General features: G+C 45.8%; 1 protein-coding gene across 6 annotated transcripts; it reads left to right on the forward strand.

Moving 5' to 3' along the window:
* Positions 1 to 25,195: 25,195 nt before the first annotated feature.
* ASCC2 (activating signal cointegrator 1 complex subunit 2) lies at positions 25,196 to 60,147 on the forward strand. 6 transcript variants are annotated; one of them, XM_054392969.1, is made up of 20 exons: positions 25,196 to 25,276; positions 26,325 to 26,483; positions 27,784 to 27,954; positions 30,611 to 30,740; positions 33,172 to 33,239; positions 34,827 to 34,937; positions 36,858 to 36,970; positions 40,610 to 40,684; positions 41,683 to 41,790; positions 43,876 to 43,944; positions 44,658 to 44,732; positions 44,950 to 45,136; positions 45,891 to 46,105; positions 48,475 to 48,594; positions 51,712 to 51,717; positions 54,102 to 54,323; positions 56,606 to 56,731; positions 57,449 to 57,455; positions 58,856 to 58,932; positions 59,416 to 60,147. In XM_054392969.1, the coding sequence occupies exons 1-20, from the start codon at positions 25,196 to 25,198 to the stop codon at positions 59,582 to 59,584; spliced, it is 2,289 nt and encodes a 762-aa protein (XP_054248944.1). In that variant the 3' UTR covers positions 59,585 to 60,147. The 6 variants fall into 6 exon arrangements, with proteins under 6 accessions (XP_054248944.1, XP_054248945.1, XP_054248946.1 ...); XM_054392970.1 differs by having other exon boundaries at positions 56,606 to 56,717; positions 57,453 to 57,455; XM_054392971.1 differs by lacking the exon at positions 26,325 to 26,483.
* The last annotated feature ends 8,274 nt before the right edge of the window (positions 60,148 to 68,421 follow it).

Consider the following 68,421-nt stretch of genomic DNA (forward strand, 5'->3'; position numbering starts at 1 on the left):
AAAAGAGACTGGCTCCACCCTGAGAGCCACCCCTCAGGTATTTGCAGACATGAGATGACTACAAACTGATTTTGTTGGAAGAATCAGAGAAACCAGTCACAGGTATCATAAATACATTAAAATTGAAAGGAGATGAGGTAGATGCAATTTTGGGGCTATTAAGTATGTTCAAGTACATGAGGCTTAGGCCTAGCAGGTCTCTAACTTGAATACCAAACAATTTGGGTCTAGGAGCAAGAAGTGGGATAGAAGCAAAGGAACTGCATACAGCAAGGCCTGGTCAGACAGCCAGCACCCCTGTGGGAGCAGTGGGCCAGTCTCAGCAGCTGTACATGCAGCTAAAGCAGTTCAGAAAGCTGGACAAGAGCTTGAAATAGTAATATTTAGAAAAATGAGCTACAGGGCACAGCAACATGCAGCTTCCTCTGCAGTGAGCTGCCAAACTGTTCCCCCCACAGCCAGAGGAAATCAACTTGTCTTATGCAAGAGGAAAAGTCTCATACTTCAGTGCTGAATGAGAAGGTGGCGGTCTGAGGGATGATGCAATGGCACTATTAATTTTAATGGGACTGCTCTGGGTGTGACCCTCAGAAGGGACAGGAGCATCTGACCTCAAACCTTGTACAAACAGCTTGTTAAAAAACTAATCTTAAAAAAATGAGAGCAAGAAATCACTCTGATTGTCCGGGTTACACCGATCTTGCACTTGTCAAATCAAGTAAAATCCTGTCACCCTATGTCCACAGCTCCCCTGGCTGAGTCTTCCTGGGTGGGTGTGAACACCACACCCACTCAGACCAGTGATAGTCATGAACCTAACTACTCTTCATGGGTGAGCATCACATCAGGTAGGTTTCAAGATTACTTCCTACTCCAACTTGATTACAACAGCAGGTTTGGCTTTCTTTTTTCTAGGTGAATTAAAGAATTCACATCATCCTTAGATCCTTCCACTGTTCAGTTACCACCAGCCTTTCAAGAGGTTATAGCATGAAGTCTGTGCAACAAAAACACTGCAGAGGAGTTAGAGTGACTTAGCAATCCAAAGTTACACAGCTCCTAAGCCAACCTACTAGTCAACACTTGCAAAGCCAAAGATAATTTGCCTGGAGTAATGAGCTAAGTATAGAGGTACCACGAGTAGAGCTCCCCAATTACTTCTGCATTTCTTTCAATGTGAGTGAAAAAGCTCAGGAAGAAGCAGGCTCCAGCTACTCCAAGCAAAGCAACCTTGCACTTAACATCCCAAATCTTGCAAAAGCAGCATCAGAAGTCAAGATCAGCATCATTTAAATCACTGGAGTTTTTACCATCTGCAGATCATGAGCACATTTCAGCATTTTAGGGAATCCTATTCTATTTTAGAAAACCCCAACAATATGCTCACCTTGTCCAGTCCTCTCAATACATGATTATTTATCAGCTGCTCATTGGGTATTAGCATTCACCCTGTCATTTTAAAGCTAAAATCCCCAGTCTGACCTGTGGATGACATTTTGGTTCTAGCTCCTAAAGCCTGCAGAGCCATACTGGGGGAAAAGCAACATGACAGTAACCAGCCATGTTGGTACCATCATGCAGCTGTACAAGAAGTTATTTTCTGAAATTATCTGTTAATTATTTTTTTCTTTAAAAATCACAGAAGAGATTTGGTGGGAAAAGACCTTTAAGATTGAGTCCAACCATTCTCTAACTTTACCAAGTCTGGTGCTAACCCACATCCCTCAGCACCACATCTCTGCATCTTTTAAACCCCTCCAGGGATGGGGATTCATTACCTCCCTGGGGAGCCTGTTCCAGTCTTTCAGAACCCTTTCAACGAAAAAGCATCTTCTAACCTCCAACCTAAACCTCCTCTGGTGTAACTTGAGGCCTTTAACAAGTATGAGTATTTTAAGAGTATTACCTACACTGCCATATATGCACTGATGGCCACATGTTCACAGATACTGAAAGACAGACCTGAGATTAGCTGTGCCACAAGTCCCCCTGTAAGGAAGTCTCCATACAAACATTCTAAGATGTGGTTTGAGCATTTGTAGGTACACTGAACATCCAGGTGTATTATTGTTACACTGAAGTTGTAGTCCTCTTTAGCATAAACTAGGAGTTTTAGAGAAGTCTGATTTCCTTACAAGTCTGACCAAACACTCCCCTTTGGTTTTGCCAGAACACAATCCAGCAACAAAGAATTGAACTCTTCAAGGAAGATCTCCCAAACTGAAAATTTCCATGTGGCTTCTCTGCAGCCCCAGTTTACTCATCTGTTATGCAGAGGGATGCTCTGCAGCAGAGAAATACACTAACCAAACACCTCCAAATCATGTGATACTCATGCTTGAGTCTGAAGGGATTAAGAGATTCCAGTCCAGAGTAAAAGAAAACAAGCAAGCTATTGTATTCTGCATTAGAAAACAACCATGCCTTGATCATAATCCATCAGGCAAACCTACAGGGAAAGCCTAACAGACTTCAAAACATTTACCTTCTTCCATCTTCCTTCTCCCTCAGAGTTCAAGATTTTTCCCAAAGTGCAAAAAGGTGCATTCTTTTCAAAGTTACTCAAAGAAAGGTTCACTGAACATAGACAAAAGATGATAATTTAATTATAATGGGTATCCAACCAGAATATAAAGCCTTGTTCATAGCAAATTCCTGCTACCAGCACTGAGAGAAACAAATGAAGAATCTAAACACTCAGATGGACTCATGACTAGTCTGCCCACCAATCTCATACAACAAGAACACTTAATTGTGAAGATGAGTTCTTGTTTTATAAGGACTAATCACTAATTTGATGAAAAAGCTTATCCATTCTAAAAAACATGCACAGTTCTTACATGGAAAGAAGTAAAAGGTCCACAGGCAGAGGCCATAAGCTTGCAAGTTTATATTAAGTACACTTCACCTGCTTCCAGTTCCATTTATTAAAGGAAAATTATCAAAACCTAGAAATGCCATCTGCTAGACATCTTAGGCTTCTCACATCAGACATTCAGCAACACCTACACTTACAGTAACATTTGTTCTCAGAAGTAAAGGAAGAAAGGCAACCTCAAAGTGAACAATAAAAAAAAAAAAATAAATCAAAGCCTAGGTGGTCACACCACTCAGGAAAAGTGTTTCTGTTCCAGTCAGAGCACAGCAAGCTTTGACTGCAGAATGAACACAGCAGGGTCCTCACATTAATTTTCAAGCAAAGCTGCTCTATGAGTTTTCTTCTCATAGCATCTCATTTTGGCTCTTTTTTTATCAGTTGATAGACCAGTATTTTAAAAGCTGCAGAGAACCCACAGAACAGTCGAAGTCAGCTTTGGTAACAGCAGTTTTGAAAGTTAGAGAAGACGCCGGAGGCAAGTAAGACCAGGGACAGTTTTCAGCTGAAAGGAATCCAGACCTAGGTCTGCAAATGTCTCAAAGCAAACATCCTATCAAGGATGCAACAAACAGTGTAATTACCTACAGCAGAACTTCACGGCATCTCATTTTATCTCTTGATTAGGTTTAAATGCCAGCAATTACAAGCTTACAGATAGCAATGCAAGTAAAGCTTTTGCAGGTACACATCTAGGTGAACTACAGCTACAAAAGTTGAAATCAGACAGCCACAGCAGCTACCTTACTGCCTTCCCTGATCTACTTGCAGAGAAAACAAGGAGAGACAGGCTGCTGCTCCCCTCCTAACTACCAGAGAGGAATCCACTTTCCACCAACTCTAAATCTAGCTTCAACAACTTTGTGAGCAGCTTCAGACTTAAACTCATCTTGAAAGCATGTAGTGGTTGCTTAAGAATGGTTAGACAGTGCTTAATACTTAATCACCTAATATTTATGCTGATTGGGTGATTCTAACATCTCTGTACAACAAAATTGAGGCTTCACTTCAAAAGCACGGAAAGTTATCTTACATCTGTAAGACATTAAAGGTTTTAGGATTCTGCATTTGTGAGCAGTTGAAGTAGGTGCAAATAAATTATTCCAAATCTCCCTAGGTGCTCAGTCCTTTTGCTACCCGTTCCTTCGTTCATCTTTGAATTCCACTCAACCCTTCAGTTTCAGCTACAATTTCTAGCAACTGAACAACCGGAATCCAAGTTCTAGTAATCATCCCTTGGTCTATGAGCTGCTAAACTGTAGGTGACAGAAAGACTCAAGGAAATATCTCGGTTTCCATCTGTTTTCTGGAATCCTCTACCAGCTGTACAGAAAGCTCCCTAAAATAAAGAATCCTACCCATGCAGAACTAACCTCAGAGAAGGTGAGGAGTCATACTCCCAGTACTTGAAAGGCTCATGATCCACATCACCCCTACATGAAAGTCTACTGTCAGAGGTGAGCTAGGGAGATAGCAAACACCCCGCAGGCAAGCCCTGACTTTGCTCCTCTCTACTGGCAGTCAGAAAACCAAGCAAGTGCATCTTGTCTTCATAGACTCACTTTAACCCAGGCCTTTCAGCATGCAGACAGGCATTCCTGCTCTCCCATCACAGGTGGCTAGGGCCAGCTTCCCCCATACCTCCCCTCCACAGGGAGAGAAACCAGGGAATAGTCTGGTTCTGTTAAGAGCCTGCCCCTTCCTGGCTGATACAGGAGTCAAAGCCTTCTTTTCAAGGCAGAGGGAAAGAGAAACTGTTTTTATTTCTTCCTGGAGCTCTGTCCTTTCAGGTAGTGCTACAGAATTAATGCTTTGATTATAGCCCTACTTTCCAGTCCCAAAGTTGGAGAAGCAAATGAGGCCCACAAAAGGGCAGAGAACTGTTCTAACAGTGTTTCTATAAATGTCTACAGCAGTGCATAAAACTCCAGTATTTGAAAGAAAACCTACAAAGACTTAATTATAGCAATGCAGTATTCTCCTTGACAAAACCAACTTGAAGTGTGTTATTTGTGCTCATACTGACTATATATTCTAGAAATTTAACCTCAGAGTACCAGAACAATCAGAAGTACTTTTAAAGGGACTATTAGACTTGCATCACACAGGCACTCCAGCTCAAGATACCCATTTAAAGCTATTTTATTGCCAGAATTCTGTTGAAGCATGATGTATAGCTTCTCACTGCTTTTGCCTGAGGAAAAAAACAAAAACAAACTTTTCCCACTCTTGAACCAGTAAGAACAACCTCAAACAAAAGAGCCCTTGGTAGATACCATATTCACAGTATGGAAAAGCATACACAGGTAATAAGTTACTTTGACAATACTGTTTCCTTCAAAAGTAGGAAGCTCGCCTGAAACTCTTTTCCAGTTCTTTTCCCAGCTAAACAAAGTAGGACCTGAGAGGAGAGAGACTGCACATCTGCTAGATGCAGTCCCAGCAAAGAACTCCAGTTCTTAAGTTAAACCACAACAAAAATACTCAAAATATCCAACATTCCCCCAGTATGCTCAGCCCTGAGTTACCAATTCTCTGCAACTCTAGATCCATGCACCTGCAGAACTGCCCCAGCTCAAGAACCCAAGGCTTAGATCCTGCTTTGACATCACAGTACCCCATGGGTAGGCTGCTCAGCCCAGGACTTCTAGGGGATCTCCTTCTGTTTGCAGTAAAGTACATTAAAATTGATTGCACCTGTAAGTTAAAAAGCAACCACAGTTTCTCATTTTAAAGCTCTGCTAGAGGATAAAAAGATAACACTCCTAAGAGCTTTGACATTCATGAGCTTGCCCATGAAACAGAAGAGCTTTCCAGCCATCCTCAGACTAGAGGCTTCTGTAGTCTCCCTAGAAGCACACACCAGTCACTGCACCAGAGAAGACTGTGGAGAAGCCCTGTCCAACCCTGAGGAAATTGTCACTGCAGAACATATGGGAGTGACTAGATTAGGATCAAACGGAGGGGAGCATAGAACATACAGCTTGAGATCAACATACACTGCAAGAAAAACAGAGTTAAATACCAAAGTTCAAGTGGCAGAACACATCTCTCCTACAGATATTCATTCCCTTCCATCTAGGCCATGCTCTGGCAGTCTAGAGGCTCATGGCAGCCTGCCTTGCCATCCAACCTCAAAAGACCAAGCGATTGAGTATTCCCCATTACATCTCTCACTACAAACATACACCAGTCAGGGTGGTGGTTGTGTTCTGACTGTCCTTCTAAAATCCCAGCTCCTCCTAAGTAGCCATGGACCAACACCAAGTTCCTGATTTGATTCTAACTTCAAGCTAATTCCATGGGTGACAGGATGATTCTACAAACTAAGCTCAGGCTTCACAGCAGGAACCAGTTCTAATGCTTCACCAGAAACAATTATTTCCAGCTTTAACACCCCTAAGGAGGAACCAGCTCCTGAAGTACTCTGTTGCCCCAGTACTTCCAGTTACCAGCTTAACTTACAGTCACATTCATGTGTCAGACCACCTGCTCCTTTCTGAACTGTAAAGATAGAGGTGTTTGAGAAGATGAACCAAGGCTAGGAATCAGCAATTGCATTTTAAGCTAAGCCTTTCAAACCTCATCTTTCTGATAGACATCAGTGACTCCAGAAATAGCCTATCCACCCCAATTAACATTCCAGAACGCTTTTCACTTTGCTTTTCCCCCCCAACTCACCTTGCATGATGTGGCCTGCCCTTCCAAGCCTCTTTCACCCTGCAACTCCCTCTTGCTCTGACCAGCGGGGCCTGACTAGAGGCCACAGTGGGATAAAACATTACCTTCTGGAATCTCTACAGCCAGCTGGTGTTCACCTCCTCCACACCACTGCCAGAAACCATTAATCAGACCAGGGGAAGAACAGGTCTGGGCTACTCACACTCCAGCTTACAATTAAATTTCTAGTGTCTGAAGCACATTCTGTCAGCCCTTGAATTGCTCACCCCAGAATGAGAGGACAAAATCTTGGCTATTTGTTATTGACTACACTCTGAATAATGACAGTTGCCATCAAATGATGCTGCAGTCTGTGACCTTTGCCCATTCCATAAGCAGCAGACAAGAACTTGACCCATACACCAGTCCTTCAACATAGGATTAATTCACTCAAGATAAAAGCTGCAATGTATTAGGAGCTGAGGTTTTCAATTCTTCACTTGGCATAGCAAATCTCAGTAAAGCCAGTATTTCAAACTCCTGAAATAGCACTAGCTTCACTTTAGGTCTTTCATGCAATCTACTCAATCACCACGAGATTCTGAAGCACCAGAATTCAGATTTTACCAATCCAGCTAATTCACAAGGATTACAGCATGAACTGAGCATTAAGGATATTCCTGAACTTCTCCTGGCAGCATGGGAAAGTCATGGCACCAATACCTAGAAGAGGTGAAATTACAAATCACAAAGGTCATTTCTCAAGGAGTTAAAACCCTGTATAGGGTTTTATCTGCCCTAACAGGCAGACCTTTACACCACCAGCTATTCAAGCTAGAGGCAAATGCAGAATAATTGCACTTGAAGACTTTGACAATTTAGTACTTGGAAGCTTATTTTGGAAGAAACAACTTGTATGAGTTATAATAGTTTGATTCAGGCAATGATAGCAACCACCAAACAAGGGCATATTCAAGCATCTGGACTTTTCATTCTGGTTTACACTATTTGATAGTCACTAATGCACTACATTGAGTCACGTGCTCTGGAAGGCACCATCCATATCAAGTAGAAGAGCCCTATCTCATTACATCCAGTTACACATTCCAGTGGGAAGCTACCAGGGCAGGAACGACCATCACATCCCCTTGACCTCTGCAGGTGAAAAGATCTCACACCTTCAGCTGGATGCTAACCTAGCTCTTCCAATTCACTCCAGTGACAATTCCTTCTCCCCTGCTGCAGCAGCCCTCTCTGTTACTCCAGCCTAACAACAGCCTTACAACAGCCTTCTGTTTAAGTTACTTCTTTTTCACAGGTTAATCGCCAGCAGAGCATTGCACAGCCATGTTCCTCCTACTCTTGAAAGGCTGACAACATACTTCCCTCCACCATCCTGGGCTGCATGTAGGTGGAATGAGCTGAGAGAAAATATTGTATCCTCTATCTTCAAGAGGTTGGACATGCTCCATCTCCAGCTCCTCCAGCCACAGATGTCCATTTTTATGGAAAAACAAATGATAGCTTACCAAGCTGACCTATTCCACCTACTTGCTATCATTTGGGGGTTGCACAGCAGATTACTCAAGCAGGTTAACACTGATAGTTTCATAATTTCTAGCGTAGTTACTCTAATTAAGAGTATCTTGGAGTGATACCTCTAACACTGCCAGGAGGAAAACTGAGCTTGACTTTCAATATATCACTCCTACAATTTGAGCCAGGACAAAAGTACCTTTTAGTGCAATCATTCAAAAGCCTCACTGCTCAACATCTCTTTCTGCACATTTGTCCCTCCCCAAGCGTCAAAGCAGGCATACAGAAACACTTGTCACTGAAACAGTTCACCACCCCATGCCCCACCTTTGCTTATCTGCAGAAAGTTTCAACACTTCAGAGTTCACAGCATTTCCTGTACTGTGAAAGAAAGCACTTTTCCTATCCCCCAAAACCACTGTAATCAGTAGCAGCTGAAGCAATGCATGTATCAGATGTCAGCCTCCTACCGTCATGTTATCTACAAGGACCCCTTCATAAAACCTCCTTCAATTGCACCAAAAAAAAAAAAAAGTTGATTTTCAAATACTACAGCTTTAGTAGCAGACAAGAGGCACCTCGACTCCAATGCTTGGCACATGACTGCTATTACCAGAAACCTGCTGTAGTTCCTTCAGGCACACCACTGTCCCTTCCCAATGGGCTCACCTAGGCATTTAAACATAGCTTTATATTCACCATAAAGGCCAGGTGTACAACTACACTGACCTATCCAACATGATTCACTGGACAAGCTGTCTTCTAAAACAGAGTCTTACTACACATGGTTACCTGGGCTCATCACACAAGAAAACAAAGGCAAGAAGCACACAGAAGAGGAGTACCTATCAGTCTTGAAGTCTGCAAGAGTTACAAGCTGATATTTTCTAGTGAGGAAAGTGTGCATCAAAAGGAAAGAAATCAGTTACCTACACAGAGAGATGTGAAAGAACACAAACTCTCTCATCTTTTGATAAAACAACATTCCCTTAAAGAATGAACAGAAATGGAACAACCTCAATGTTGGGGGGGGAGGAGGGGTGAGGAGCAAAACATTACTTACCAGAGAAGGGCAACATCTGCTCAGATACCATCAAAAGAACAGGACTGTTAAGAGGAACACGGGGAAGAGGCACAATTAGAGCCCCCAAACTAAGGGAATAAAAAGCCTTAACAAGTCTCACTTACAAACGGAATGAGGGGTTTTGGCCCCACGCACGTGACAGCTGAACACCTCTGACACTAGGGCCAGGGCAGCAGAAGCCGAGCACTGCTGGCAGTGGCATGAGGCGATCCCTCAGCTCGGCTCCACGGGCAGCAAGGAGACGGCCACCCCCGCGGGACGGACAAGGAGGCGGCTGGCGCTGGGTAAGGCCCACCGACCACGGCCACCCTCAGCGAGCAGCCCACCCTCCCCCGACTCGCAGCCTCATCGCGAAGGGACGCGCCCTCACCCCGCGGCAGGCCAGCTCCGTCGCCCGGCCCGGCATCCCTACCCGCCCGGGGAGAAGGAGGAGGCCGCGGTGCCGGCCGAACGCCCCAGCCCGCCGCCGCCTCCTCCCACCTAAGAGCGGAACTGAAACAGAGCAAAAGGAACCGGCGGCAGATGCCCACCGCCGCCGCCCCCCACCCCGCGGGACACGGGGGCGTGCCAGGCCGCGGCCCCGCAGCTGACAGCCCGGCCACCCTCCTCCAGGCCCCAGCCCGGCAGGCCGGCCCACCTCCTCCCCCCGCAGCAAAGACACCGGGGGGGAGCCCGGACTCCTCCACCGGCTCCTTACCGTGGGGCAGGGCATGGCGCGGAGCCCCCACACCCCCTCCAGGGGCGCGGCCTCCTGCCTAGGCCGGGGTCACTGGGCTCCGGGCTGCCTCCGCCGCCTCTCACAGCCACAACAACATGGCGGCCGCACGGGATGCGGGCACGGCGAGGCCAAGCGCGCACCCGACACCGCCTCCTCCGCCCCCCTCCGCTCCCCTCTCCGCGGGGCGTGGCCGGGCGCGCGGCGCTCCCGCCCTCCGCCACCGCCTGGCTGAGGGGTCTGGCGCTGCCTGCCGCGCTCCGGGGGCGGTCGCGGGATATTGCCTCACCACTGCCCGTTCTCGCCAGGCCCAAAGCCCGGCAGCGGTTCCTCCACAGCCTCTCGACAGAGCAGGTTAGCTCGTCCTCTTTTTATAGCCCTCTGGGGGTGCTTAGCAGCCCGCAGCTAGCTGAGGCCCTGAGCCCGGTACAATACGAGGGTACCAGAGAAGGTTTTGCGGCCACCTCGGCCAGCCTGCGAGGAAGGTGGAGGAAGGCTGGCTGGTGAGGGGGGTTTGGGAAGCCGAGGAGCTCTGTCCGCACCCCGCAGCCCTGAGATCCTCTATAGGAGCCCTCCAAAGCCCAGGTGTCCCTTGGAGAAACGCCCTGTCTGGCTATAAAAGCCGCTTTTGTACGTAAGGTCTTCTGGCCTATGTTTTCCTCCTTTGCTCTGGTGCCATTCAGCTCAGCTGTAAGAACATGTGTGGCCCCATGCCATCAGGAGAAGCACCGTCCAAGACACCTTGAGCAGCCCGCAGCTCCTAGAACATGAGGTAATGGAGAGCAGGGAGCCAACACCAGGCATGACAGCCAAAATACACACAGGAATTGAGAGAGAAATGATAAAAGGGATGTGAGCGTTAAGCAACAGAAAGGCACAAGAAAGCTTGAGAGGCAAATGGCAGCAGTGTCAGAGGGAGCAGGGTACTGTTGGCAAGAAGAGTCGCGGCCTGCAAAATGAAGCTTTAACTGAGCTTTGTGCAACCCGGTTCCTTTTCAGCAGCAAGATTTATGTCTGGGTTTTGTTGCAACTGTGATGGATCATTAATGCTTTATTTTTATACATATCTTTAATTTACAATGCTGTATGTAGGTCAGGTTGTACTTTTGAGAGAGATTTTCACCTGCTGCTCATGTTTGCCTTGATCTGAAATGAAACGCTTGCTTGCAAGTGACTATAAAATGCAGTCCTAAATTAACCACAGGACTCTCCCTCTGAGTCCAAGGCTAGTCATTGTAACAGATGGACTTCAGTCTGTCATTAAGTCAGGTTTAAGCTAGAAGAAGTATTAATGTTTGGAGAGAACAATGGGAAATACAGAATCCCACCTCTTTAAACTCAGCTACAAGTCACACAGTGAGTTGTGTTCTAGTTTCACTCCCTTGGTCAGGGACAGTAAACATTTGAAAGGAAGTTAATCAGCCCCTCTAAAGAGATTTTTTTTCCAACAACAAGCCATCATCTGAATGCAAATGTGATCTGAAAGTCAATATGTACCTTTAGAGGAATTTTGGAAGAAATACAGGTAACTGAAGGGAAAAACAGGATTCCTGGCCTGTTTGTACCCAAAAGCAATGAAAAACTGTCCAGCCAGTGTAGCTGTACCTGAAGAGGATGTCTGTTGACAGCGTTAGCAAGCAGAATTTGAATTTTGAAGGGCCCCTATTTAAATGGTAGTCTTTTGCAGTATGCCTGGACATAGATCAAATTTGGCCTACTTCAGGAAGCTGAATCCTGGAGACACAGGGCTTTTGGACAGCAGAACCTGCTGGCTGCTCCATCTGTTCTTTAACAAGGGGGAACTAGCCAGAGTGCCATCCCTGTGACAGGAAAAGCTGTGTGCTTCCAGCTGCTTATTTCAGTGACACCACTTGTCTCCTTTGGCATTGTCTTTACCAATACAGTTAAACACCTTGCATGGAGGCTTTCTGATGTTCTGAGTTTCACCATTGTGTGTTCCAGTCATATATTTCAACAAGTATTTGGTATGGCCCCGTGTTAAAGGACTCCAGATGGACACAGGTGACAAGTGGTGTCTCCCAAGGGTCTGCACTGGGACCAGTGCTGTTCAATACCTTCATCAATGATATCAATGGTGAGCTTGAGGGCACTCTCAGCAAACTTGCTGTTGACACCAAGCTGAGTGGTATGGTTGATAAGTCTGAAGGACAGGATGGGTGCCATCTGGAGGGACCTGGACAGGCTGGAGAAGTGGGCTGAGGAGAATCTCATGAGGTTCAATAAGGCAAAGTGCAAGGTCCTTCACCTAGGTTGGGGCACCTCACTTTGAGTGCTGTGTCCAGCTCTGGAGCCCTCAAGACAGGAAAGACATGGACCTGAAGAAGAGGGTCCAAAGGAGGGCCACGAAAATGATCAGGGGGATGGAGCATCTCTGCTACAAGGACAGACTGAGGGAGCTGGCGTTGTTCAGCCTGGAGAAGAGAAGGCTCTGGGGAGACCTCGGAGCTGCCGTCCGGTACCTGAAGGGGGCTACAAGAAGGCTGCTGAGGAACTTTTTCCAGAAGCCTGCAGTGATAGAATGAGAGGCAATGGTTTGAAATTAGAGAAGAGGAGATTTAGATTGGATGTTAGGAACAAGTTCTTTAGCATGAGGGTGGTGCAACACAGGAACAGGTTGCCCAGGGAGATAATTGAGGCTCCATCCCTGGAGATATTCAAGGTCAGGCTTGACAAGGCTCTGAGCAACCTGACCTAGTGGAGGATCTCCCTGCTCACTGGAAGGAGCTTGGACTAGATGAGCTTTGGAGGACCCCTCCAACCCAAATCTCTCTATGATTCTATGATTCTGTGACTTTTCCCTCTATTTTCTATGATGACTGAGGTAAAGGATGACAGATAATGATAATCATTTTATGGAAATGGAAATTATTATACCCAAAGGGAGGGCAGGGCCTGGGAGAACCTGACGTGCAGCTCAGGGAACAAGGTGTTCCCAAGCCCTGCAGTTCTGATGGTCCTGGAACATATTCCTCACTCGTCCAGTGCAAAGTGTTTAAGTTGTCAGGCTGAGGGTGGTAACAAACTGCCAAGGAAGCACTTGATGTTTTTAAGCAGGAGGAAGAAAAACAATCCAGACGTTTAGACACTTGCTAATCTCACCTCAAGAACATTAAAACCTTAGAGAAAAACATAAAGGGAAAAGTAGCTGAGGACAGAAAAGTAGACAATAGAGTGAAAATGCAACACAGCTTTGCATTTAGCTCAGATTATACCATTTATGATTGTTTTCCAGACAATGCATGTGTAATAGGTTTAATCTAACTGGATTTATTAAGATACTAATCACTGGATTTATTAGGATACTAAATACTGGATTTATTAAGATACTAAAAACAATGCTAATGACAAAAGTTCATCAGGGGAGATGCTTGGCAGAGGACAGTAGCTTGAGTGAAAACATAGATTATGAAGGTGGAGCTGAACTCCTTAAAAATCGAACAGTTCATCTTGAATGTAGGAATTTCCTTCTAAACATGAGGAGGAGCTTTATGTTGAGGGTGGTACAGCACTGGAACAGGCTGCCCAGGGAAGTGGTGGAGTCTCCATCTCTAGAGTCATTCCAAACCCACCTGGATGCTGTCCTATGCAACCTGCTCTGGCAGGGGGGTTGGACTAGATGATCTCCAGAGGTCCCTTCCAACCCCTACCATTCTGTGATTACTTGGAGGCTACCAGCAGGTTAAAAACTTATCTAATAAATTAATGGAGAGCACATCCATTAAAAAACAAACAAACAAACAAACAAAAAAAAAAAAAAACCCAACCAACCCACAACTACATACTAAAGGCAGGAAAGTCACTTCAAGCATATCCAGTGTGGCCAGCAGGTCAAAGGAGGTTCGCCTACCCCTCTGCAGTTCTAGGATCCCCAGTTCAAAACAGAGAGGGAACTACTGGAGAGAGTCCAGTGGAGGCTACAAAGATGCTGAGAGGCCTGGAGCATCTCTGTGAGAAGGAAAGGCTGAGGGCCTTGGGGCTGTTGAGCCTGGAGAAGAGCAGCCTGAGAGGGCTTCTGATCAATGCTGATCGAGAGCTAAAGGGTGGGGGGCAAGAGAATGGGGCCAGACTCTGGTCAGTGATGCTCAGGAACAGGATAACTCAGGTGCTCCCATCTGAAGAAAAGGAAAAACTTATTTGGTGTGAGGGTGCTGGAGGCCTGGAGCAGACTGCCCAGAGAGGTTGTGGAGTCTCCTTCTCTGGAGAGATTCCAAACCCACCTGGTCATTGTGAACGTGAGCAAGCTGCTGTGGGTGCCCCTGCTTTAGAAGTGGGGTTGGGCTGAATGATTTCCAGAGGTCCTTTCCAACCCCCACCGTGCTGGGATTCTGTGATCTACATGTGGATGCACAGGGAGGGCAAAGGGAGAGAGCAGAAAGAGGCTCTGGTGCTCTCCCAAAAGAGCATCTCTGAGTTCCCCTCTCAGACCCAGAGCTGGAGCACAGGCACCTGGGCTGGCCCAGCAGGGTGTGTCTTGTGTTCTTTTGATCTTGCACAATATTTTTCAGCGAGGCCATGGAACAAAAGGTAGGAGTAAGCTGATGGCATCTGGCGATGGCATCAGGTTGGGAGGTAGCAGCAGCGCAGAGGGAACATCTGTGTGGCTGAAAGAGCTGGATAACACGGAGTGCCAGCAGGCTGGAAATGGGATGAAATTTAATAGTGGAAGGTACAAGGTCACACATTTGGGAATTGCTAACTAAAATCTCTGCTGCATGCTGGAAGCTCACCATTTGGAAATGACAGCAGAAGAGAACAATCTGTGTGTATTTGCTGCTCTTGAGATGACTGCAAACTCCGAGGCTGAAGCAGGTCTGACAGAAAGAACATCTCAGTGGAGATACTTCCAGAAGGGGAAGATGTTGATGCTGTTACAGAAAGCTCTGCTGCAGCCTTTCCTGGAATTACACATGCAGCTCTGGTCGCTTTTAATCAAGGGAGACAAACTTCAAATGTGACTGGAGAAAAATTACAGGGTAATCCTGATTTTTTTTTTTTTTTAATTAGGTAAGGACCTTGCAATCATTTGTTTAGCCAAAAATCCTGAATGTTGAGAAGGGCTGCAGTTGTTCTCTGTGAAACTTCAGGGAGTAAACACAGTGGTAAACACCTCCCTTAAGAGCAAGGGCGATGTAAGTGTGAGGGAAAACAAGTATCAGATGGCTAGGAAGAGTCTGGCCTGAAACATGAGAACACAGGAGCTTCAACAGCTTGGATCCTGAGGCTCTGGGTCACCCTTCATAGAGCTGCCTTACCCTGATGCAGTTGCCACCAACAGCTGAGAACAGACCCTGAAGATCCAATGAGTTCTTTCCAAACCTCTTTTACTACTTGAGACACTGCTGCTGAGTTACTACTTGATTTCTCGTGGAAAGAAAAGAGATAACTGATGTGGAAAGGTATTCTGCAATCACCAGCCAAATACCATTTGATTGACTGGCTGTGTTCAGCAAGGACATGTCTAAGATCTGCACATGGTCATGGTGGAGGCTGACATATCTTGTTCTGGGTCACCCCATCCCAATTCCTCAAACCACCTTCGCACCAAGGTCAGCACTGGGTGTCCACCCTGTGAGATGGAATCCTGCAGGGCTCTGCACTGGGCACAGCAAGAAATGGCAAAGCCAGATGGGTGTCAGGTCCTTCCCTGCCCCCATCACCAACTTTAGTACGCTTCACTTTGTCATCCAAACAGCCTAACTGGGGCTCTCTGGACTGTTTTGTTATGATGAAGACTGATGGTAAGGTCAGCTATGTCTGAGGAACAACAAACACACCAATTCCTGATGCTGGAAGAACAGGCAGATCATGAAACACAAGGTTGTTCCCTTTCTCAGGAATCCTGACTGGCCTTTTTGGCCAGTTTTCTCCCAAAAAGCATCTCCATCCTTTCTCCGTTTTTAGTTTTGTATCTTGTACCTCACTTTGATGGTTTACTCATTTCACTCACTTTTCGTCAATGCCTGAACAGAATGCTGTGCCCAGCCCCATCTGGCCACTCTATTTACACTGTGTTCCTCATTCTTGTAGGTACTTGTCAAGGGTCAGGGCTGAGCTGACCACCTGATGAGTGCCAGCGGGTCTCCATGAACCCCTCTGCTTTCCCAAAGGGAAGAGAACGGGAAGAAGGGAGAGAGACTCATAGAGTGGAAAAGTAACTGAACCAGCTGGGATGGAAAAAAGAACAATCCAATGGAATAGAGACAAAGAGACAAACCAATATCCAACCCAACCCCTGATGGCAATGAGGGCACCATTGTCACTACTGGTGCTGGGGTCAGGCACTGGGGAAGTCCTGGACTGGATCGAAGTGGCAGATGGGACCCTGATTCAGGAGCTGGATTCAGGAACTGGATTCATAGAAGAGAAACATAGAATTGTTTCAGTTGGAAAAGACATCTAAGATCGAGTCCAACTGTCAACACCACCATGGCCACTAAACCATGTCCCAGAGTACCACAGTGACTCTACCACCTCACTGGGCAACCTGTTCCAATTCCTGACTGCTCTTGCAGCAAAGATATTTTTCCTAATATTCAATCTAAACCTCTGCTGGTGCAGTTTAGGGAACACAGAGATTGGGATGGAAGGCAGAAGGAACAGAGTCATCCTCAGATGCTGTCCATTGAAGAACAGGCTTGACCCTGGTGATCCCTCAGTTTGCTCCTGAAGATGCTGTCCATGGGATGGAATCCCCTGTGGGTCAGTTTAGGGTCACCTGTCCTGGCCACTCCTCCCTGCAGATGCCACCTCTGACTTACTGCACCCCAATGTGGGGCAAAGGATGACCTTGGTCTGCACCCCAAACCTTGGCAGTAACTCTGACTATCACACCAGTAACTCTAAGCAGCCACTGTCTGTGCAGACATGCCCTAAACTTCAGAAAGTGCCTCCCTGAGCAGAGCCTGAGCTGGGAAGTCAAATCACTGAACAGAGTTGGTTCTGGTTCAACTCAAACCAGGAGAGTGCTTCCGTTCTTCCTGCTCCCATCAAACATGCACTCATGTCATTGTTCCTTTAATCCCAACTGCAAGCAGTGAGGACAGCAGGATCACCACCCCTGATTAAAGTGAGAGGCACCCACTCTGCCAGTGATCCTGATGGGGTCCAAAATCCAGATGCTCTGACCCATTCTCTTGATGAGGAGATGAATAATTTGAAGACAATGACATTTTTCAGACATACGAATTGCTCAGGTCAGAACATTCTTCAACAGTCTAATTTTAGGACTTTAAAACAGGACTTGTAATAGCCCTGTTTTAAACCATGACGTGCTGTCAGTGTCACCTGGCTCAGATGAAGCTGGCACAATGGAGATGTCTACATTTCAAGGTGATTATGCAGGACTGATCAAATACAAAGATCTGAGGGACTCTCAGAACAAGTTCTGTGGAACAGCTACAGCGTTTTTGAGCAAATCCTGAAGACAGCTTTAGGAGCAGTGTTTGTGGATGGGAGCACAGCTGTCTGGAGTGTCTGGCTCTGCAGGTGCAGGGGAGCTTGTTGGCACATAAGGACCCAGAGAAAGCTGCAGGCATCAATAATAGGGGCCTGGAGCATCTCTGTGAGGAGGAAAGGCTGAGAGACCTGGGGGTGTTGAGCCTGAAAAGCAGCCTGAGAGGGGATCTGGTCAATTCTCAGCAACAGCTAGAGGGTGGAGAGCAAAAAGATGGGGCCAGACTCTTGTCAGTGATGCCAAGCAACAGGAAAAGGGGCAATCAGCACAGAAGATTCCATCTGAACATGAGAAAAAACCTGTTTGGTGTGGGAGTGCTGGAGCCCTGGAGCAGGCAGCCCAGAGACATTGTGGAGTCTCCTTCCCTGGAGAGATTCTGAACCCAGCTGGCCATTGTGATCCTGGGCAAGCTGCTGTAGCTGACCCAGCTTTAAGAGAGGGGTTGGACTGGATGATCTCCGGAGGTCCCTTCCAACACCCATCATGCCAGGATTGATTCTGGGATACTGAGGATACACTAGCAGTTCAGTGCAAGCAGAAGGTTCATGGAATCACAGAATTGTTTAGGTTGGAAAAGACCTTTAAAATCATTGTGTCCAACAGTTAACCATGTTTGGAAGTCTTGGTTTATGTCTGCTTATGTTATTTTCTTAAAAAGACTAATCCATATTGTTTGCGCAGTGAGCTAAAAATAAGTTAAATGTTCAAAGCATTTTATGCTGAACATGTCTCCTCTTTGGAGAAGTTAACAGACACCACTTTGAGCTGTGTCATGTGCTGTGTTGCTACAACAATCCTGCCTGAAAAATGTTTTTAAGAATAGAATCATAGAAGCATTTTGGTTGGAAGAGACCTTGAAGGTCATCGAGTCCAACTGTTAACCCAGCACTGCCAGGTCACCACTAAGCCGTGTCCTTCAGCACCACGTCCACACAGATTGAATGTCTTTGGAAGCGATGGTCCTTCAGGGTTTCCTGTGTCTATAAGCAGAACCTGGGTAACCTGCTGTCTTCAAACCCTCTGTGATGTCCTTCTGCAGAACAAGAGGGTACAGCCAGCCATTGCTTGGTCTGTGTATTAGGAAGAATCATAGAATCCTAGAATGGAAGGGACCTCAGAGATCATCTACTCCACCCTCCCTGCCACAGGCAGGGACACCTCTCAACTAGAGTTGGGTGCTCAAGGTCTCATACAGCCTGGCCTTGAACACCTCCAGGGAGGGGACATCCACAACCTGTCTGGGCAACCCATTCCAGAGTCTTACCACCATCATATGGAAAAAAAATCTTCCTAAGCTCTAAACCAACTCTCCCTCAGCTTCAAACCATTCCCCCTTGCCCTGTCTCTAGATACCCTCATAAAAGTCATTCTGATTCAGCTTTCCTGTAGCTACGTTCCCTTCAGCTATTGGAAGGCAATTCTGAGGTCCTTGCAGAGCCCTCTCTTCTCCATGCTGAACAACCCCAGCTCCCTCAGCCTATCCTCATAGCAGAGGTGCTCCAGCCCTTGGATCATCTTTTTGGCCTCCTCTGGACTCACTCCAGTGGTTCAATGTCCTTCTTATGGTGGGGACACCAGAACTGGCTGCAGTATTTGAAGAAGGTCCCCTGTCCCAGTAACCACTGAGGCTCTGTGCTGGTAGGAAGCAAACAGCTGTTTTCTGCAACTGCTCAGAAGTGAAGCAGATATTGTAACCAGCCCCCAGAACATAACTTGGGACTCTGAGGTGGAACTGGAGAAAGTTGCAAGGAAACCTGGGTGCTGTTCAGGAAGCAGAATGAATTATGGCAGCACTGGTGACAGACTGCTGGGACAAACGCTGACCTCCAGTTCCTGGGGTCACTCCAGTGTTTCAGTCCTCCTCTTGATGCTTTCTGAAATTCAGGGGCTGCTTTTGTGTCTCATCACCAGCTGGGTCAGGGGTGTTGTTACCACACCAATGAAGTCAAGGAAATCACTGGTGTCTGTCCAACCTTGACAGCACTGCTAGGACCAAGGGTTTGACTTGGGACATCTGGTCCTCTGCACTGTTAGACTCAGTGCTGAACAGCTTCCTCCTGCTCATGAATCACCCTAGGGAAAGATCCTTTTTTTATAATCTCCTTTTCCACAAGCTTGTGTTGGGACAAGTACTTCACTTGTGATCTGATCAGTAGGTTCAGAGAGCTAAGGATCAAACCTTGGAAGAGGGATTTTTCATCAGAGCCTGCAAGCTGTTCCTAGTGTTTCACTTCACCTGTGCAAGAGGGACTTCAGATCCCTGTGCTGCCAGGGTTGGAACCTGGGAGTCCTAGTAAGATTCCGTATTTGTCACGAGGTGTTAAAGGTCTCTGGTGCGTTGTACACAAGGGAATAGATGTAATTGTAGTTTGCCAGATTAATTTGTATGAATGAAGTGTGTACATACAATGATCTGGCATGGTTAGATTATCCTGCTGTAGAGAAGGCTCCACGGAGATCTTGGGGCTGCATTTCAGTATCTGAAAAGGACCTACAGGAAGGCTGAGGAGGGACTGTATAGAAGGGCTTGTAGCAATAGGATGAGGGGCAATGGTTTGAAACTGGAGCAGGGCAGATTTAGGTTGGACATCAGGAGGAAGTTCTGCACAGTGAGAATGGTGAAGTACTGGAACGGGTTGCCCAGAGATGTGGTGGAGGCCCTGTCCCTGGAGACATTCGAGATCAGCCTTGATGTGGCCCTGTGCAGCCTACTGGAGGTGTCCCTGCTGAGTGCAGGGGGGATTGGACAAGATGCCGTTTGAGAGTCTCTTCCAACCCAATGCAATCTGTGTTCTGTGTTACATATCCATAGTATCACCAGAGTTTCAGGTGTGCTTTAGGAAATCAAATGGGTCATACACAATCAGGTGGGTAACTAAAAATTACCCCAAAAAGAGGAATATGATTCAAACCAGCTCGATGACAGATCTGAAGCCCACTGAGTCACTCGGAGCCTTGCCAGCAGCGCTCTGGAGGAAGGCTGGCAAAGGAGGGAGAACAAGCAGATGCCTGTGTGAGGGAATCGTGTTTCAGCTGCCAAACGTGATCCTCTGCTGAACAATCAGAGCAAAACTGGGGTCTGACATTGCTGCTAGGGCTTGGTTCTGGCAAGTTGTTCTCCACAGTGTGCTGGTGCCAAGGCTGCAGTCCGAGGGCCTGGCTTGTGTTATGATGTTTAAGAAACAGAAATAATGACTATTTCAGGTAAAAATTAGTCATTCAAAAGGTATGGCAAAGGAATGGTGAAAATGGCAGGTTCTGGACAACTTGTTGTGACATTTAAGGTGTAAATCAGTAGTACCCTGCCTGATGTGGAGCAGCAGAGCCCATCCATGCTCTTCTGCCAGGGAGGATGAGTCGGTGTGTAAATGAGGAGGTGTTGGCCAGGACATGGCTGGGGAGCAGCAGTGAGCAGCTGGCTTCTCTGTGATACTGTGGGACCCTTGGCTCCCTGCTCCTCTCCTGCAGGGTCATAGCATCTGCCAGGGCTCAGTCAGGGGATGGAGACCTGCAGCCTCCTACAGCCCCATTCCTGCTGAGCACATGACAGGCCATGCGCAGTTCCTATTTCGGGCTGCTTCACCATGTAAACCTGGACTCAGGCCCGGGTTTTGGAGGAGATCCCTGTGTTCAGGGCAGAGAACTGAGACACTTCAGAGCACCCAAACCGGTGACGCTTGGATGTGTCCATCCCCCACAGCGTCCTTCTATCATGCCCCATTCCTGGGGCTTCCACATGATCTAAGTGTGACCAACCCGATCCATTCTTCCTTGCACTGATGCCTGTATTAATTGGCAATAATTAAACTTGTCCTGCAGAGCCAAACTGTCACTCACAGTGACGTCCTTATGAGCACTGAGAAACCAAAGCCGAGGGAACCGAGGAGGGGGCTCTGTGGATTCTGGGCCTGGGTGTCCCCACCGGGACCCTGCCCAGGTATCACCCCCGTATGTTATTAAGTTCTTCTCTAAAAAAGGTGATTATTGAATTAACTAATTTTCTCCCAAAGGACAAACCCCAGCCGGGCAGACAGACACTTCCCTCATGGCACAACGGTGTGGCTGTAACTAATGACAAACGCACAGCTGTAGCTCGGCCTGGGCGGGAGGAGCGGCATTTTGGGATGAAAGCCGCCTCCTTGGTGACTCCCGCTCCTGTCCCTCAGACCCGGCCCCAGACCTGGCGCCGAACCCCTTCGGGCCAAAGGGAAACTGCCGATGCTGGGGACGGGCGGGCGGGCAGCAGGACCCAGCGGGGCGGGCAGTGGGAGCGGGAGGGACCGCTAGGCTCCGCCCATGCCGGGCACTTCCGCTCTGCATCGGAAGCGTCCTGTGCCCGCGGAAGCGTGGTGCCGGCGGGGACGTGGCTGCCCGGTAACGGGGCTTGGGCGCTGTGGCGGGGTGCTGTGGGGCTGGCACAGGAAGTAGATGGCTGCGGCCGGTCAGGGTAACGTGGCCTGTAGCAGTGGTGTCACTGGCTTAAAGTGCGACAGGGCTTGGCTTAACTGGTATGGGCTAGAGAGAGCGGCTTGCTGAGCTGGCACGGCTAGAGCGAGGGGGCCGCAGGACGCGGAGCCGGTAGAAGCAGCTGCGAGGGTGGTGGACCGGAGGTGGGTAACGGGGCCTGGGGCTGTGGTGGTGGCTGGGGGTTGTTGAAGCACGGGCATAACAGGGCTTGTAGCTGTGGTGGTGGCTGAGGGGGTGATCGGGGTGGGGGGATAACGGCGATTGGGGCTGTGGGAGTGTTTGGGGTTGTGGGAATGTTTGGGGTTGTAGTGGCTGGGCCTGGTGGGGTGGTGGTGACGGGAGACTGGGTGGCATATGGGGACGATGGTGTGAAGGAGGTGTGGGCAGAGCTGGGTTTGGTGTCTGCCTTGGGAATATTGAGGTGTACAGTGAGGGTGCTGTTGTTAGATAGCTGGAGCCCTGGAGCAGGCTGCCCAGAGAGGCGGTGGAGTCTCCTCTGGAGAGATTCCAAACCCACGTGGACATTGTGATCATGGGCAAGCTGTTGTGGGCAATTCTGCTTTAGTAGGGGTGTTTTTCTGGCACAAAAGTCTGGTTCTTTGTGTTTGTCAGAGCTGTTTGGCTCCTACGCTGTGTACCCAAAATCACAGAATGTGGAAAATTAATCCTGTAGCTTAGACCAAAGCTCTTGGATGCAAAAGCATGAGAGAGTTCTGGGGAATGCTTCTCTGTGCTGAGGATATTCTATACTATTCTCCAGATGAATAAGATTTTGGCCAGGGGGCCAGTCTCTTCCAAGCTGTTTTTAATCTGGACTGGAGGTTTTGATGCTTGGCAGGCTTGAAATGGGACACTTGACATGTTTTTCCTTGTTGCAAACACGCTTTTCTGTGTGCAGTTTGCAGAATGACTCCAGAGATTTTAAGAGCCAAATAAAACAGATGACAAGAGCTGAGAAGCAGCTTGACTTGTTCTGCTGAAAAGTTTTGGGTTGCCTTTCCCCCCCCCCAAAGACATTATCATAAAAATTTTAACTCGATTTCCTAAGCTTTAAACTCTCTTTGAAAGGCATCATGATTTCAAATTTTCTGAGCTGTGCCTATTGGCATTGTCCTGCTCATATTTTATTTTTTATTTGAACTTTAAAATATTAGATGACATGATTCTTGTGTAAATTCAAAGGAAACAAATTCCCTGGAACTGAAAATGTTACATTTTTTTCCACTTGTTCTCTAAACTCTGATCTTCCTTCTGAGTCAGTTTTGTTCAGCTGCAGACATTCGTAAAATCATAGAATGGTTTGGGTTGGAAGAGACCTTCAAGACCATCTGGTTCCAACCCCCTGCCATGAGCAGGGGCACCTTCCACTAGCCCAGGTCACTCAAGGCTTCATCCAATCTGACCTTCTACACCTTCAGGGAGAGGACATCCATGACCTCCCTGGGCAAGCTGTTCCAGTGTTTCACCACTCTCACTCTAAAGAATTTGGTCCTAACCTCCAGTCTCAATCTGCTCTCTTCAAGATTCAATCCATTCCCTCTCATCCTGTAACTACAAGCCCTTGTCAAAAGTCCTTCCCCATCTCTTCTGTAGCCCCCTCAGGTACTGGAAGGCCACTATATGGTCTCTCTGGAGCCTTCTCCAGGCTGAACAGCCCCACCTGTCTCAGCCTGTTCCCATAGGGGAGGTTTTTTAGCCATCTGATTATCTTATGGCCTACTCTGGACCCTCTCAAGCAGGTCCTTTTCATGCCCTGCCAGTGAGCACACCAGAAGGGCACAAAAAGTTGGGAGGGGACACAGCCAGGACAGCTGACCCCAACGAGCCAAAGGGCTATTCCAAACCATAGGACATCATGTCTGGTATCTAAACTGGGGGGGGGAAAGATGGCTGGAGTCTGCTGCTCAGGAGCTGGCCGGTCATTGGTCAATGAGTGTTAAGCAGTTGTGCTCGGCATCACTTGTTCTGTGTGTTCTGGTTATTTTCTTAGTATTGTTATTACAATAATGAGGATAGGCTGAGGGAGTTGGGGTTGTTCAGCCTGGAGAAGACTCCAGGGGGACCTTAGAGCTTCCTTCCAATGCCAGAGGGATCCTACAGAAGGCTGCAGAGGGACTTTTCCTAGGGGTTTCTAGAGACAGGATAAGGGGAATGGTGTGAAGCTGAGGGAGAGCAGGATTAGACTGGACCTTAGGAAGAAGTTCTTCAGTAGGAGGGTGGTGAGACTCTGGAGTGGGTTGCCCAGAGAGGTTGTGAATGTCCCCTCCCTGGAGGTGTTCAAGGCCAGACTGGATGAGGCCTTGAGCATCCAAGTCTAGTTGAGAGGTGTCCCTGCCTATGGCAGGGAGGTTGGAGTAGATGATCTCTGAGGCCTTTCCCATTCTAGGATTCTATCATTATTTATTTTTATCCTTTTCCCTCCTATTAAAGTGCCTCTATCTCAAGCCATGTGTTTTAATTTTTTCCTCCCATTCTCTCCCCCATTCCACTGTGGCTGAGCAGTGAGTAAGTGGCTGCAAGGGGCTTAGCTGCTGGCTGCAGTGAAGCCACATTGAGGAGCAGGGATGAAGGTACAGGACTGTGTTACAGGTTTCTCCTGTGCAGCTGGCTCTGGGGTGTTCCCTTGCAGCTTGGTGTTTGGGTGGTGTATAAATATCTGTGCTGGTTTGGGGCCAGACAGATCATCTCTTGCCCCGAAAGGGACAAAAGAATGAGACTCACACAAACGGATTGGAGAGTGATGGAAAGTTTAAATGGAAAAGCAATTGGTGAAGCTACAGAGAACTACAAACTACAAAGCATAGTGACAAAGAGTATCCCAAAGTGTACAGAACCCCCCACAGAATTCCCAAAGGCTTCCCAATCCTTCCCTTCTTCCCACCTGAGGGTAAACCCAACCCCCCCAGGGCTCTTTCTTCCCCCTCCCGCTGCTAGGCAAGTCTCAGGCTGGCCAGGTCTGAGACTGCCCCCCCCTCCATTCTCCTCCTGGCATTAGGCCTAGACAGGCCTAAGAGGCCTTGAGGATACTCCCCCGGCATTACCTGATAAGAGAGGACATCTCCCAGGGGAGCAGAGAGGGAAGAAAGAGGAAGAGAATGACTCTGCAGATGGCCTTATAGGGCGCAGGATTTATGGGTAGAAATACGCCGTTTCCTGTGTCCACCCCTATTGGGTGAGCACCCAGGACACCAGAGGTGTATCTCATGTAGCAGTGGCAGGGGGCACCCAGCCTAAACTGCCACATTAGCTTTGCAGAAATGTACTTCCACTGTGTTACAGTGAGGCTGGAGCCTCTTTTGTTCTGGTTTTGGTTGACCGACCTTGTAAAATGTGTCCTGTGCTGCTTTTGTGTTTGTGTGATGAAGACAGGAGCGAGTCATGACGATGCCAGCATTGCCCCTGGATGAGCTCCAGCTGACAGAGAGAGATCCCAGGACTGGGAAGCTGAGAACTTTACCAGCACTGGTGAGCTGTGTTTTTCCTGAAAGCCAAACAAGACCTTTAATAAGTAATTGTCTTCCCTTGAGGCCTGAGCTAAAGTGCCCCTTGGTCCAGGTTATGATGAAATGTGGTTGGCTTGCCTGTCAAAGGCATTTGGTTTGTGTTTCAGTGCGTTGGGGATCTTCTCAATGCTGATCAATAGCTAAAGGGCAGGGGGCAAGAGGATGGGGCCAGATTCTTCTCAGTGGTGGCCAAGGACAGGACAAAGGGCACTGGGGACAAACTGGAACTCAGGAGGTTCCATCTGAACATGAGGAACAACTTGTTTGGTGTGAGGGCGCTGGAGCCCTGGAGCAGGCTGCCTAGAATGGTTGTGGGGTCTTCTTGTCTGGAGAGCTTCCAAACCCCCCTGGCCATTGTGAGGCTGAGCAAGCTGCTGTGGGTGCCCCTGCTGTAGCAGAGGGGTTGGACTGAATGATCTCCAGATGTCCTTCCAGTCCCCACCATGCTGGGATTCTGTGACCTGCTACTGGCTCATGAGGAGGTTTACCCTGGGCATACAGACACGTGGGCTCCTCAACATGATTCTCATTGTAGGGTGGGAGCATTTGGGTAAAGCCTGTTCAGTAACCCTTGGGAAGGGCAGTGAAATGTTTCATCTCTGTCTTTGGTGGCCATGTCAGTTTGACTTAGTGCAGTGTTGTGCAAGAACCACTCAGGAGGAAAAAGAGAGAGTGCAGGCCATGTTTCAGAAGCATGACATGAAGCTGTTGCTGTTTGTTTGGGAGGTGTGGGAGGACTGCTTTGCAAGCCTTTTGGTTAAGAGACTGCAAGGAGCAACATCTACCAAATTATGAAGGTCTGAAAAGCTTGCTGATAAATAAAGATATAAACCCACTGCTCTGCTGCCTTGAAAGGTCAGAAAATGTGAAGTTACCAGGGAACTGAATGTCCACTTGTGTTACTGTGAGTTTGTGTTGGCTTCCTAACATTCAGTGAGCAGAGCAAATGGTAACTGGGTGTTCCTGTCACCTGCTCTGTAATTTTAAGACAGTGTTTTGGCTTTCTGCAGCACCCAGAAATCAAAGCAGATCGGTCTTTTGTGCTGTACAGACCACCCCCTCTTACCAGAGACCCTGCTTTGGTGGAAGAGTTCCTGGAGCGAGCAAAATTCATTGCAGATGACCTCAACTGGCTTCTGGCTTTGCCCCATGAGAAATTTTGGTGCCAGGTAATAATTGTTTTATGGATATTGAAGGTAATAATTGTTTTATGGATATTGAAGAAAAGGCAGAAACAATCTAGGTGCTTGGTGGAGCTACCAACTTGAAATTTTTTCCATGAAGACTCAAATATGCTTATTATGGCACAGATGTGTTTATGACTCATGAGGTCATTTGTCAAGCATTTGAATTTTGATTACTGCACCTTAGAGTGCAAAGTCTTATTTCCCCGTGGATTTGCAGTGTGGATTTGAAGAGTTTGCTTGTATCATACAATCCTGGAATCATTAGGGTTGGAAAAGACCTTTTAAGATCACAGAGTCCAGCCTTAACCCAGCTACCATGACCACTAAACTGTATCCTGAAGCACCACATCTGCAGCTTCTTGAACACTTCCAGGGATGGTGATTCTGCCACCTCCCTGGGCAGCCTGTTCCAACCTCTCATCATTCTCTCAGGAAAGAAATTCTTCCTAATCTCCAACCTAACCCTCCTCTGGCACACCCTGAGGCCATTTCCTCTCATCCTGTCACTGGTTACTTGGGAGACCAACCCCTGCTTCACTCCAACCTCCTTTCAGGGAGCTGTAGACAGCAATGAAGCTTCCCCTCAGCCTCCTCCAGACTAAACAACCCCATCTCCCTCAGACACAGCTCATACCACGCCCTCCAAACCCCTCCCCAGCCTCGCTGCTTTTCTCTGGACACCCTCCAGCCCCTCAATGTCTTTCCTGTACTGTGGTGCCCAGAACTGAACCCAGTGCTCAAGCTGTGACCTCACCAGTGCCCACGACAGGGGCACCATCACTTCCCTGCTCCTGCTGGCCACACTATTACTGATCCAGGCCAGGATGCCATTGGCCTTCTTGGCCACCTGGGCACAGGCTGGCTCACGTTCAGCCCTCCACCAGCACCCCCAGGTCCTTTTCCAGTGAGCTGCTTTCCAGCCACCCTGCCCCAAGCCTGGAGTGTTGCTTGGGGTTGTTGTGACCCAAGTGCAGGACCCAGCTCTTGAGGCTTTTTGAACCTCATCCCATCGATCCAACCTGGCCAGATCCCTTTGCAGATCCTTCCTACCCTCCAGTAGATCAACACTGCCGCTCAATTTAGTGTCACCTGGAAACTTGCTGAGGGTGCACTCGATCCTTTCATCCAAACCATTGGTATGTGAAGCATGTGAATCCTTTTAGCACTCTGGGAAGTTTTGAATTGCTAGATGTGAATTCCCCTGGGCACAGGTGAATTTAAATTCACAAGTGCCCCTGGGCAGGTGTGACATTCCCTTCTTCCTTCTCTTTCCTTGGGCAAGGTCATATTTGATGAGACACTTCAGAAGTGTCTGGACTCCTACCTGTGCCATGCCCCACGCAAGTTTGATGCCTCTCTGGATTGCCAGCCAGAGGTGAATGAGATGCAGAAATGCCTTCACCAGAGTGTCTTCCTGACCTTCCTCAGGATGTCCACACACAAGGAGTCCAAGGTAAACATTTCCTTGCCTTGCAGGTGCTCCAGGCTTTGTTTCTTAGGAATAAAGACAACTGGGGAGCTTAATCCTGATTCTTACTGGTGTGCCCAGCAGCGTTCCTCTCCCTGGGCATGTTTATCAACCTCCATGTGCAGATGATAACCACTCAGAGCTGAGATACCTGAGCTATGCAGTGATTCTGCAGGAAGGGGATCCAGGCAGCCAGCTAAGTAATAGCAAGTTAGCCACATGTGATGGTGTGAGAAAGGCTGGGAGAGAGGACAGAGCCAGTTGGCCTTTGTACAGCTGCATGGACAGAGGGTGGCTGCAGAGGGACTTTTCCTAAGGATGTCTAGAGACGTGACAAGGGGGGGTGGTTTGAAGCTGAGGGAGAGCAGGGTTAGACTGGAGCTTAGGAAGAAGTTCTTCAGTAGGAGGGTAGCGAGACTCTGGAATGGGTTGCCCAGAGAGGTTGTGAATGTCCCCTCCCTGGAGGTGTTTAAGTCCAGATTGGATGAGGTCTTGAGCATCCAAGTCTAGTTGAGAGGTGTCCCTCCCCATGGCAGGGAGGTTGGAGTAGATGGTCTTTGAGGTCCCTTCCAAGCTAAGCTGTTCTAGGATTCTTCAGGCTGCCTGCAGCTGAGCATTTGCTCCCTCAGTGCCTCTTCCCCTGTGCAGTGATCTGTGCTGGTATTTGGCTCTCCTTGAACTTTCCCCAAGTTCTGGGCACACAAGGAACTGGCTCTAAATTACTGTTTTCTTGGCACCTTAATTGAAAGCCAAGCCCTAATTGTGGGAGTGCAGCTCCCATCAGGAGCCCTGGAATTTTCACGAGGCCTTTGGGTAGGATGAGGGAGGCACCTTGTGTGGTAGCAATTGCTCCCTTGATACTCTCATTGGTCTGTGATGTGTTGTTTAGTGGTGTATTGATTCTCTTCATTGTCACAATGCTGTCATTCAGGACTTTTGGAGTGGAAGTTGGAGGACTGGGACAGGAACAGGTAGAAGGAATGCTGGAGCCTGCCACTGGCACCGCTTCAGCAGAAGTACTCAGACACCTCTATGGTGTCTTTCATTCCAGAATCTGATTAAATCTTACCACTCCAGTGAGGCAGACAAGCATTCAAACCCATTTTATAGTTGAGTAATTTGAAGAGAATTAATAGTCTGTTGTCGTGCAGGCAGTCAGCAGGAGTTCTAGAAACTGAACCTGGCCAGCATAAAGCCCTGGCCCTCTGCTTTAGCAGGGAAATGTGTGTGCTGCCTTTCACTGGGAGTGAAAACATTTGCTGTCATGGGCAAATGTGTCTTCTGAAAATCCAAAATCACCTTTTGTTTGTTTCTCAGTGTCAAAGGTGATGGAATCTTTGTCATCTAGACCTTTAGAAGAAATTCCTTCAGTGTTATGACTCCAGGATTTTGACAGAGTGTTCTAGCAGTCAGGGCACAGAGCTGCAGCTCATAGAATCACAGACTGGTTTGGGTTGGAAGGGACCTTTCAAGGTCATCCAGTCCAACCCCCCTGCAGTCAGCAGGGACATCTGCAACTAGAGCAGGTTGCTCAGAGCCCCAGACAACCTGACCTTCAATAGTTCCAGGGATGGGGCATCTCCCACCTCTCTGGGCAACGTGGGCTGGGATCTCAGCACCCTCAGTGTCAAACATTTTTCCTTCTCTCCAGACTAAATCTTCCTGCTTTGGTTTCAAACCATCAGCCCTTGTCCTGTCACAACATACCCTGCTCAAAAGTCTATCCCCAATTTTCTGTGCTGAAAGGCCACCAGAAGGTCTCAGCCTGACCTCAGAGTATGGGGCTACCAGCCCTCTCAATCCCTGGGATTTCTGCCTCCTTGTCACTGATGCAGTCATCTTCAGTGCCTTGATTCTGCTCTCCCAGGGTACCAATGCCCTCAGGCTTTGATTTCATGGTATTCTCTCAATGTCAGAGCCACTTAAGCTGTTCCTGTGCCTGGCTGCTCTTTCCTGCCCCTGAGCTGAGGCACTCCTGTGTCTGCTCAGCTGGTCATTTGGCCATGTCTTGAGCCAGTCTGGGAGCAGAATGAACTGTAGGGAGCTTTTTGTTTGCCCTTTTAGGTGGGTTGATTCCCTTCATGGTGCAGCCTGACCCTGTGAGTGGTGCAAGGCTGGTGGGGTGGATGCTGTGACCTGCACAGCTGGTGACAGTGACAAGCAGCTGGGAACATGCTGCTGTAGGGCTCTGCAGGAGAAACGTGAGCAGAGCTGCTGCCTTCTGTGAAACAAAATGTGAAACACACCTTGGGGAGATGTTGGGGAGGTGTCATGAAATCATAGAATTGGGTTGGAAGGGACCCTCTAAGGTCACCTTGTCCAACCTATCTGCAGTCAGCAGGGATGTGGAGGTTGGTCTTTTCCAACCAAAACAATTCTATGGTCTCCAACTAGACCTGGTTGCTCCAGAGCCCCATCAAGTCTGACCTTGAATGTCTCCAGGGATGAGGCCTCCTCCACATCCCTGGGCAACCTGTTCCAGTGTCTCACCACCCTTACTGTAAAGAACTTCTTCCTAATCTCTGGTCTAAAGCTGCCTTCCTCAAGCCAATTAGAATTGTAGTTAGTGTCATTATCATGCTGGAGTTCTAGCAGAGAAAGATCTGGAATAGCCTTTCAATTCCTCTCTTTTTCTTTATAGGATCACTTTATCACTCCCTCTGTCTTTGGAGAAATTATTTACAATAACTTCCTGTTTGACATCCCGAAGATCCTGGATCTCTGTGTGCTCTTTGGGAAGGGAAATGGTCTCCTGCTCCAGAAGATGATTGGTTAGTTAAAACCAAGGAACAACTTGCTGCATTTAGGCTTTTACTTGTATAATGACAAGTGAGATTTTATACCATTGTTACTGCTCTGAAAATGAATTATTCAGTAGCAAGTAGAATCTGTAATTTCTGAATCAATATCTAGATCAGGCTACTTTCCCTTCCCCCCCCTTTTTTTCCCTTCGCCCCCCCCGCTTTTTTCCCTTTGCCCCCCCGCCCCCCTTTTTTTTTTTTCCCTTGGCCCCCTTTTTCCCTTGGCCCCTTCATATCTATCAGCTTAGCTGTCCTGAGCTGGGCTTGTGGTATTAGGCATGAGCCAAGGCACAGTTACACCTCAGCAGTTGTTTCCCATGCCAGTTAAATGTATCTCCTCAGCCACTGTATGAGTACCATGAAGGCTCTGGAAAATCCTGGTGGAGATGGGAAGGGGCAAACAACTCAGTTCCTGGACAGGGAGGGAGGAGGTTTAGAACATGGGGCACAGTCCAACTGCTCATTTGAGTGCTGCTGTTCCCACAGTTGGGAGCCAAGTGAAACATGCCAGGTGAGGTAATCACTGGTCTGGGAAGAGGGAGAACTTGACATTTCAATGCAGACATTGATTTATACAATGCCTGCAAACCACAAAGCAGCTCAGAGCATTGCTCAAGCTGTGCTTATCCCTCCACTTCCCTGTGTCTGGACAGATAGTCTCAGGGCAAGTGCATGTTAAGGAGCATCTCAGCCTTGGCTGCTAGAACCTGTGTAGAGAATCAGGGCAATGGGTTCAGTGTCTGTATTTATCCTCTGTGCTCCTCATCAGGGAACCACCTCTGATCCTTCCCATCTACCTGAGCACAGATGCAAGAGTACTTAACCTTGGATGGAGTGAGCTGCTCTTCCTAAAGTCTAATCCACTTTGTCTGTGGTTCATGCAGTGAACCTTTCTCCTCTCTCTGGTAGTTGTTTTTGCCTCCTTGGCAGGTTGACTGACAGGAGAAATGTTTGAGACCTTGTGATGCAGCCCAGTTTCCAGACCACAAAAGCTTAGAGAAACCTTTGCATTTTTTAACCCCTTTATCCTTTTTTAGGACCTTCCACTCTAAATTCATCTGTCAAGCCTCAGAGGTGGAAAGAAGGCACGACAAGACAGATAGTTCTCTTCCAGATCTGAAGTTTAGATTATCTAGGGTCTTCAAAATATTCTGAAGATGACCTAAATGTGTGGGAGCTGATTTGAATGATGCACACACTCTGGAGGGCAGCACAGTAACACAGCACACAACCAGCCAGTGATTTGCTCACCTGGTTATTTGCATTCTGTTGTGACAGTCATGGCCTGAGCAGTTCTGGTGTGTTGATCATTGATTAACTTTGGGTTCACAGATTCACAGATTGCACTGAGTTGGAAGGGACCCTCAGAGGTCACGTTGTCCAACACCCCTGCAGGCAGCAGGGACACCTCTGACTACAGCAGGTTGCTCAGGGTCCCATCAAGTCTAGTCTTGAAGGTCTCCAGGGACAGGGCCTCAACCACATCCTTGGGCAACTTGTTCCAGTGTCTCATCTCCCTCACTGTGCAGAACTTCCTCCTAATGTCCAACCTAAATCTACCCTGCTCCAGTTTTAAACCATTGCCCCTTGTCCTATCACTCCAAGCCCTTCTGAACAGGCCCTCCCCAGCCTTCCTGTAGGTCCCATTCAGATATTGAAATGCAGCTCTGAGGTCTCCTCAGAACCTTCTCTTCTCCAGGCTGAACAACCCCAGCTCTCCCAGCCTGTCCTCATAGCAGAGGTGCCCTCCTCTGGACCCACTCCAGCAGGCCCATGTCTCTCTTGTGCTGGGAGCCTCAGAACTATTCTCTGAGGGTATAAATTACTTTGAAACCTGTCTCATAGCTCTTACCCATGCTCTGTCCTCGCTGGAGAATTCTTCATCATCTGAGCAGTCATTCCCAGGAAAATAGGCAGCCTCTGTGGTTGCTTGGTGAGGATTTATGGTATGCCAGTACTCTGGGGGGTATTTTGTGGAGATGATGATGTCCAAGTAATATAATAGCAGGTATTACTAAAGCCTCATTGCCTTTAAGAAATATCCTGCAGAACCTTTTCCTGCCTGTGCTGAACTGTTATCAGAAATTAAAAGTCAGCTCCAGTTGTCACATAAAGGAATGTTTAGTGACAGTATTTGCATTATTCATTGATTCAGCCTCTGGGGCGTGAATCATCCAACTCCTCGTTTGCTCTGCTCTGCTGAGCATGTTCTCATTACCACTTCCCTGGTTGCACTGAGTTGATGGGCTGGCCTTGTAGGGGTGGGCCCTCTGCCTGTGTCCTGAGTGGTGCTTAGCTGTATCTGAGGGGTAGTGGTGACAGTGATAACACCAATGCTGCTCCTGGTGCAGGTTCACTTGTCAGTGTGAGTGAACTGGGCTCCTTCTCCTTCTCTTCCCAGGAAATATCTTCACCCAGCAGCCAAGTTACTTCAGTGACCTCGATCAAACTCTGCCCACTGTCCTCCAGGTACTGCTTCCTGCTTGGCAGGGCTCAGATTCCACCTCCAAGTGTGGCACAGCTCAGAGAGTAGAAGGGACTGAATGTGGCGATAGGCAAGCCAGAGGGTGTTTGCTATTGCTTACTTTTGTCTAATGTATGCTCATGTGGGTCAGGCAGGCTTTGAACCTTTATGTGGAGCTATTGATGACTGTTTTCTTCAACTTCTAGCCTTCCCTGCAGATTATCTCTAGGAATTTTCGTTAAGCAGTTCAGAAACTGTTCTTTGTGCTCCCCCCACCTCAAGCAAGGGAACATTGAAACTGAGCAAAGGAGAGACCCTGAGAAGTAGCTGAGGCTTGCCACAGTAGGAGGGGTTTGTGTTAGTGAACATTGTGGGTTCTTAGGAGTAAAGGAAGACCTCCAGGAGAGCTGGAGAAGGACTTTGTACAAAGACATCTCGTGACAGGACAAAGGGCAATGGCTTCAAACTGGAAGAAGCTGGATTTGGAAGAGAGATTAGGAAAACATTCTTTGCCGTGAGGGTGGTGAGGCACTGGAACAGGCTGCCCAGAGAAGTTGTGGAGGCTTTACAACTAGATGGTCTTTAAGGTCCCTTCCAACCCAACTCATTCTATGAATCTATGAAGCTTCAGTACTTGTAGCCACCCATCCATGTATCCCTAGGAGGAGGGTTTGACAAAGTGCAAGTGCAGAAGATTTGATTTAATTGGGTTCTACACCAAAAGCTGTTAGCAATCCAGAGTCTAATTCTGTCAGCTTCTCTTCAGATTCTTTGTTTATAAAGAACCACTAAATCTGCCCTGCTCTCCTCAGAGGAGAGGGCAGGAAGGCATTGGGACCAGATCTTCAGCAGGAGGTGCTGTTAACCTCCCATTTATCCCACTCCTCCCTTGTAACTATGGATCTCAGATGGCCTCCCAGTGTTGGCCTTGCTGGCCATTTTTCCCACACATCTATGGGTCTGGATTACACAGAATCACAGATTGCATAATGTTGGAAGGGACCCTCAAAGGTCATCTTGTCCAAGCCCCCTGCAGTCAGCAGGGACACCCCCAACTAGAGCAGGTTGCTCAGGGCCCCATCAAGTGTGATCTCCAATGGCTCCAGGGATGGGGCCTCAACCACATCCCTGGGCAACCTGTTCCAGTGTCTCCCCACCCTCACTGTGCAGAACTTCCTCCTGATGGCCAACCTCAATCTGCCCTGCTCCAGTTTCAAACCACTGCCCCTTGTCCTATCCCCACAGCCCCTTCTGAACAATTCCATCCTCAGCCTTCCTGGAGGTCCCCTTCAGATACTGAAGTGCAGCTCTAAGGTCTCCCTAGAGCCTTCTCTTCTCCAGGCTGACAACCCCAGCTCCCTCAGCCTGTCCTCATAGCAGAGGTCGTATGCAGCTGCACTTGAATGCTTTGCAAGCTGCACGGAGGTTGAGAAGTGCAGCATGGCCCTTTCTGCCAGGGTCTGTTGCAGCTTCCATCTTGCACAGCTCCTTGCTCTGTGGAAGTAGTCCCATTGCATCCATGATCACAGCAGTGATTGCTAACCACAGGAAGCTGCTTTCTCCTGTCTTTTAACCCTGTTCTCTTGCTGTAGGTGTTCAACAATATTCTGCATAAGTGTGGTTTGCAGTGTGAAGGAGCCTCTGCTGAGCCCCAGAAACTGGAAGAAAAAGTGAATGTGACTCCAGGGAGCATGCCCCTCCAGGTAGGACTGCTGCTCCTTGCACTTCACTCTTTGTAGTCCTGCAGCCTGAACAGTCTGTGGAGCAGTAAGACTACAGAGGGTCATTCCATTCCCAAATGCTGGTGGCTGCTATGGCACATGGTTCCATGGCATTGTTTTACTGTTTGTCATCTGACTTGGTGATAAAGCTTCTCCAGGAGGAATTGGCTGCACTGCAGGTCAGCCACACACAGTGTACCCTGGGCTCTTTCTGAACCTGTTTTTTTGTGTTTCACTTAACCACTTTGTCAATAATTAAATCCCAGCATGGTAGGGCTGGGAAGGGACTTCTGGAGATCATCCAGCCCTAAAGCAGGGGCACCCACAGCACCTTGCCCAGCATCACAAAGACCAGGGGAGGCTTGAGAGGCTTGAGACTCTATAACCTCTCTGGGCAGCCTGCCCCAGGGCTCCAGCACTCTCACACCAAAGAAATTTCCCCTCCTGTTCATATAGAACCTCCTGGGTTACAGTTTGTGCCCATTGCCCCTTGTGCTGTCACTGGGCATCACTGAGAAGAGTCTGGCCCCATCCCCTTTTCCCTTGCCCGTTAGGTACTGATCAGCATTGAGAAGATCAGCTCTTGTAAGCCCAGAGTATCTGGATTACAGAACCCTTACAGTTCTCAGGGTTGATTCTTTTTCCTTCTTTGTTTAATGACAGTGCCCTTCAGTTCATCAGGGGAGGGTGGGATTTGTGCAGAGAAGCCCCTCTCAGTGGTTGTGGTCCTCTGCAGAATCCCAGTCACACAGCTTGTGTGTGGGAGTTGGTACAGCTACCCTGGCAGTGCATCTTGCCCTTAAGTGATCCCTTCAATTCCTGCTGCCAGTGCTTCCAGCTCAGTGGGGAGGAATGCTGTATGTGGGGGCATATACTGAGGCCAAAGCCACTGTTCAAAGCAGGGTGTGAGGAGGATTTCTCATGACTTAGTAGAATCCTTAATGAGAGTGAGCAGTTGGGATTGAAGATTGAAAGGCTCTAGAACTTTAAAGGATGGAAGTTTTAATAGAGACATCTCTGCCTCTGGAGCCACTACCAGGTAACATGCATCTGGGGCAAGCCAGCCCCAGGCACAAATCCAGGCTGCATGCAGAGGGGTTTGGGAGTAGCCCTGAAGAGACACCCTTGGGGGTGTTGGTTGAGGAGAAGCTCCTCATGAGCCAGCAGTGCCCTCGTGCAGCCCAGAAAGCAGCAGTGTGCTGGGCTGCAGCCAGAGGAGTGTAGCCAGCAGGGCAGCAGAGGGGATTCTGCCCCTTGACTCTCCTTGTGAAACCTCATCTCAAATACTGCATCCAGTTCTGGTGTCCCCATCCTAAGACGAATATGGAATTGTTGGAATGAGTCCAGAGGAGGCCACGAAGATGATGCAAGGGCTGGAGCACCTCTACTATGAGGACAGGCTGAGGGAGCTGGGGGTGTTCAGCCTGGACAAGAGAAGACTCCAGAGTTGCCTTCCAATAGATGAAGAGATCCTACAGGAGGGCTGCAGAGAGACTTTTCCTAAGGGTATCTAGAGACAAGAGGGAATGATTTGAAGCTAAGGGAGAGCAGGGTTAGACTGGAGCTTAGGAAGAAGTTCTTCAGTATGAGGGTGGTACGACTCTGGAATGGGTTGCTCAGAGAGGTTGTGGTTGCCTCCTCCCTGAAGGTGTTCAAGGCCAGGCTGGACAAGGCCTTAGGCACCCAAGTCTAGCTGAGAGGTGTCCCTGCCTGGGTCAGGGAGGTTGGAGTAGATAATCTCTCAGGTCTTTTCCAACCTAGGCCATTCTTTGATGATTCTTTGATTGGTAGCAGATTCTTTGTGCAGTCAGGCAAGAGCCTTGTCCCTGTTGGTGAGTTATTCAGTGCTCCTTGAGCATCTTGGCTGGTTTTCCCCCTCAGTAATTGCTCTTCCTCCTTCAGGAGCTGAAGGACATTGTGCTGTACCTGTGTGACACCTGCACAACACTTTGGGCCTTCCTTGATGTCTTCCCACTGGTGTGCCAGATCTTCCAGAAACACGACTTCTGTTACAGGTACCTCTAGGTCTGCAGACAGAGCTTGTCTTGATGAAGTGCTGCTGTGTCCTGTCCCAGTCCCTGCATCATTAAGAGCAGACAGAATTAATGCAGCTAGGCTCAGACTGACAGGAAGAGAGATTAATGAGGTAGGGAGGTGTAGAGCTTGTCAGTTGTGTCTTCACCTTCATCATTACCTGTGAGGGATCCCAGAGGCAGGCAGCCACCATTGTTTCAAACTCAGCTAAAGAGTCCTGGCTGTGCTTTGGAAAAGGTGCAGGAGGATGTGCAGAAAAGAGTTGTGAGAAGAAAGAGCTTCACAGAATCATTTGGATTGGAAAAGACCTCTAAGATCATTGAGTGCGACCATTAAGCCAGCACCACCAGGTCACCACCAAACCATGTCCCTCAGCACCACATCCACATGGCTTTGAAACCCCTCCAGGGATGGGGATTCCACCACCAGGCAGCCTGGTCCAGGCCTTAGCAACCCTTTTGGGGAAGAAATTGTTCCTCATGTCCAACCTAAACTTCCCATGCTGCAACTTGAAGCCATTTTCTCTCATCCTATTGCCTGCCCCCTGGGAGAAGAGATCAATCCTTAACTCACTCCACCCTCCTTTCAGAGAGTTGTAGAGATCCAGAAGGTCTCTCCTCAGCCTCTCCATCTCTAGGCCAGACAACCCCATTTCCCTCAGCAGCTCCTCACAAAACCACACTCTAGCCCCCCCACCAGCTCTGCTGTCCTTCTTTGGTTGTGCTCCAGCCGCTCAATATCCTTCTTGTAGTGAGGGGTTTATCAGTATCAATGCTTAGCAGTGGCCAAAGGGTGGGCAGCAAGCTTCCTGCTGTATGACCCAAAGCAAGGGAAACAGAGTCCATCAAGATCTGAAGAGGAATGGTTTGGTTTGATGTTATGCCCAAGTTTTATGCTGAGAATGTTCTTGAGGTTGGCAAAAGCTGAGTGCCTGGGAGAGCTGACAAGCCAGCACTGTCACAACAGGGCTGACAGCTCATTCCCTGTCCAGCTCTGGATCACAGCAGTGGTGAGTCAGGATGGTCTCAAGGACCAGACAGCAGAGAGTGTTCCCACAGAGGCTGCAGATCCTTGAGTGGCACTCACCCAGCTTGCTCTGGGTATTGTAAACCTCAAATGGTCTTGCAGAGCCTTAGCTCAGGACCAAGTGAAGCATTGGTTTGGTCTCCTTGTGGCCCCTGGTTTGTTTCCCTGGTAGGTGAAGGAGCACACATTTGTGTCCTGCTTCTGTTCCCATTCATGTTGCAGACCTCTGAAGCCTTTACAGCTGCCAGTGGTTTATGGACCATAGGTTGAGTAATGCTGCTGTGGGGTGTGCAGGCTTCTGTGTTCTCTGGATGTGGGGTTGAGGCACTCTCAGCATGTTTGCCAACAGCACCAAGCTGTGTGCTGTGGTTGACACTGGAGGGATGAGATGTTATCCAGAGGCACCTGGACAGGCTGGAAAGGTGGGCCTGTGTGAAGGTTCAGCAAAGCCAAATGCACCTGGGTCAGGGCATTCCCAAGCACAAATAAGCTGGGTAGAGAATGGGTGGAGAGCAGCCTGGAGGAGAGGAACTTAGGGGATGAGAAGCACAACTTGTGTCATAAATGTTGGCAGCTCAGAAACCAGTCATGTCCAGATCTGCATCCCCAGCAGGCAGAGGGAGAGGATTCTGCACCTCTGCCCTGCTGAGAACTGACCTGGAGTATTGTCCAGCACTGGAGTCACCAACACAAGAAGGACATGGACCTCTTGGAGTGTGTCCAGAGGAGGCCACTAAGATAATCAGAGAACTGGAGCACCTCTGCAATGAAGGCAGGCAGAGAGAGTTGGGGTTGTTCAGCCTGGAGAAGGGAAAGCTCCAGGAAGACCTTTTAAGCTTTCTGGTATTTGAAGGGGGCTACAGGAGAGCTGGGGAAGGACTTATGAGAAAGGCATGGAGTGACAGGACAGGGGTAATGGCTGCAGTCTGGAAGAAGCTGGATTGAGATTAGACATTGGGAGGAAATTCTTTGCCATGAGGGTGGTGATGAGGCACTGGAACAGGTTGCACAGAGAAGTTGTGGAGGCTGCAAGCCTGGAAGTGTTCAAAGGCAAGTTGGGATGAGGGCTTGAGCAAGCTGGTCTAGAAGGAGGTGCCTGTGCCCGTGGCAGGGGATTGGAACTAGATGATCTTTAAGGTCCCTTCCAAGCTCAAGCATTCTCTGAATCTGTGAATAATGACTGGGTCTTTGGAGTGTGGGGAGGGAAAACTGATTGACTTGTCATCTTTTTGGAACCTCTGTGGGTCTGAAGCAATCTGCTGGCAATTGCTAATTTCTCTCCCTGACTAAAAGTATCAACCAGATCCTGCCTGGCTCTTAAGGTGAGAAATGGACCTAATGTTCCTAATGGAGCCCCTGCTCCCCACTTCTGGCTTTCATGCAGAGAGCTGCAAACCTTTCTTTGTGGCATCTGCCTGCTCAGGAAGCAGTACTGTAGAAGTTGTTGTTCTGTGAGGGTGTGCTATGTCCCTGAGGGAAAGGGTCTGTGTGGGCTGCCTGGCATGGAAGATGTGAAACTGGACCAAACTAACTGGTCTTAAGTTGTGCCAGGGGAGGTTTAGGTTGGAGATCAGGGAAAATTTCTTTGCTTCAAGAGTGGTCAGAGATTGGAACAGGCTGCCCAGGGAGTGCTAGAGTCACCATCCCTGGGGGTGTTCAAGAAGCTGTAAATGTGGTGCTCAGGACATAGTTTAGTGGTCATGGTAGTTGGGTTAAGGTTGGACTCCATGATCTTAAAGGTCTTTTCCAACCTTGATGATTATTGGATTCTCTGTTTCCTCCCTGCCCCATTCTACTGAAACATCCCCTCAGGCTTTCTGCATATTGGGTACCTGCAGCTAAATGCCCACCTAGAGCAGAGCTGAACAGCAAGACCAGTAAGACTCCATTGGAAAGCATCCTGTTTCATAGCCAGTTTTTAGCATACAGCAAGGCAGAATCATCATAAGGGTTTGAGGGTGTGAAAGGAGTGGTTTTGGGATAGCCTTGAGCAGGTCAGCTCATTGCAGACAGCAGATTTGTGCTTGGGATGGTTTGTAGTTGGGCAGGTTGTTCCTCTGTTCAGTAGCATGCTGCTCTTCAACTGCATTTCTTTGCATGCATCTTCAAAGACACCTTGATGTGTTCCTTAGAGAGCTGCTCCTTGCCTAGCACTTATTTCATGGCTTCGTAGATTCTTAGAATGGTTTGGGTTGGAAGGGACCTTCAAGATCATCCAGTTCCAACCCCACTGCCATGGGCCGGGACACCTCCCACCAGCCCAGGTGGCTCAAGGCCTCATCCAGCCTGGCCTTGAACACCACCAGGGGAGGGGGCATCCACAGCCTCCCTGGGCAACCTGTTTCAGTGTCTCACCTGGAAGAGTTTCTTCCTAATCTCCAGTCTGAATCTGTCCTCCTTAAGCTTCAATCCATTGCCCCTCATCCTGTCACTGCTTGCTTGTGTTGCAGGGAACAAAACCCAAAATGGGAGCTGAATGAAATGAACAATTTGGTTTGTCCTGCAGCAAATGATTTCTGACACCTCAGCTGACAGTTCCTGCTTTTGTTGTCCCCATTTTCTTTTTCTTTTTTTTTTTTTTAATTTTCTTACAGGTTAGCTTCATTTTATGATGTGGCAATTCCTGAGCTGGAAGCTGCAATTAAGAGGAGGCATTATGAGGATAAGAGGTGAGAGTGTCTGCAAAGTCTTGGTCTTGTCTCTTCATCAAGGTTCTCCCAGGGCTTAGTTACAAATTCACTTCATGCTGCTTTACCCATCTCTGTGGAGTCTTTTCTATCTTTTTTTTTTTTTTATCTGCTTCAAAGAACTCTGAAGAGATGGCTTTGCTCACTCCCAAGTTTTCCTGGGCAGTGGGGTGACTACTGATGCCTGTCTCTGCTGTCTAAGAAGAAGCTTGATAGGAGATGCATCCAAACTGTAGCAGAGCATGGAAGTGTGAACACTGCCTCTGCACAGACTGGTCCCATTTGAAAGCACAGGCTGTGCTGGTGCAGCTGAGATATCATGTGTCTGACTGTGGGGACACTTGGTGACTGAAACCAACCTTTAGAACACGAATTTTTCACAGAATCGTAGAATAGTTTTGGTTGGAAAAGATCCCAACCGTTCTCTAACTCTGCCAAGTCTCCTGCTAAACCCTGGCCCTCAGCACCACATCACTGCCTCTTTTAAACACCCCTAGGGATGGGGATTCAACCATCTCCCTGGGAAGCCTCTTCCAGTCTTTGAGAACCCTTACAGTGAAGTAGTTTCTTGTAATGTCTGACCTAAACCTCCCCTGGTGAAATTTCAGGCCATTGCCTTTTGTCCTGTTATTTGTTCCTTGGGAGAAGAGACCAACCCCCACCTGGCTCCAGCCTCCTTTCAGGGAGTTGTAGAGAGCCAGAAGATCTCTCCTTAGCCTTCTTTCCTCCAGGCTAAACACCCCCAGTTCCCTCAGCTGCTTCTCACCAGCCCTGTTCCCCAGACCCTTCACCAGCCTTGTTGCCCTTTTCTGGACCCACTCCAGCACCAAAATGTCCTTGGAGTGAGGGGCCCAAAACTGACCCCAGTATTCCAGGTGTGGCCTCACCAGTGCCTGGTACAGAGACTTGAGCACAGGTGTGTTAAAGATTCAGATTTCCTGTGTTGACATCAACCATGTGTTCTTTTGCTGTCTCTGAAGTGGTTTTGCTGATTTGTGGAGGAGGATTTCACATTCCAGGAAGAAGATGATAGAAGCTTTTCACATCCTAATAAACCAAGTGTGTCTGCAGCCCATCTTGGAAAGCAGGTATTGGCCCTTGGACTCCGGGGTACTAAGCAGTTATTTGATTGCCTTTGGGGGGAGTTTGTTTCCTTATTTTCACATTTACTGGGGAAAATGAACAGATAGTGCTATTTCTTTTGGGGTTGTAGCCAGAGACCTTGGCTATGGTCAGAGGTCTGTAGTCCTGCACAGAAGGAACATCCCAGATGAAGCTACATGATCCAGAACTGGTGTGGTGAGCAGTGTGTCGATTCTACTAGAGTGGGATAAGGCTTCAGTCCAGTGAACTTTCTGACCTCAGGTTATGGCTAAGTTGCAAGTTCTAATGCTGTGTGTGGACAACTTGACAGAGCCACCATAGTAAAAGTGATGCAGTGGTGAATAGGTCACAGAAAACAGTTGGTTTGTATCTAGGTACTGGTGCCTTTGCCTGTCCTGTTGTGGAACTTGTTAGCTCTGTGAGTAATCTCAGACTGGAGGCAGGTGTAGATATCCTTATTTTAAACCAGACAAATTAGTAGAAGTGAGATGACTCCATACTGGGGACAGAGCCAAGCACCCAGACTGTGCTCACCAGGCTGATTCTCCTTGGGGCTGGTCTCTCTGTGCCTGTACTTGTTACTGAGTTTGTAGCTTGTTGGTCCCTGCAGCTCTCATTCTGCTTCAGTATTTCCCTGGTTTGGTACTGGGAGAGTTGTCTAGGAAGATGAGGAGTGTCTTGTGGTGGAATTCACAGCTCCACAGATTGCATTGGGTTGGGAGGGACACCTCAAAGGTCATCTTGTCCAACTCCCCCTGCAGTCATAAGGGACACCTTCCACTAGAGCAGGCTGCACAGGGACACAGCAAGGCTGAGCTCGAATGTCTCCAGGAATGGAGCCTCAACCACAGCCCTGGCAACCTGTTCCAGTGTCTCCCCACCCTCACTGTGCAGAACTTCCTCCTGATGTCCAAACTAAATCTTCTCTGCTCCAGTTTCAAATCATTGATCCTTGTCCTATCTCCACAGGCCCTTCTGAACAGTCCCTCCCCAGCCTTCCTGGAGGTCCCCCTTCAGATACCGAAGTGTATTTCCTTATGAAACACTTTGATTTGCTTCCTTAGCTTCCTCTGTGACCTGGGCTCTATCACCCATTCAGTCCGCTGCAAATCCAGTCCTTAACGGAATGAGAGCAGCCTTGCCTTAACCTTGCTTGCTGGAGTGCTGCCTTTGAGTACCCACCAGAGTGTAACCTGTTCACGTTCCATAGTGCTGAGCACAACTCCTACTCCAGAGGTAGTAAAGGACAGCTCCAGAAACTGCTTGCCAGTTTGAGAGATGAGGCTGCTGTTGAGATGATGTGGTTAGCTTCCAGAGAAATGCCTTTCTCTTAGCACTGATATGCTGCAGAGAGCCTCCTGTCCTGCTGTGAGGCTTGGTACAGCAGCAAAGGGAGATTAGGGTTAGAAGAGAAAGGCTGCAGCAGGAGCTGGCTTAGTGTGTTCTTACCTAGGTGAGCACATACTCTCTGGGAGGCTCACTGGTGTGATCCCAATGCATATAATAAGTGCAGTTACAAAAGCACTACACACCCTTCATAAAGTGTACTCCTTATTGCAAGGCTGAGGCATCAAACTCTGATTTAGAAAGTCTGGGTCATGCCTTGTAATTCAGAGAATCCCAGGATGGTTTGGCTTGGAAGGGACCTTAAAGATCATCTGGTTCCAACCCCCCTGTCACAAACAGGTGCACCTCCTACTAGGCCACTTTGCATAAAGCCCTATCCAACCTGGCTTTCCAACACTTCCAGGCATGGAGCCTTCACAACTCTGGGCAACCTCTTCCAGTGCCCCACCACCCTCATAGGGAAGAATTTCCTCCTAATGTCTCATCTAAATCCAGCTTCTTACATTCTAACAGCTGTAGATCAAGCTGGCTGTTTGCTGAAGCCACAAGGAAACTTGTTCCTATTTGACCTTTGGCTCCTGAAAAAGCCAAGAAGTGGTCTGAGGTCCATTTCAAATGGAATTTCCCCTTGATGTGTGAGGCTAGGGAGGCAGAATGTGGAGCATGTGCAATGTGGCAGCCTCACCACTGGGTTTTTTTCTCTGTGCCATTATTTTCTGCAGCTGTGAGAACATTCAGCCTTTCATTGAGGAATTTCTACAGATCTTCACCTCGGTGCTTCAGGAAAGGAGGTGAGTCTGCCTGGGGAGAGGCCCAAGGGGAGGAGGGTCAGCTTGCCTTCCTCTTCCATTCTTTACACCAGTATTGCCTGAGACATTATTATGAGGCACTGGGGAGTTATAGATCTTTCTAGCTGGTTGGGAAGAGTGCTGTGAGAGGATTTCAGTCTCTGCAGTGCAGACTTCACTGTGAAGGTGAGGAGGATGTTGTGTGACACTGCAGAATAATGCTCCTCACTCTCTTTAATCCCAGCTTTCCAAGTGGCAGATAGCAATTTAGCCATTAGCTGCCTTGACAAGTTAAGACTGCTGTTACTAATTATGCTTTTCAACTGGGGTGACCAAAGCAGAAAGCTATTCAGTGCTCATGCTGAAGATGCAGAGTAAGTGGCAGAATGGGCAGTTCAGTCCCATCCTCCTGATGGTGTTGCTGTGCTGCTCATGCTCACATGACAAACCCTCATTTCTCTGTGATGCATTGCTGGGTTGCAGGTCTTAATATCAGGAGGAGTGTTGCAACTGGCTCTGCTGGCTTGGAGGGGGGGAAGTGCTGCTGCACTGTAATGGGGATGAAATCAGACATGGGAATGTGTGCTGGAATCAGTATGGGGTGAGAGGTTGTACACGTTCCTGCCTGAGCAGTGAGAATGTGGCAGTGGCATGGCAGGGTGGGACAGATCTGCTGGTGATCTGTTGAGTTGGATTAAACTTGCTCCTGCCCTCAGATTTCTCCGTGACTATGATGAGTTGTTTCCTGTGGAGGATGATGTCAGTCTGCTTCAGCAAGCGTCCTCCACACTGTATCCTTTGCTGTCACCTTGGGGCTCTGCAGGCCTGGCCAAGTGGCACTTCCACTGGTGCTGCCTCTGCTGAAGCTGCAGGGCTGGCAATGAGTAATGGAAAGGCTTCTGTCCTTGTTGATGGAGCCACGGGCTTGGAAATGACTGAAAACGTGGTTATTGCAAGGCAAGGTCTGAATGTGTGCACCTAGAAATGTCCTTAATGCTGTCCCCTTAGAGATGAGACCAGGACAGCCTACATCCTCCAAGCAGTAGAGAGTGCATGGGAAGGGGTAGACAGGAAAAAAGCACAGGTTGTTAAAGACCCAGCACCACCAGCAGCATCTAATGGAGCATCAGCAGGAGTGGAGAGCACTGCAGAGGACATGGAGGAGCTTGGGGCTGCATATGGATCAGAGGACGAGGTGAGCAGAGCTGTGGGTAGGACTGGATCCTGCTCTTCCTGTCCTTCTTTAGCCTGTGAGGAGAGGATTGGTTTGCTTGCTTTGGGGGATGACGTGGGAGTTTGTATCACTGCTCACTTTGGCTAAATCTTAGTGCAGCCCCCTGTGCCTTCTGAAATGAGAAAGTCAGAATCCCAGCATGATGGGGGTTGGGAGGGACCTCTGGAGATCATCCAGTCCAACCCCCCTGCTAAAGCAGGGGCAATCACAGCAACTTGCCCAGCATCACAATGGCTTTGGAAGCTCTCCAGATAAAGAGACTCCACAACCTCTCTGGGAAGCCTGCTCCAGAGCTACAGCACCATTACACCAAACAAGTTTCTCCTCCTGTTCAGATGGAACCTCCTGGGTTTCAGTTTGTGCCTATTGCCCCCTGTCCTGTCCCTGGGCACCACTGACAAGTGTCTGGTCCCATCCTCTAGTTCCCCACCCTATAGCTCCTGCTGAGCATTAAGATCCCCTCTCATCCATGTTTGAGGAAGGGACTGTCCAGGGCATCCTTGCTGCCTCAGGGGCAGAGGGAAGTCATTGTGTGCCCAAGTCCATGTCACAGACTGTGTAGTATAAGCTTGGCTCATTTCTCTTCCTTTGAGTTCAGTCTTTGATTCTGTGTTGAATTCTGCTAGCCCAGCCCGCTGCTCTCCCCAGTTTTATGGTGCCCTCCCTCAGCTGCTGTCTTTCCAGTAACACCACCACTTCTGTCTGGTGTCTGCAGTGTGCTGGTGCAGCTGCTGCACCCCTTGCCAAGGTCTCAGGGGTGGAGCTGGACTCTCTCATCTCTCAAGTGAAGGATCTGCTGCCAGACCTTGGTGAGGGCTTCATCCTGGCCTGCCTGGAGGAGTACAGTTACAACACAGAGCAAGTGATCAACAACATTCTAGAAGACAAACTGGTGCCACACTTGGACAAGCTGGACCGAAGAATGCAAAGGTGTGGGGGTTTGGTTGTGGTTTCTCATTTCCCAGCACTCTTACCCAAGGGTTAGATGCCTGTAGAGATCTAGTAGGTTTCACCTGTATTTTGTTGGGGTAGATAGCTTTGGTGAGAGCTTCTCCTTGCCATCTGCTGTCAGCTCTCTGCCCTCATGGTGTCCCCGCAGAGGGCTGCAATGTTCAATGTTGAGTGTTTCACAGAATCCTAGAATGGCTTAGGTTGGAAGGGACCTTAGAGATCATCTCCTTCAACCTCCCTGCCATGGGCAGGGACACCTCCCACTAGCCCAGGTTGCTCAAGGCCTCATCCAACCTGGCCTTGAACACCTCCAGGGAGGGAGCAGCCACAACCTCCCTGGGCAACCTGTTCCAGTGTCTCACCACCCTCACTCCAAAGAATTTCTTCCTAATCTCCAGTCTCAGTCTGCCCTCCTCAAGCTTCAATCCATTGCCCCTCATCCTGTCACTACAAGCCCCTGTAAAAAGTCCCTCCCCAGCTTTCTTGTAGCCCCCTTCAGGTACTGGAAGGCTGCTCTAAGGTCTCCCTGGAGCCTTCTCTTCTCCAGGCTCAACAGCCCACCTCTCTCAGCCTGTCCCCACAAGGGAGGTTCTGCAGCCCTCTGATCATCTGTGTGGCCTCCTCTGGACCCTCTCCAGCAACTCCATGTCCCTGTGCTGGGGGCACCAGAACTGGAGGTAGTGCTGCAGGTGGGGTCTCAGCAGAGCAGAGCAGAGGTCAGAATCCCCTCCCTGTGCTGCTGCTCTCCCTGCTCTGGATGCAGCTCAGCACACAGCTGCCTGCTGGGCTGCCAGGGACCATTGCTGGCTCATGTTAAGTTTTGAGTTGGTTTAGTTTGTCTGCAGCTGCTTGTGTGTATTTGTGCTGCCATAGCAGTTCCTGACTGAGTGTCAGGACGTGAATGTGCTGTTTGCTCACATTTCATGGTGGAATGGGCAGCCTGTCTCGATGCTACATTGAAAAAGTAACACATCTTTATCAGAAATGATGGAAAAAGTCTTAGTTTTGCAACTATCTTCACTCTCTCCCAGTCAGATCTGCTGACTCAGGCACAAATGATGTGGGGTGGGCTTTGAGAGGAGGCCTGGGGGTGGGGGGTTCTGCAAAGCCAGCAGTTAGAGAAGATAGAGCTGGGTTGTTTGGGGTTTTTTTTTGTGTGCATCTTGAAATACAACTGTCAGTTCAATAGCAAATGTGGAGTTTTGATCACTGCTGCTTTGAGAAGTGAGCACAGCAGCACTGAGAGATGCCCAGTAGAGCTGACAGCACCAACAAATTGAATAGAAAAATAAGGCTCTTTTGACTTAGAAATTGAACAAACCTAAGCCTGGAACTCTGAGAAAGTATTAAGAAGGAACCACAGTGAGATAAATACCCTGAAATCAACAGCAGCAAATTATTGGGATTTTTTTTCCGGCCTGTAATTCATCATACTTAGTGCTGGGCTTTACTGAGTCACTGCTTTGAGAGCAGGCAGCCTGTCAATACTCTGAGCTGCTGGGTGCTTTCACTTACTCCTAAATGAACAGAAGGGGTTGGTTTGGTGTTTGGTTTTTTTTGTTATCTCTAAGATGCTTCACTTTCCCCACAAAGATAAGCTTTGAAAACTCTGCCTTTTGTCTTAGAGCTGTGCCTTGTAGAGCTTGTGTTGTACTGTAGTGTGGAATGGAGGAACTGCAATTGGAGCCTTGACCCTTTCCCCTTTCTTTTCTCCCCCCCTCCTCTCTTCTTTTTCTCCCCCCCTCCTCTCTTCTTTTTCTCCCCCCCTCCTCTCTTCTTTTTCTCCCCCCCTCCTCTCTTCTTTTTCTCCCCCCCTCCTCTCTTCTTTTTCTCCCCCCCTCCTCTCTTCTTTTTCTCCCCCCCTCCTCTCTTCTTTTTCTCCCCCCTCCTCTCTTCTTTTTCTCCCCCCCTCCTCTCTTCTTTTTCTCCCCCCCTCCTCTCTTCTTTTTCTCCCCCCCTCCTCTCTTCTTTTTCTCCCCCCTCCTCTCTTCTTTTTCTCCCCCCCTCCTCTCTTCTTTTTCTCCCCCCCTCCTCTCTTCTTTTTCTCCCCCCCTCCTCTCTTCTTTTTCTCCCCCCCTCCTCTCTTCTTTTTCTCCCCCCCTCCTCTCTTCTTTTTCTCCCCCCTCCTCTCTTCTTTTTCTCCCCCCCTCCTCTCTTCTTTTTCTCCCCCCCTCCTCTCTTCTTTTTCTCCCCCCCTCCTCTCTTCTTTTTCTCCCCGCCTTTTCCCTTCAAAGAGGCTCTTGGTGTGCTGTGGCTGACTTAGTCCAGCAAAGAGCAAACTAATGCCTCCAGGAGAGGACTGGACCTCCTGATGCCACTGTTGTTCTTCTCTCTCTCACTTCCAGCAGGCAGCTGAAGCCAGACCCGACTCCCCTGCTCAGCTCTCGCTCCAATGTTTTCCAGCACGATGAGTTTGATGTTTTCAGCAGGGACTCTGTGGATGTTTCTCGGATCCAGAAAGGCAAGCGGTGAGTCTCATGCACCCTCAATTAACCCTGTCTGTCAGGAGCAGTAAATATCTGCCAACCTGCAAATGGATTTCTCCTACAAACCTCCTGCAGGAATTTGTTGAGGCTTATCAAAATGTTTCCCACCTGTTTCTTCTGTATCTCTGGGCAAGTGAAATGAAATACTAAGGGGCTGGTTTCAATCGGTGTTTTTCCTAATTGGCTTTTCCCTCTGTCTGCTGTTTGAGATTGCTCTGCCAAGCTCATTTGTAATGCTAGGCTCTTGCTTTTTGCTCTTAATGTTAGACTTGTACTGAACAACAAACCTTGAAAAGCAAGGATTTCAGTGAGCCTGGGCTTGTGACTCAGAGCTGAGAATAAAGAGTGATTTGGTTCAGATCCAAGTGAAGCTTCAATATCCATCTCCTTCAAAATCTGATAGCACTCAGTAGCTTAGGCTGCTTTTGTGGTTCCTGCTGCTGGAAGCTTCTTGCTGAAGGGCACTTCCTTTGCTTCCTCCCCAGTTTGACATGTGGTGCTATGCAGGTTTAAGTGAGGGCATTGTCCTGCTGGATCCATCAATGGCAACTGGATCTTTATAACATAGAGAATCATAGAATTGCTTTGGTAGGAAAAGACCTTTAAAATGACCCAGTCCAGCTGTTTACCTAGCACTGCCAGGTCACCTCTAAACCATGTCCCTCAGCACCACATCCTTACAGCTTTTAAATCCCTCCAGGGTATTTCAGAGTGACTTGTTTCAGATGTTTTTTAAACACTTGCTCTAACCAGCCCAGTCTGATCTTCTGCTGGTGTGTATTTACAGAGAACTCAATAAGCTTTCAAATTAGAGAAGAGCAGATTTAGACTGGATGTTGGGAACATGCTCTTTATCATGAGGATACTGGAACACTGGAACAGGTTACCCAGGGAGGTAGTTGAGGCCCCATTCCTGGAGATATTCAAGGTGAGGCTCTGTGCAACCTGATCTAGTTGAGAATGCCTCTGCTTACTGCAGAGGGGGTTGGACTAGATGACCTTTGGAGGTCCCTTCCAACTCAGATCATTCTATGACTCTATGAAAAGGGTGGCTGTAAATAGAGCCACATGGAAGCACCTGGTTAAGATTTTGGTTGCAAAACTGCATCAGGATAAAACTGCTTTGATCCTAGAGTCCAGATAGGCAGCATCTCAGCAGCAGTGCTGTAGTGTCCATAGTAGCCTGGCTAGGCAAGAAAATAACTTTTCTCTCTAGCCTAGGCCATGACTTTTGAATCTAAGAATTCACAGCCAGTCTCTCTCCTCTTTCCTCATCATGCTGCCTTGCCCAGAGTGGAATCTTGTCAGCAGAAGCCTTGTGCACACCCACCCACGCTTATCTCCACCTGCAAGGCTTTGAGGAGGTGTGGACAGCTGCTGCAGCAGCTGGACAAGGCAGAGAGCACCCTCTGAGTTCACAGTGTGGAATAACCCTGCTCAGAGCTCCCTCTGCAGATCCCTTAGAGAGCTTTGGAAGCTCTTAAGTCCTTCCTGAGCTGGGCTGTGGGACCCTGCTCCCATGGCCAGGAAGGCTATTGGCTGTTACCTGACCTCCTGGGATTATCCTCTTACTGCTCCTTGTTCCTAGTGGCTCTTGGCTTCCCTCAGGCTACATCTTCATCTCAAAACAGCTCTTCTGAGAACACTCTGCAGGACTCCAGACACATTGGTTATGTTTAGAGGTAACTGGCTGTGATCAGCAACAGATACTCTGTGCCCAAGGTTGCTCACATCTAATTAAATCTAAGGATTAACTACAGTACCTGGTTCTCTAGGGTTATAACTTCAGAACTCAACAAGGCCAAGTGCAAGTCCCACACATGGGTCAGGGCAATCCCCAGCACAAATCCAGGCTGGTGAGGAGTGGCTTGAGAACAGTCTAGGGAAGAATGACTTGGGGTCAGTTGGTGACAGTCTCAGCATGAGCTGGCAATGGTCACTGGCAGCCCAGCACACAGCTGCCTGCCGGGCTGCATCCAAAGCAGGGAGAGCAGCAGCACAGGGAGGGGATTCTGACCCTCTGCTCTGCTCTGGTCTGCTGAGACCCCACCTGCAGCACTGCCTCCAGTTCTACTGCCTCCAGCACAAGAAGGACATGGAACTGCTAGAGAGGAAGCCACAGAGATGATCAGAGGGATGGAAAACCTCCTCTATGGGGACAGGCTGAGAGAGTTGGGACTGTTCAGCCTGGAAAAGAGAAGGCTCTGGGGAGACTTGGAGGGATTTTTTAGGCTATCAGGTAGTGATAGGACCAGGGGAATGGAATAAAGCTGGAAGTGGGGAGATTCAGGCTGGACGTGAGGAAGAAGTTCTTCCCCATGAGAGTGGTGAGAGCCTGGAATGGGTTGTCCAGGGAGGTGGTTGAGGCCCCATCCCTGGAGGTGTTTGCAGCCAGGCTGGATGAGGCTCTGGCCAGCCTGATCTAGTGTGAGGTGTCCCTGGCCATGGCAGGGGGGTTGGAACTGGATGATCCTTGTGGTCCCTTCCCACCCTGATTCTATGACTTTAGGGCAGCCTTCTAGTACCTGAAGGGTGCTACAAGAAAGCTGGGGAGGGACTTTTTACAGGGGCTTGTAGTGACAGGATGAGGGGCAATGGATTGAAGCTTGAGGAGGGCAGATTGAGACTGGAGATGAGGAAGAAATTCTTTGGAGTGAGGGTGGTGAGACACTGGCACAGGTTGCCCAGAGAGGTTGTGGCTGCTCCCTCCCTGGAGGTGTTCAAGGCCAGGTTGGATGAGGCCTTGAGCAATGTGGGCTGGTGGGAGGCAGAGGGGTTGGGAATAGATGATCTTTAAGGTCCCTTCCAAACTAAACCAGTCTATCAATCTACCAACTCCAGAAATGAGAAGAGTGTCTTTTCCGCACTAAGAGCACAATTTCCTCACTAGTCCTTGCTCCACAAGCAAGAAGCCTGATCCACTACTCAGGTGTGATGGCAAGAGGGTTCTCCTCCTCTGGTGTGAGTTCTGCTTTGGATTCCAGTGGTACCAGTATTTTTCTTCCTTTTTCATTCTCCTTAAAGTCATTTGCTCACCAATTTCTACTTGTGTTCTGAGTGCTGGTGCTGCCTAAGCTTGATGTTGCAAACTGCTTCAAGAACCAGGTCAGTTTGGGTCCCGCAGTGCCAGCTGCTCTGTGGGTAAGTGGAAAAAAAGAAAACAGTTTAGGGCAGGGACTTGATGTGAAAGAGAAAGCCACAGCAGGATGAGGAGAGAAACAATGTGAGGAAATGATCTGTGAGGTGTACAGCTGATTCTTAGCTGATGCTGAAAAGTGATCACTTACAGCCTGTCCAGCTGTAATTCCTGGTTGAATCCATCTCTTGAAGTCAGAGCATGTCCTGAACACCATGGAACTAGAGGACTTTTTCCTGGAACTGTTGTCTGAAGCATTCCACTGCAGCTCTTCTGCAGTCATCAGACTAGCTCAACAGGAAACAATTAGCAAATGCTTAGTTCAGTCTCATGCTGAATGCCAGCAGAAGATGTTATCCCAGCCTAGCTATGTGTGAACTAACCACAGGCTTTGTAGGGCATTTTGCAGCTAAATGCAGGCATGGAACAGAGTGAGTCAGCTTGGAGAGAGGAACCATTTCTGTCTGTAGTGGTGCTTTGTGCTGGGATTCTTAATGAAAATCAGGCTGCTTGGATCCCATCCCCACTGCTTGGATCCCATCCCCACTGCTTGGATCCCATCCCCACTGCTTGGATCCCATCCCCACTGCTTGCTAGTATGGATGAGGCCTTGAGCACCCAAGTCTAGTTGAGAGGTGTCCTGCCCATGGCAGGGGGGTTTGGAGCAGATTGTCTCCAAGGTCCTTTCCAAACCTAGGCCATTCTGTGATCTCTAATTTACTTCCCTTCTGCATCTATCAAAAGATGGTCTATGCAGAGCTTTGAGATGGGGTGGATCACAATCTCTGGTAGCTTGTTTTGTTGTTTTCATTCTTAGTTGTGCTTATTCTAATTCCTACTTGCTGCTCTGGTTGGGTTTTGGCTCTCCCTGTCTACATCCCCATTTTACATCTGAGGTTTGTAAGCTGAGGTTTGTAAGCTGAGGTTCCTGCCTCTGCTGCAGGTTAGTGCAGCCCTGCTTGGTGAATTCCAGCTGCGCCTGGTACCTCAGCAGGGTGTTGGAGGGCACTCCATGCCTGCAAGAGCCACCTTGTAAGTGGGAGGTTTGGGCCCAACACCTACTGCTCCAGAGTCACCTGTGAAGAAAGACTGAGAGCCTTGGGGCTGGTTAGTCTGGAGAGGAGAAGGCTGAGAGGGGACCCTGTCGATGTCTATAATTATCTGAGGGGTGGGTGTCAGAATGAAGGTGCCAGGCTCTTCTTGGAGGTGCCCAGTGGTAGGACAAGGGACAACAGGGATAAGCTGGAACCCAGGAAGTTCCATCTCAACAGGAGGAGAAACTTCCTTGGTGTAAGGGTGCTTGAGCAGACTGCCCAGGCAGGATGTGGAGTCTCCTTCTTTGGAGACTCTCAAGACCCACATGGATGTGTTCTTCTGTGACCTGCCCTGGGTAATTCTGCTTTGGCAGGGGGCTTGGACTGGATGATCTCTGGAGGTCTCTTCCAACCCCTAGCATTCTGTGATACATGGGGCTGCTGGTGGTATTTGCATATTAGCCAGATTTCAGCTTGAGTATAATTGAATTTGACCTCCATGTAAAGGCTTCCTGCATTTCTCAGATGACAGTGGTGGTCTTCAGTTCTTATCTGCTGTGGGCTCTTGCTGGGCTGGGCTTCTGTTGACAAAACCACATTGACCAAACAACCCTGTTACAAATCAGAGGGGAAATGGGGAGGCTGGAGCAGTGCTTGTGGAATTTGAGAGGAGCCTTCTGTTGCTTCAGCTTCCACTTAGGAGAAAATAACTTAAGAGAGAAGATCTTTACACTATCACTTTACTCTGCTCTGGTGAGAGCTCAGCTGGAGTACTGTGTACAGGTCTGGAGCCCTCAGTATAGGAAGGACATGAACCTGATGGAGAGGGTCCAGAGGAGAGCCATAAAAATGATCAGGGGTTGGAGCAGCTCTGCTACGAGGACAGGCTGAGGGAGCTGGGGGTGTTCAGCCTGGAGAGGAGGAGGCTCCAGGGAGACCTGAGAGCAGCCTGGCAGTACCTGGAGGGGGCCTACAGGAAGGATGGGGAGAGACTGTTTACAAGGGCTTGCAGTGACAGGATGAGGGGCAGTGGCTTCAGACTAGAGAAGGGCAGATTTAGATTGGATGTCAGGAAGAAGTTCTTCACTCTGAGGGTGGTGGAACACTGGCACAGGTTGGCCAGGGAGGTGGTTGAGGTCCCTTCCCTGGAGATATTGAAGGTGAGGCTCTGTGAGGCCCTGGGCATCCTGATCTAGTTGGGGCTGTCCCTGCTGACTGTGGGGAGGTTGGACTGGATGAGCTTTGGAGGTCCCTTCCAGGCTGCACCATTCCAAGATTCTATCTCTGCCTCTCCATTTCCACGCTGTGGGGCACAGGAGGGAGAAAGAGACCACCAGGAGCCTGCTGAATGACAAGCGCCTGGTTGCTGAGCAGAGGGAGCGCTACAGCCAGTACAGTGTGGTGGTGGAGGAGGTCCCAGTCCAGCCAGGAGAGGCTCAGCTCTACAGGGAGGACTATGAGGATGAGTACGATGACACTTACGATGGAAACCAAGTGGGAGCCAACGATGCTGACTCGGATGATGAGCTGATCAGCAGGAGGTAGGTGCTGTGGCCTCAGTGGATGGGAGGTTGATGGCAGGCACCACCTAGAGCTGTCTGGCTTGCACAAACCTCAGCTGTGGCCAGCAGGTCAGGAGAGGGGATTCTGCCCTTTTGCTCTGCTCTTGTGAAACCCCATCTTGAATACTGCATTCAGTTCTGGTGTCCCCACCCTAAGAAGGATGTGGAACTGCTGGAGTGAGTCCAGAGGAGGCCACAAAGGTGATGCAAAGGCTGGAGTACCTCTGCTGTGAGTTCAGGCTGAGGGAGCTGGGCTTGTTCAGCATGGAGAAGAGAAGAGAAGAGTCCAGGGGGACCTTAGAGCTGCCTTCCCAATACCTGAAGAGATCCTACAGAAAGGCTGCAGAGGGACTTTTCCTAAGGGTGTCTAGAGCCAGGACAGTGAGGAATGGTTTGAAGCTGAGGATGAGTAGGGTTAGACTGGAGCTTAGGAAGAAGTTCTTTGGTATGAGGGTGGTGAGACTCTGGAATGGGTTGCTCATAGAGGTTGTGGATGCCTCCTTCCTGGAGGTGCTGAAGGCCAGGTTGGATGAGGTCTTGGGCACCCAAGTCTGGTTGAGAGGTGTCCCTGCCCATGGCAGTGAGGTTGGAGTAGATGATCTTTGAAGTCCCTTCCAACCTAAACCACTCATGATTCTATGAACACAGGGGCTCAGCTCTGTGTCTCAGTGAGGACATACATGCTTCAGACCACCCCTTTGACTGCTGCTGCTTTCTCTGTAACATGCAAGGAGGGAGTTTTGAGTCTCCCTTCTCCTGTGGGTAGGAGCTGTTGCCATGCCATGCCTTTCACCCAGGATGTTCTCAGGCTTCCACTTTCTGCATCTGCAGGACTTGATTGTTGCCTCAACTAAACAAATCTAAGAGGGCAACTTGCCACTGGGTTGAAGCATGCACTCAGTAGTGCTTCTGCTCCCAGGACTCTGTCCTGCCGTGGGGGAAATGGGCTGCCTTAAATAATTGGGGTTGAGTGTAGCTTTGAAGTGGCTGCTAAGCCAAGGGAAGTTTCAGCATGTGGAAAACTGTACAGCTGGCCTTGTCCCTCTGAAATCCTGGGGTTCAGACCTGGATGGATTATGCAGCATCTCCACAGTGACTGACCACTGGAGACAAGGAGCTTTTAGGGAGCAAAGGCTTATTTTTTGGATGGTAGAGTGTTTCATTTAGAAATAAAAGCTAGAGCTAGCAAACACAGGTGTTTAAAAGTGCTCTGACATGTCTGAAAGTGACATTTGAACTTCTGATGAGTTAGGAAGATGTCACCATTTCTAACCTCAACTCAGAATGCATCTTTGGGGTCCCTTTGTCCTTTTTGACTTTTTTTTTTTTCCCTCCTAAAGCATGGTGAGCTTCAATTGAAAGCCTTTTTGTGGTTTGCCAGTATCAGCATGGTGCTCAGGTCTTCTCCCCTCTTTCAGGTGCTCCCTGCTCCCAGGGGAGGATGGTAGTGCTGAAATGAGTAGATCTATGTGTGTTAAGCAACAAAGGCTTTTCTGGTCTTACATTTATTTCTTTGGCAGTGGGATGGTGGATCTGAACTCCAGCAGAATTAAAGCACACACACACACATATATATGTATTATATATATATTTAAGAAGAGCTATAGGCATGTGGTAAGTTCTCTCTCCACCCCCAGGCCCTTTGCTGCTCTCTGTGCTCAGGGTGATTCATAAAGCTTGCTGGATTTCTCCAGGTATGAAACTGGGGCACAGCAGTGGAACTGGGGCTGCCTGGATAACCACTGGCCAGTCACAGAGGTTGTAGAGTGTGACACTTTCAGAGCTTTGTATGTTTCTGTCTGAGCTTGAGGTTCAAGGAGGATTTGTCTTCAGTGAGCTCTAGCCCAGCAAAGTGTCCTCCTTCCTGCTGCCTTGTGGCTGTGCCTGGATCCTTTTTTCCCACAGGAAGCAGTGGTTTCCTTGCAGAAATTCCTTCTGAGGTTTCAGGTTTTTCTGATGTGCTCTTTTTTTTTTTTTCTTTCCTTTCTTTCAAAACTATTATTATTTTCAGTAAGAACTTCCTAGTGAGCACTCCCCAATGAATCATGTGTGCTCATTAATTGCCCATAGCAAGTAGGCCAGTAGCTACTGGCTCTCCCTGGGTTGTTTGTTATTTTTTTCCTTCAGAAGAAGCAAGTCCATGAAATGTGTAGATTCTCATTTCTGAATGACAGGATGCAAAGCAGAAAGGCTCTGCTGTTCATCAAACACTTGGGGCTCTACTGTCTTCACTGCTGACTGTTCTGTCTCTTGGTTTGCAGGCCATTCACAATCCCTCAGGTCTTGAGACGTAAAGGACAGGAAGAAGGACAGGAGGAGGAAGAGGAGGATGATGAGGAAGAGGAGGAGGAAGCTGAAAAGGAAAGAACAAAGGTGACATTTAGTTGGTGGTTGGGGTTCATAGATTCATAGAATGGTTTGGGGGACTTTCAAGATCATCCAGTTCCAACCCCCTGCCATGGGCAGGAGACCTACTAGCCCAGGTTGCTCAAGGCCTCATCCAGCCTGGCCTTGAACACCTCCAGGCAGGGGCATCTATGACCTCCCTGAGCAACCTGTTCCAGTGTTCTCCAGGGTTGTGTGAAGATTTCCTGTATGTCTTACCTGCTTCACCTGCAGGGTGAGGTGGAACAGATTTCTTCTTTCAGAGAGTGAAGCTTTTAACAGCAGCAGGCAGGCTGAGCTGTGTTTCAAAGTGGCTGCTTCTGTGGTCAGCTGGACCAAAATGTCTCCTGAGTGCAGCTATCCACCACTTCCTAGGCTGGAGCAAGGATGCTTGCTCCATGGAGAGCTTTCATCTCTTTTATTCCATGGATGATGCCAGCAGAACACTTGGAGGGTCACTAAAGCTCTGTTGTCATGGATATACTGGAAATGGTGACGTTGATGCTGCTGCTGGCAGAGGTTGTGGGAGAATTCTCAGGTTCTCTGCCAGCTTTTGTGTTTAGAATCATAAAATTGTTTTGGTTGGAGAAGACCTTTAGGATCATAGAGTCCAACCATTTTCTAACTTTACTGGGGTTGGTGCTAAACCCTGGCCCTCAGCACCACATCTCTACCTCTTTTAAACACCTCCAGAGATGGGGATTCAGGCACCTCTCTAGGAAGCCTGTTCCAGTCTTTGAGAAACCTTTCAGTGAAGCAGTTTCTACTAAGGTCCAACCTAAACTCCTCCCAGTGCAACTTGAGGCCATATTTTGTTCTACCATTTGTTGCATGTGAGAAGAGACCAATCCCCCACCTGGTTCCAGCCTCCTTTCAGGGAGTTATAGAGAGCCAGAAGGTCTCTCTTCAGCCTCCTTTTCTCCAAACACCCTCAGTTCCCTCAGCTGCTCCTCACCAGCCCTGTTCTTCAGACCCTTCACCAGCTTTGCTGCCCTTCTCTGGACACACTCCAGCTCCTCAAAGTCCTTCTTGGAGTGAGGGGCCCCCAAAACTGAACCTACTGTTCAAGGTGTGGTCTCATCAGTGCCAAGTACAGGGGGACAATCCCTGCCCTGGTCCTGCTGGCCACGCTGTAGCTGATCCAAGCCAGGATGCTGGTAGCCTTCTTGGCCACCTGAGCACACACTGGCTCCTCTTCAGCTGGCTGTTTAGAGTTGCTGCTGGCTCAGCCAGAAGGGAGGACAGACTGAGAGTTGGGCAGAGAAGAACCTGATGAGCTTCAACAAGGGTAAGTGCAGAGTCCTGCATCTGGGAAGGAAGAATAAACTGCCGCAGGACAGGTTAGGAGGGGATCTGCTGGAGAGCAGCCCTGTGGAGACGGACCTGGGAGTGCTGGTGGATAACAAATTATCCAAGCCCAATGGGATCCTGGGGGGGATTCAGAGGAGTGTGTCCAGCAGATCCAGGGAGCTTCTCCTCCCCCTCTACTCTGCCCTGGTGAGACCACACCTGGAATATTGCATCCAGTTCTGGGCTCCCCAGTTCAAGAGCGACAGGGATCTGCTGCAGAGAGTCCAAGAGAGGCTCCCAGGATGCTTGAGGGACTGGAGCAGTGCCCTGTGAGGAGAGGCTGAGAGCCCTGGGGCTGCTTAGTCTGGAGAAGACTGAGAGGAGATTTAATGTTTCTAAACATCTGAGGGCTGGGGATCAAGAGGCAGGGGCCAGGCTCTGCTCACTTGCCCCCTGGGATAGGACAAGGGGCAATGGAGAGAAACTCCAGCACAGGAGGTTCCACCTCAACAGGAGGAGGAACTTCTACACTGTGAGGCTCACAGAGCACTGGAACAGGCTGCCCAGAGAGGTTGTGGAGTCTCCTTCTGTGGAGACTTTCCAGCCCCATCTGGATGCATTCCTGTGTGACCTGTGCTGGATTCTCTGGTCCTGCTCTGGCAGGGGGGTTGGACTGGATGACCTCCAGAAGTCCCTTCCAACCCCTGTGATCCTGTGAGCCTGAGGATGAACAGTGAGTTGATTTTGTTCCATGCTCCACCAGGCTGACCTCCTGCTCTAGCCCTTTGCATGATGCTGAGGGGTTCACTGACCTCTTTCCTTCCTTCCTGTGGCAGGACCACTTTGTGCAGGACCCAGCTGTGCTGCGGGAGCGAGCCGAGGCCCGGCGGCTGGCCTACCTGGCCAGGAGGGGGTGAGTAGGGGACAGCTCTGTGGGGTGCAGCTCTGGCTCTGCAGTCAGCTGGTGCCTTGCTGCTGGCTGGAAGTGTTGAGGCTATGCCTGTTCCTTAACATTCCTGCACATCAGTTCACCACCATGCTGCTGGGAACTTCCTTTGCCCGACTTTTCCTTCCCTGCTGGTTGTTCTGTCCCATCAAACAGGCAGGCACTCTCCTTTGCCATGAGCAGCAGAACTCTGTGCAGGAGAGGGTCTTGGAGAGCACAGCTTGAGCAGCTCCCACAGGGCTTTCAGGACAGTTCAGCTGCTGGCTGTAGCTGACAGATTCAATGTGCAGGACACAGTCATGTAGCTAATGCTGCTGCTCAGCTATTGCAGAGCTGGGATGAGAAGAGGCCGAAGGCCAAATTCCTCACACCCAGTTGTTCCTTGGGATCAGTGGATTTTACCCACCAAGTGTGCAGTTTGTGGTGATGTCCTTTCTCTGTGTCCTGCAGACACAAGCACAACAGCTCAGCTGTGGTTGGGAATGCCAAGGGCCAGGGGCAGAACCGGGACACGGTGCAGGAGCGCAGGAAAAAGGAAGCAAACAAAAGCACAAGAGCAAACCACAACCGGCGAGCCATGGCTGACAGGAAGAGGAACAAAGGCATGATTCCCTCCTGAGAGATTCTGGGCCTGGCTGCTGCAGGACCCTGCCCCAGGCCTCTGCTTTGGCAGGAGGCAGCTCTGCTCTGTCCCCTCGGGGCTTGCTTCGTTGAAGGGACAATATCATGGTTCAGTACCTGGCTCCTGCAGAACTGCACACTCTGAGGGAGGGCTGTCTGCTGTTCATGGAAAGAAGCTGTCCTCCAGGCAGAGCCTGGCTGCTCTTCAGTTTGTAGAGATGTTTGTGATGACCTGCACCTTGACATGTCAGACAGGCTGCATCAGCCATTCCTTTCCTTTTCTACTATTTATAATTCTGAGAATTTTATTTTCATACCAGCTCTTTGTGCCCTCTCCACAACTTCCAGGCCCCACAGTGGGCAGCTCTGATCAGAGAAAGGCTTCTCTGGAACAGCTCTTGTAGCTTTCTGCTCCACTGCAATGCCTTTTCCTCAAAGCACAGCTTGCAGGTTGGTGGGAAAACATTCAGGCCATCCCTCTTGCCAGCAGACACAAAGGAGTTCAGGTCAGTTAAGACCTTAGCATCAATTTCTGTCCCTTGAGTGAGGTGTGTGTGAAAGCAAAATGGGCAAATAAACAATTTAAATCTTTTAGTTGGTGATTTTTTTAGGCTCTTACAAAGCCTATTGATCTGCAACTTGGAGGAAGCTCAACGAGCCTTTTAATGTGCTGTAGCTGCAGGCGGTGGAATTCAGCTGCTGTTTAGTGTGATGAGATCTCACCACAGCTGCTCAGACTGCAGATACCTAAAACATTGTGGCAGAGGCATCCTAAGCAAGATGACAGCAGCGTGGAAATTGGCAGCAAGGTCAGAGTCCCTGGGGAGCTGCCTCCTCAATAACCACTTGTCACACTCTGTGAAACAGAACTGCCCTGTTGGGGAGGCTGGCAGCTGATAGTAAACAGTTTGTAGTTGCTGGAAGGGCTTCTCCCGAGGGCTGTTTGGGGTTTTTTTTATGGAGCTGTTCCTTAGGCAGGGGAGACACACAAATTCCTGAGCTCACCCTGGAACCTGCTTGTGAGGTGCTCAGATGCCATGGCAGTGGCTGCTACACTGTGCCTAGGCAAGCCTGGAGTGTCTGCCAGCAGCTGGTGGTAAAACTGCTCCAGCACAGCTGGCACGGAGCGTTAGCACGTTCTGGAGTGCTGTCTCCATCCCAGGGATGAACTCTCAGCTAAACATTTGGCCCTTCCTTGGTGAGGCTGCTCTGTCCTGTGCATGCTGAGATTACTAGTGGGTGATGTGGCATTGGAGCTGCTCTTCCAGCTCCTTCTGAGTGCTGCGGAAGGAGAGCTCTGGGAATAATCAGCTCTGTGGGCACATACAGGGTTTGGGAATTAGCTCTGGGCACATCCAGGACTTGGGAATCCACTCTGGGCATGTACAGGGCTTGGGAATCAGCTCTGGGCACACAGGGTGGGGATACAGGGCTGAATGCTGCTGCCACACGGTGTGATGCTGGGCCTGCTTTCAGGAGGTGTAGGAATGACTCTCACCATCTGGTAAATAAGGTGAAGTCCTGAGTGCTCTGGGGACAAGGCTTTTATTTGCATGTCAGCACTGCCCAAGGCCGCTGATGACAAGGCACAGGGGAAAGGGAATTGCATCCACCAGCTTCCCCAAACCCACTGTCTAGGGCCAGTCACCTGCTGTCGTAACTCTGCTCTTCTGTAGCTGTTGTTCTCTGAGCTAAGAGCTTCACTTACTGCTCTAAGGCTGTTTTCCCCCTTTCCTGAGACCATCTTCAGTTGGTGCTTCTGAGAAGCTGCAGCTCCTCATCAGCTGCTCAGCACAGCGTGAAGCTATCAGCACTGTAGGGAGGGCTGGCAGCAAAGCGCCTGCAGCCTCTCACCCCACCATATCAGCCCAGGAAAACTGAAACCCTTCCTCCTAACCCCCCCTCCAGAAGCACAGCAGGGGCTGTGAAAGCTGCACTTGGGGTTTGCTCAACACCAGCACAAGGGTTTACTCCTTTTTGTGTTCTTAAACATTTCCCTCCTGACACCTATTTGCAAACCCAAGAAAGCTGCTTTCATTAGCACCGGCTCTAATTAGCTCTGCCTCATCCATTGCTAACAATTCCTCTTTAGTGAAAGTGTAGTGAGGAGGAGGGAGAGATGTGGCTTCTGGGCTGGGAAGGTGGGAAGACGAATCACTCAGCCAGATCTGCCTCCACTAGCAGAGCCCGGAGTAATTAACTGAATCATTACCCCAACAGTACTGGAGTAGTCCCCGTGGAGATGTTTGAAATGCCCACCAGGAGCAGTGGTGCACTCCTCCGTGAAACTGCTGAGGAGAAGATTTACTCCTTCCCTTCTGAGTCACTCAGTTAGAGGGGTGCAGGTTCCTGGCAGAGCTGAGGGCTCACTCTCTTCCCAGCAGCTCTGATTGGATCAGAAGCAGGCTGGCAGCATGCTGCACAGGTCTGACAAAGCCATTCTGCCCCTCAAGGGTCTGAAGGCACAGAAGGAGGTGGAGGAGTGACCTACACCCCAGCTCAGTGGGTTTATCAATGTCTACAGGGCAAGAGGATGGGGCCAGACTCTTGCCAGTGGTGCCCAGGGACAGCACCAGGGGCCACAGGCCCAAACTGGAACCCAGGAGGTTCCATCTGAACAGGAGAAACTTGTGTGGTGTGAGGGTGCTGGAGGCCTAGAGCAGGCTGCCCAGAGAGGTTGTGGAGTCTCCTTCTGTGGAGAGCTGCCAACCCCACCTGCCAACTGTGATGCTGGGCAAGCTGCTGTGGCTACCCTGCTTTAGCAGGGGGGGGTTGGACTGGATGATCTCCAGAAGTCCCCTCCAACCCCCACCATGCTGGGATTCTGTTTTGGACAAGCTGAAAGTGATCCATGGTTCCCATTTTCAGCCCAGCAAATTGATGGGCACCTACTACCACTTGCTGCAGTAGTTCTGAGGCTCAAGGGGCTAGGGATGAGGCAGATCTTGCTGGCTCAGGCCGGGGAGGCAGCAGCAGCTGCTGAAAACCACTGGCAGGTCAGAACCAACCTGCCCTGTATGAGAAATGTGAATGGTTTTAAGTCACTTCGATGTCAACAAGACCAGGAGAAAGCAGAGAGCTCCTCACCCCTCTCTCCAAGTTCTACTCAAGTAGCAGCCAAGGGTCCTGTCACAGACCACAGCTCTATTAATGCTTTCAGGCCATTTTTTGGATGTTGTGATTTCTCAGTATCTTAAAACTTAAAGCCTGTTTTTAGGTATTCTCCACCTCCTAGACAAGGAGAGGTGAGACACAGAGCCAGGTGAACACCCAGACAGGAGACATGGACCAAGAATGTTTTATTTTAACACAGTAAGTTTGAGAACAGCAGCAGAACTCCCTGAGTCCATCTCAGGTTACATCGTATCAGGAGGTGGCTGATACAATCTGGCTCGGAGTCGTTCAAGCAGGAATCCATTTCTATTTTGATACAACCAGCTTCAGGAGGCCAAATCCTTCTCTGCAGGGTCTATTTGCCACCCCAGGCTGGATCTTGCTGCTGAGCATTTTAATCCTCACTTCTCCTCATACTTGTGCTTGATGTGTTTCCACAGTTTCTGCATGCAAGACAAAGAACACAAACCCCAACCAGGCACCTTAGCTTCTAAGCACTCCTGCAATGAAGCTTCACTTCAAAATGCATGACAGCATGAAACCTACATCTGCAGCAGGTGACAGCATGAGGATAAAAAAGACTGTATGAAAACACAGCCACAGGTGCCAGCAGGGTACAGGTGGCAGAAGTATCACCACATGGGCACAGTCACCCTGTGCTTCCCTGCAGTACACACAGCCACACACCATGGGCTCAGATGAGCAGTGAGATGGCAACTGAAAGCCACCAGCACACAGGCTCAACCGGCCTGTGGAGGAGGAGGTGGATGGAACCAAGAGCCCTGGGCCTGGGGTTTTTGCTCCAGACAAGGAGGGAGCTGCTGCCATGCCATATCCCCTGTTCTCCTACATTAGAGTATTCCAGTCACAGCCTCAGCCTCCTTCAGTATGAAGGTGGTGAGACTCTGGAATGGGTTGCCCAGAGAGACTGTGGATGCCTCCTCCCTGGAGGTGTTCAAGGCCAGGTTGGATGAGACCTTGAGCAAGTCTAGCTGAGAGGTGTCCCTGCCGATGGCATGGAGGTTGGAGTGGATGATCTCTAAGGTCCCTTCCAAGCTGAGCCATTCTAGGATTCCTGCTCAGGCTGGAGAAGCAAATTCTCCTCCTGGAAACACAGGATGCCAACGGAATTTATTCTTACCTAAAAAAAAAAAAAAAAAAAAAAAAAAAAAAAAAAAAAAAAAAAAAAAAAAAAAAAAAAAAAAAAAAAAAAAAAAAAAAAAAAAAAAAAAAAAAAAAAAAAAAAAAAAAAAAAAAAAAAAAAAAAAAAAAAAAAAAAAAAAAAAAAAAAAAAAAAAAAAAAAAAAAAAAAAAAAAAAAAAAAAAAAAAAAAAAAAAAAAAAAAAAAAAAAAAAAAAAAAAAAAAAAAAAAAAAAAAAAAAAAAAAAAAAAAAAAAAAAAAAAAAAAAAAAAAAAAAAAAAAAAAAAAAAAAAAAAAAAAAAAAAAAAAAAAAAAAAAAAAAAAAAAAAAAAAAAAAAAAAAAAAAAAAAAAAAAAAAAAAAAAAAAAAAAAAAAAAAAAAAAAAAAAAAAAAAAAAAAAAAAAAAAAAAAAAAAAAAAAAAAAAAAAAAAAAAAAAAAAAAAAAAAAAAAAAAAAAAAAAAAAAAAAAAAAAAAAAAAAAAAAAAAAAAAAAAAAAAAAAAAAAAAAAAAAAAAAAAAAAAAAAAAAAAAAAAAAAAAAAAAAAAAAAAAAAAAAAAAAAAAAAAAAAAAAAAAAAAAAAAAAAAAAAAAAAAAAAAAAAAAAAAAAAAAAAAAAAAAAAAAAAAAAAAAAAAAAAAAAAAAAAAAAAAAAAAAAAAAAAAAAAAAAAAAAAAAAAAAAAAAAAAAAAAAAAAAAAAAAAAAAAAAAAAAAAAAAAAAAAAAAAAAAAAAAAAAAAAAAAAAAAAAAAAAAAAAAAAAAAAAAAAAAAAAAAAAAAAAAAAAAAAAAAAAAAAAAAAAAAAAAAAAAAAAAAAAAAAAAAAAAAAAAAAAAAAAAAAAAAAAAAAAAAAAAAAAAAAAAAAAAAAAAAAAAAAAAAAAAAAAAAAAAAAAAAAAAAAAAAAAAAAAAAAAAAAAAAAAAAAAAAAAAAAAAAAAAAAAAAAAAAAAAAAAAAAAAAAAAAAAAAAAAAAAAAAAAAAAAAAAAAAAAAAAAAAAAAAAAAAAAAAAAAAAAAAAAAAAAAAAAAAAAAAAAAAAAAAAAAAAAAAAAAAAAAAAAAAAAAAAAAAAAAAAAAAAAAAAAAAAAAAAAAAAAAAAAAAAAAAAAAAAAAAAAAAAAAAAAAAAAAAAAAAAAAAAAAAAAAAAAAAAAAAAAAAAAAAAAAAAAAAAAAAAAAAAAAAAAAAAAAAAAAAAAAAAAAAAAAAAAAAAAAAAAAAAAAAAAAAAAAAAAAAAAAAAAAAAAAAAAAAAAAAAAAAAAAAAAAAAAAAAAAAAAAAAAAAAAAAAAAAAAAAAAAAAAAAAAAAAAAAAAAAAAAAAAAAAAAAAAAAAAAAAAAAAAAAAAAAAAAAAAAAAAAAAAAAAAAAAAAAAAAAAAAAAAAAAAAAAAAAAAAAAAAAAAAAAAAAAAAAAAAAAAAAAAAAAAAAAAAAAAAAAAAAAAAAAAAAAAAAAAAAAAAAAAAAAAAAAAAAAAAAAAAAAAAAAAAAAAAAAAAAAAAAAAAAAAAAAAAAAAAAAAAAAAAAAAAAAAAAAAAAAAAAAAAAAAAAAAAAAAAAAAAAAAAAAAAAAAAAAAAAAAAAAAAAAAAAAAAAAAAAAAAAAAAAAAAAAAAAAAAAAAAAAAAAAAAAAAAAAAAAAAAAAAAAAAAAAAAAAAAAAAAAAAAAAAAAAAAAAAAAAAAAAAAAAAAAAAAAAAAAAAAAAAAAAAAAAAAAAACAAAAAAAAAAAAAAAAAAAAAAAAAAAAAAAAAAAAAAAAAAAAAAAAAAAAAAAAAAAAAAAAAAAAAAAAAAAAAAAAAAAAAAAAAAAAAAAAAAAAAAAAAAAAAAAAAAAAAAAAAAAAAAAAAAAAAAAAAAAAAAAAAAAAAAAAAAAAAAAAAAAAAAAAAAAAAAAAAAAAAAAAAAAAAAAAAAAAAAAAAAAAAAAAAAAAAAAAAAAAAAAAAAAAAAAAAAAAAAAAAAAAAAAAAAAAAAAAAAAAAAAAAAAAAAAAAAAAAAAAAAAAAAAAAAAAAAAAAAAAAAAAAAAAAAAAAAAAAAAAAAAAAAAAAAAAAAAAAAAAAAAAAAAAAAAAAAAAAAAAAAAAAAAAAAAAAAAAAAAAAAAAAAAAAAAAAAAAAAAAAAAAAAAAAAAAAAAAAAAAAAAAAAAAAAAAAAAAAAAAAAAAAAAAAAAAAAAAAAAAAAAAAAAAAAAAAAAAAAAAAAAAAAAAAAAAAAAAAAAAAAAAAAAAAAAAAAAAAAAAAAAAAAAAAAAAAAAAAAAAAAAAAAAAAAAAAAAAAAAAAAAAAAAAAAAAAAAAAAAAAAAAAAAAAAAAAAAAAAAAAAAAAAAAAAAAAAAAAAAAAAAAAAAAAAAAAAAAAAAAAAAAAAAAAAAAAAAAAAAAAAAAAAAAAAAAAAAAAAAAAAAAAAAAAAAAAAAAAAAAAAAAAAAAAAAAAAAAAAAAAAAAAAAAAAAAAAAAAAAAAAAAAAAAAAAAAAAAAAAAAAAAAAAAAAAAAAAAAAAAAAAAAAAAAAAAAAAAAAAAAAAAAAAAAAAAAAAAAAAAAAAAAAAAAAAAAAAAAAAAAAAAAAAAAAAAAAAAAAAAAAAAAAAAAAAAAAAAAAAAAAAAAAAAAAAAAAAAAAAAAAAAAAAAAAAAAAAAAAAAAAAAAAAAAAAAAAAAAAAAAAAAAAAAAAAAAAAAAAAAAAAAAAAAAAAAAAAAAAAAAAAAAAAAAAAAAAAAAAAAAAAAAAAAAAAAAAAAAAAAAAAAAAAAAAAAAAAAAAAAAAAAAAAAAAAAAAAAAAAAAAAAAAAAAAAAAAAAAAAAAAAAAAAAAAAAAAAAAAAAAAAAAAAAAAAAAAAAAAAAAAAAAAAAAAAAAAAAAAAAAAAAAAAAAAAAAAAAAAAAAAAAAAAAAAAAAAAAAAAAAAAAAAAAAAAAAAAAAAAAAAAAAAAAAAAAAAAAAAAAAAAAAAAAAAAAAAAAAAAAAAAAAAAAAAAAAAAAAAAAAAAAAAAAAAAAAAAAAAAAAAAAAAAAAAAAAAAAAAAAAAAAAAAAAAAAAACAAAAAAAAAAAAAAAAAAAAAAAAAAAAAAAAAAAAAAAAAAAAAAAAAAAAAAAAAAAAAAAAAAAAAAAAAAAAAAAAAAAAAAAAAAAAAAAAAAAAAAAAAAAAAAAAAAAAAAAAAAAAAAAAAAAAAAAAAAAAAAAAAAAAAAAAAAAAAAAAAAAAAAAAAAAAAAAAAAAAAAAAAAAAAAAAAAAAAAAAAAAAAAAAAAAAAAAAAAAAAAAAAAAAAAAAAAAAAAAAAAAAAAAAAAAAAAAAAAAAAAAAAAAAAAAAAAAAAAAAAAAAAAAAAAAAAAAAAAAAAAAAAAAAAAAAAAAAAAAAAAAAAAAAAAAAAAAAAAAAAAAAAAAAAAAAAAAAAAAAAAAAAAAAAAAAAAAAAAAAAAAAAAAAAAAAAAAAAAAAAAAAAAAAAAAAAAAAAAAAAAAAAAAAAAAAAAAAAAAAAAAAAAAAAAAAAAAAAAAAAAAAAAAAAAAAAAAAAAAAAAAAAAAAAAAAAAAAAAAAAAAAAAAAAAAAAAAAAAAAAAAAAAAAAAAAAAAAAAAAAAAAAAAAAAAAAAAAAAAAAAAAAAAAAAAAAAAAAAAAAAAAAAAAAAAAAAAAAAAAAAAAAAAAAAAAAAAAAAAAAAAAAAAAAAAAAAAAAAAAAAAAAAAAAAAAAAAAAAAAAAAAAAAAAAAAAAAAAAAAAAAAAAAAAAAAAAAAAAAAAAAAAAAAAAAAAAAAAAAAAAAAAAAAAAAAAAAAAAAAAAAAAAAAAAAAAAAAAAAAAAAAAAAAAAAAAAAAAAAAAAAAAAAAAAAAAAAAAAAAAAAAAAAAAAAAAAAAAAAAAAAAAAAAAAAAAAAAAAAAAAAAAAAAAAAAAAAAAAAAAAAAAAAAAAAAAAAAAAAAAAAAAAAAAAAAAAAAAAAAAAAAAAAAAAAAAAAAAAAAAAAAAAAAAAAAAAAAAAAAAAAAAAAAAAAAAAAAAAAAAAAAAAAAAAAAAAAAAAAAAAAAAAAAAAAAAAAAAAAAAAAAAAAAAAAAAAAAAAAAAAAAAAAAAAAAAAAAAAAAAAAAAAAAAAAAAAAAAAAAAAAAAAAAAAAAAAAAAAAAAAAAAAAAAAAAAAAAAAAAAAAAAAAAAAAAAAAAAAAAAAAAAAAAAAAAAAAAAAAAAAAAAAAAAAAAAAAAAAAAAAAAAAAAAAAAAAAAAAAAAAAAAAAAAAAAAAAAAAAAAAAAAAAAAAAAAAAAAAAAAAAAAAAAAAAAAAAAAAAAAAAAAAAAAAAAAAAAAAAAAAAAAAAAAAAAAAAAAAAAAAAAAAAAAAAAAAAAAAAAAAAAAAAAAAAAAAAAAAAAAAAAAAAAAAAAAAAAAAAAAAAAAAAAAAAAAAAAAAAAAAAAAAAAAAAAAAAAAAAAAAAAAAAAAAAAAAAAAAAAAAAAAAAAAAAAAAAAAAAAAAAAAAAAAAAAAAAAAAAAAAAAAAAAAAAAAAAAAAAAAAAAAAAAAAAAAAAAAAAAAAAAAAAAAAAAAAAAAAAAAAAAAAAAAAAAAAAAAAAAAAAAAAAAAAAAAAAAAAAAAAAAAAAAAAAAAAAA

Source organism: Indicator indicator, chromosome 26 (genome assembly GCF_027791375.1).
Source record: "Indicator indicator isolate 239-I01 chromosome 26, UM_Iind_1.1, whole genome shotgun sequence".
Taxonomy (NCBI): domain Eukaryota; kingdom Metazoa; phylum Chordata; class Aves; order Piciformes; family Indicatoridae; genus Indicator; species Indicator indicator.

Coding starts and splice junctions, on each gene's coding strand:
- ASCC2 (XM_054392969.1), top strand. CDS start 25,196: ATGCCAGCATTGCCCCTGGATGAGCTCCAGCTGACAGAGAGAGATCCC. Junction 34,938..36,857: donor CAGGGAGCATGCCCCTCCAG/GTAGGACTGCTG, acceptor TTCCTCCTTCAG/GAGCTGAAGGACATTGTGCT. Junction 36,971..40,609: donor AAACACGACTTCTGTTACAG/GTACCTCTAGGT, acceptor ATTTTCTTACAG/GTTAGCTTCATTTTATGATG.